This window comes from Zingiber officinale, chromosome 9A (genome assembly GCF_018446385.1).
Source record: "Zingiber officinale cultivar Zhangliang chromosome 9A, Zo_v1.1, whole genome shotgun sequence".
In the NCBI taxonomy this organism is placed as follows: Eukaryota; Viridiplantae; Streptophyta; class Magnoliopsida; order Zingiberales; family Zingiberaceae; genus Zingiber; species Zingiber officinale.
In genome coordinates, this window is record NC_056002.1 from 58335835 (window position 1) to 58407923 (window position 72089).

Genomic DNA, 72089 nt, shown 5'->3' on the forward strand with positions numbered 1-72089 from the left:
CAGAGGGTCAAGGCAGAACACCAGAGACCAAGAGGAGTTTTGCAACCTATTCAGGTTTCAAAATGGAAGTGGGAGGATATTTCCATGGATTTCATAGTGGGACTACCCAGAACCATGAATGGTTTTGATGTCATCTAGGTAATAGTCGACAGATTGACTAAATCAGCCCACTTCTTAGCTATCAGGATATCCTACTCCATGGAGCAGCTAGCTCAGTTGTATCTCAAGGAGATTATCAGACTACATGGAGTTCCACGGACCATCATTTCATACAGAGACAGTAGATTCACGTCACACTTCTGGGAGTGTGTGCAGTCAGCATTGGGCACCAGGTTAAAGTTTAGCACAACTTTCCATCCTCAGACAGATGGTCAGATGGAGCGAGTAAATCAGGTACTAGAAGATATGCTCCGAGGGTGTACCCTAGACTTCAAGGGAAGTTGGTGCAAATATCTTTGTTTAGCAGAATTTGGATACAACAATAGCTATCAGGCCACTATCGGCATGGCACCCTACGAGGCTCTCTACGGGCGGAGGTGTAGATCTCCAATCTGCTGGTAGGAAAGTGGTGAACAGAAAGAACTAGAACTTCAGATAGACCTAGTAGTAGATACCACAGCAGTTATACAGCAGATCCGCCAGAGGATAGAGACAGCTCAGAGCCGCCAGAAAAGCTATGCTGATACACGGCGTCGACCCTTAGAGTTTTCAGTGGGGAATACAGTATTCCTCCGAGTGACTCCCATGAGGGGAGTAATGCGTTTTGGGAAGAAGGACAAATTAAGTCCCAGATATGTGGGACCATACCTTATCATCAGAAGAGTTGACAATGTAGCATATGAACTAGAGCTACCCTAGGAGATGTCAGCTATCCATAACGTATTTCATGTCTCTATGATGAAGAAGCATATCTCAGATGTCACCCAGGTGATTGAGCCCCAATCGGTACAAGTCCGTGAAGACCTCTGCTATGACAGTCGGCCTATTCAGATAGTAGACAGAGCAGTTAAGAAATTACGGAACAAGGAAGTACCATTAGTAAAAGTCATTTGGCAAAATCACACAACAGAAGAGGCAACTTAGGAGACAGAAGCTAGTATGAGACAGAAGTACCCAGAATTATTTTAAGTTTGAGGATGAACTTTTTAGAAGGTATGGGGGATTGTAACACCTGAAAATTATCAAATTAATTTTTAGAAATATTCTATTATTTTTCTGGAATTTTAGAATATTTTTATGGAATTTTTAAAGTAGCAGAAGTAGCAAAAATTAAATAAGAACGTAAATAGCCTAAGCGGGAATTGAACCCGAGACCTATGAAACCCTACGATTTATAGATGAATTTAGTAACCAAGGGGCCCCAGCAGGGGTGTGCTGAAAGAAGAGGAGAAATTATATTTATGATTTAGTTGGGAGTATTAATCACTTAATATAAATAGGGAATTTAAGTGAGGGTTTATTATTTTTGGATCGGCAACTCTTCCTCACCCTCACTCTCAATCGCCGCCCTCTCCCTCTTCCTCATCCTCTCGGTACACCAAGCCCCAAGAGACCTAGGGTTCTAGGGTCGTAGGAGCACCTTCCGGCGATGACTCTAGTACGAGGACGCTCATCTCCGCGAGCAGAATGCGTAGACATAAGAAGATCGTCGAGGGGATCTTCTTCTTCGAAAACCTAGCGATCAGAACTGTAAGAAACCTAGCGCAGGAAGTAAGTAACCCCTCACCTGCAGTATAAGTAGCTAATCACATGTTTCTACATTCTTAGAGCAGCCATATGTAGAATTAGAGCACACCAAGTGGTCGATAAAATGACTAGTACAATTATATGCTACAGTGACCATTTAAATAGCTCAGTTAAATGCTATAGAAGCATTTTAAATAGCATGTTTAGTCTTGCTTCAGTTTATATGGGACTACGGTCCAATGGGTGGGCTCCCATAGTCACCTCTAGGTTCAGATAACCTAGCTCTAGGTTCAGATAACATAGTAAGAACAAGATAAGATAAATCAGCTTATGAACAGTATCTTACTTTATCAGTGGCACTGTACTGGACTCTCAGTTGTACTTGGGTTGGGCTCCCATAGTTGTCCCTAGGTTTAGATAACCTAGTAAACCCTACTAGATTCGGGACTAGCTACCTCGGGTCTAGTTAGGGATGCGCGCATAGCAAGTACAATTGTCGGCCCCATCAGCAACATGATTATTATTTTTATCTATTATGAAAATAATTTTCAAACTTCACAAACCAGATATGTGAATACAGCTCAGCTTCAGTTTAGTTTTCTTATTGATATAAAAAATAGCTTTCTGTTCAGTCCTTGATTGCCATGACCTGTATGTTAACATGCCATGTTTTAGCATTTCCAGCATGATCATCAGCATGTATTTCAAATAGCATCCTTTGAAAGCATGATTTCTTTGAATGCATGTTTTTGTGAGGTAGATGGTTCTTATTAAGCTCCCAAGCTTATAGTTTCATTTCCCTTATATTGCAGATAAAGGTAAAGGGAAGATGGATTAGCGGAGGCTGGAGGGCAATGCGACAAGATGTGTGTGAGAAGGAACTTGGAATAAAGACCCTTGGAGGCTAGCAAGTTTAAAGGATTAGAACTCCTTATAGTTTTTTTTTCTTGCACCTTTTGAATGTCTAAATGTTATGAATCGTGAAGGTATGCACTAGGTTATGCCTAGACTTCTAGTTACCTTGCTGTTAGTCGGTAAATTATGAATCATGACATGCTTAGTAAGAATCCAATGATTATTAGTTGATGCATTCGTGTTGTACACAAAATTTCTGAAGTGCAGCAAAAATCAGAGCTCCAATCGATCAGCCGATCGATTGGAGAGTCCCCAATCGATCAGTCGATCGATTGGGAAGTGATCTGCCGCGTACAGAGTGCTGATGAATCGATCAGCTGATCGATTGGCCAGGGATCGATCAGCCGATCGATTGAGAAGTGATCTGCCATGAACAGTGAGCTGTTGAATCGATCATTGGATCGATTGGACAGACTGGATCGATCGGCCGATCGATTCAGAAGGTTCTTCCATGCACAGTAGCACGTTGAATCGATCAGTGGATCGATTGATATATTCCAATCGATTGAGTCCTGACCTCAATCGATTGGAGAAGCCTAATTTTGGCTGGGAACATCATATTTCAGTCTCTTGACTATATAGAGAGTTTAGATCTCATTCTTTAGTATATGTACAACAATGACAAGGTATTTTGAACACAAGTTATAGCGTTTACTAGTAATTAGCAGAGTGAGATTTTAATTAGTACAGCTTTCCGCACCTTATAGTTCAGTTTTGCACAATGTAACCCCCGGCCTTATAGCCTAGTCAGTAGAAGGCGGGTCGTTACACACTTGGAGGTGGATAAACTTGATGGATTAGGTTTCGAAAAGAGATCGCCACATCAGCAATAGTCTAGGCGCCTGAAGTAGTTCCAGGGGCCTGGAATGGGCCTATATAAAGGCCTTCGACCAGTAGCTTCAAACAATCATCTACTACATCTTTTATATTCATGCGTTGCTCCGAAAAGGCTCCGACAACACCGAAAGGCTGCTTCAAAGTTTGAAGAATGAAGACTTCTTCAAATTTTCCTTATGTTTGTTGATAATATTTTCATTTTAGTTCTTGTACTCAGAAATCTTTCTAACTCATTTTCAAACTGATAATGATTTCCCAACGAAAGAACTCAACGAGTGTAGGCCTTGGAGTAGGAGTTTTCGAAGGCTCTGAACCAAGTAAAAAATTACTTATGATAGCGTTTGAATTTTTGTGTTTCTTTTCCACTTCATATTCTTGATTTTCTAAAATGTGAGGATCACTATTCACCCCCCCCCCCCCTCTATCATTTTTCTAATCCAACACTTCCAATCGATTAGGCTCACCCTTAATTGACTATCACATCATCCGACCATCCAACGCCTATAGAATGACTCTTTTTTTGAAACCTAATCAATTGGTGAGCAATCCCAATCAATTCAGAGAGTCTTAATCAATTACCCAATAGATTATGTAACTCTTTATTCACTCGTAAAATGGTCTTAATTGATTAGCCCAATTGATTAAGACTTCTTAATTGATTGCCTCAATCGATTCCCTCTTCTCGCGGAAAAGCACTGCCAATTGATTAGAAGTGGTTAAATTGATTGGTCTAATCAATTTAACCTTTTTTTTTTATAAATTCCTCTTCATGAATCTCTTGACCTTAATTGATTGGTCCAATCGATTAGTCTCGACCCAATCAATTGACCAATCGATTCAGCCCCTTTATGTATTCTTACAAGAACCTCCTAATCGATTACCTAATTGATTAGTTTTGGGACAATCAATTGTCCTAATCAATTTCTCAACCCTAACTTGCTTAATCCAAGTCTAGGGTTCCCTTACCTAATCTTCGATCAACTGTGACCTGTTGGGACTTCTCCACCAAGTGTTCGGTCAATCCTTTGACCCACTTGGATTTTTCTCTTCGTGCCAAGTGTTCGGTCCTCCATGACCCACTTGGACTTCCAAACACTAGGTAACCTTTGACCCACCTAGACTTTTCTTCTCATGTCAAGTGTCTAGTCCTCCATGACCCACTTGAACTTCCAAATACTAGGTGTCTAGTCAACCTTTTACCACCTAGATTTTCCAATATTTGGCTCCACTCACTAGGATTTTTCTCTACCTAGCTTCCACTCACTATGATTTTTTGACCTGGCTTCACTTACCAGGGTTTTCTCACTATCTAGATTCACTCACCAGAACTTTTCAGTTATTTGGCTTCACTCACCAAGACTTTCCAATTGACTGACTTCACTCACCAGGACTTTTCAATTATCTGGCTTCACTCACCAAGACTTTTTAATTATCTGGTTTTACTCACCAGGACTTTCCATTTGTCTGGCTTCACTCACCAAGACTTTCCATCTAACTAGTTTCACTCACCAAGACTTTCTTCATTGCCTAACTTCACTCATCGGGACTTCTCACACCAAGTGTCCGGTTCTCCATGACCCACTTGGTTTTTCTTCTTCTACCAACCATCCAGTTGGTTTTGTCATTGTCTAACCTCTAGTTAGGACTTTTTCAGTCAAGTAGCTAATCAACCTTGACCTACTTAACTATTCTCTCATATCAAACTAGTCAACCTTTAACCAGTGGAGAATTGCACCAATAATCTTTCAAATGGACATTTGCACATGTAATCTCCATGTATTGCTAAACATAAGAATTCAAGCTTGAATCAAACTGGTCAACTTTGACTCAAGAAGAATTGCACCAATAATTTCTCTCTTTTTAATGTTTGAAAATACATTTAAGTTAGGCTAACCTATATTAGCCCAACTTCAACTTCATCCCATGCTCGAAGCATGAATGTGATTTTCTAACTTAAACCCTATATTTTTCCCCTTTGACAAACATCAAAAACTCTTCCCCTTAAGAGTCAATTTTATCAAAGTAACTCAATGAAAGTCTCATTCCCTTCATTTTATCCTATGCTCACCCTAGAACATTCATTCATGTTAATGAAAATTTCTAATCTTCCATTAAAAAACATCTAAATCATGCTTTTAAGGAGAAACTCCCTCTCAAAACATACTCCAAACTTCTATCATTGCACCAACAATGATTTAGAATTCTTAAACCTTTAGTAAACCCAAAATTGAAGTTTTGAGGTTCAAATTTTAACTTTAAAACTAAACCTCCTCCTAAACTCTAAGTTATTCTTTTTTAACCACTCCATTCATATTTTCATCAAGAAAACTTCCCTTAAATACTTATAAATGTATTTGAGTTAGGGATGGTTAATTCGACTAAACGTGGCTTAATGGATTGAAATTAGACCATTTTAGCTAAAATCAGCATTCTTAATTGATTAGTTTTAGCTACCAATTGATTACAACCTCTCTGAATTGATTAAAGTTGGGTTTTAATCGATTACCATAGTTCTAATCAATTAACCTAATCGATTAGTACCTCTTAATCAATTAGTTGATCAATTCCGTGAGCCTCTGTGCTTGTAGAAATTCACTCCAATCGATTGCCCTAATCGATTAGGGTGTGGTAATTGATTGATCCAATCAATCACCATAACTGAATTTCTAATTCTAATTTCAGACTAAATTTCAGAAATACATAAATAATTATAAAATTTCAAAAATTATGAAACTTTGTGTAGACATTACTTATGTTATAAACTATCAGGGGAAAATAATATTCTATGGAAATAACCTCCCATTTTAAAGATTAATGTATAATTGAAAACCATTGAAATCTTTAGTGTTTTTCTCAAGTTTGTGTCTAATTATTCAATGATGATTGCTATTAACAAATAGTATTCACCAAAGTTTTCGAAAATATTTTTGAAATTATTTTTCAAAATCAATTTCCAACCATGATCTTTGGGCTACATGCACATGACTTGTACACTTGCTTTTCCCATGATTGGATAACATATAATATATGTATTTTAATGAAACTAAAACTCAAATAAATGCACTAAATCAACATCTTAAGTTTTATTCAACCTCCTAGCATCTCATTTGTATCTATATGCATCAAAATATATACATCCTTGTGAGATGTATATATTGGTTTTCCCTAATCTAAAGGATCATGCATTCCTAACTAGGCCTTTTAAATTTTAATCATCCATCTAAGATGTCATTTGATAATTAATGTCATTGCTCTTAATCACAATGAAATAAAATAATGCATGAAATTGATCATGACATACATCACATGCATACTTTCCAAAAAATACACTCTAATACATCATAAATGAAATGATGCATGTATGAGATGTATCAAAAATATCATAGCATTTTCATAATGAAATATGAATATCAACAATGATGTCATGATAGCATGGCATGTGATAGGGCAAGTAAAACATGGCAATTTAGCATAAATAAGAATACCTTGATTTTTATCTAAGTTTTGTCCTTAATCCATTTTCCCTAAATTAAGCCTAATTTGACCTAAAATCCCCCTTTTTTTGTTAAATGTGCTAAAATCCCAACTTAGAACATTTTCCTTTTTAATTCTATCCTAGTTGTGTTAATTTAATTAAGCTTGATTCTCCAAATATTTTAATTGACACATATTTACTCTTCAAGAGTAAAAATTAAAATTTCATTTTCAAAGTGTCACAACACCTTGAAAATGTCCTAAGATGTCAACTTTTTCATGGTTAGATTAACTACCCTTTCAATTAGGGTTGGTACCCTCTAAACCCTAATAGAGAACATAATTTTAGAAACCCAAAATCTATTGGTGCTCCTTGGATGTTCTAGGTACTCACTAGGGATAACTTCCCTACAAACTTTTCTAATGACTTTTCTAGGCTTCTTTGAAATCTTAATCACACTAGCGTCCTCAAAGTAAATTCTAGGGGGAGCTTCCCTTGTAACTTTGACTTGACTTCTATACCTAGGGTTAGTTCCATAGTTAAATGAAATTTTATGATAAGAAGGCACATCCTTCTTGACATTAGATTTGTATCCCAAACCCTTATAACTATTGGATGAATCTTGTCTATTTTGACCTATATTTTTATTCTTAGACCATTTTTCTTCATTTGTCATTTTTGTAAGAGTCCTTTCTAATTTATTAAGTCTTGATCTTAAGACTTGATTTTCTCTCCTTGAGCCCTAAAATTTAGATTTTTTTTCTTAAATCCTTGGGCATTTTTATTTTTAGGAAAATATCTATTTTTCTTAGATTTCTTGCCTAAATCATTTTCTACCTTCCTATCCGTAGGCAAGGTAGTTCTAGTATGATACAGTACATATTTTTTCTTAATTCTATCATGATTCCTATTTTTATGATAAATAGCATTAAAATGATAAATATTATTTTTTAACATACTTTTTATCATTTCTTAAAGGAATTGCATCAATTAAAAATGATACATGTTGGTGCAGAAAGTACCAGACAATTGAACCTAAGTTTTGATTATGATAAAGAGTTCAAAGTTAAGTTGTCTTGTGATCTAACAAGTTAAACTAAGTATACAGGAAAGTCCTAAGTGATCTTAGGCAAAGGAAAGTCATAGCTGTGGTTAGGTAACGAAGTCGTAGTCTGGGGGACTTGGCAAAGTCTTAGCGGATCGAAGATTTTGGGTGAAATCCTAGAGTCTAGGACTCTAGATGAAAATCCTGGGGGTTACGGGCACTATGTGAAAAAATGGACGGATCATGGAGTGGACGTCCAGTATGAAGTCCTGAAGTCTCGGATGCTGAGCAAAAGTCCAGTCGGTCTAGAGGACCAGTTTAGAAAAAGGTAAACTCTCTTGAGAGGAGTAGGTGAGGACACGTTCCTTGTTGAGGGAACAATAGGTGTCGGTTCGACTTAGGATTTTTTAAAAATTCAAAAGTCAAAACTGGACAGTCTGGATATTGTCAAATTATTTATTATTCATACTTTATTGTGCTAGCTTTGTTTTGCAGGGTATGTTTGGTATTTTGGACTAACGTATCTTACAGAGAGTGAAAAGCGCATAAATGGCTCGGATGAACAGTGTTCAAGGTGCCTCTGGAGCTATTGGAGGTGCCTCGGGAGGCTTGGCTGGAAGCTCGAGTGGAGAGGCATGAAGGCACCTTCCAAGAGCCTAAAGGCGCCTTGGAGCTAGGATGGAAGGCACCTTCCATGCGCTTGAAGGTGCTTTTAAAGGGATAAAATTCACAAACTGCGGAGGTTATCGAGTCCGCAGATTTGGGGATAGAAATCCGAGCTAGAGGCACCTTCAATGGGGTTGAAGACACCTTCAACAACCCATAAAAGAAGACCATGAGCGGATGCTTCAAGACAACTCATCTTTGTGATCTTTCTCTTGCATGCTGCTCTAAAGACAATCTGACGAAGGCATAACGCTATTCCGTTGACTGAAAGCTCTACTTTCATAATTCCATGTTGTAGATATAATTTTAAATTACTATAATTAAGTTCTGCACTTGTAATTCTATAATTTGTAAAGTTTTTCCAAAATTATAGTGACTGCCCAATGAAAGCAACCAACGATCGCGAGTCTTGAATCTAATATACTCCTTGGATTTACGCACTAAGGCTTGTATCTTTTTTGACTTCTCCTTTACCTTGGATGCCACTTGAGTCTTCTTCTTGGGCAATTTAGAACACTTACTCTTATTGTTGGACCGTTGCGGTCGGATGAAGCGCACTAGATTATCTCCTTCAGGCGGAAAACCCTCTTACAACGTTTAAGCACAGAAATAGAAGCTCAACTCTAAGCTTAAAGTACACAAGCATTGGAATTACAATTCTTGAGTTCGTTGAAAAGCTTTTGGACCAAGGCTATATTTATAGCCTTGGTCGAGGTGCCCTGAGGGTTCCGGGTGCCCTGGGGGGATAAAATTTTATCCCCCAACGTTCAAATCGAGTCAAAACTCGATCTGGTCAAAAGTCAACTTCGGGCGCCCCGAGCGGAAAAGTCAACCCCATTGACTTTTTTCAGCCCGGGTTTTCTGCTCCGGTTCCATTTTCCTTAGACCGAGTCTTTCGCTCGCTTGGGTGATCTTTGTCATCCGGAATAGGGCTCACCCAAACCCAACTTCCGGTCTTCTCGAGCAAGCTTCCGCTCCAGCTTCTCGTCCCTCGGAATTACCGCGTGGTTCCTTCTCGTCCGCCAGCATACTCATTCGCAGTCTTCGTCCCTCAGTTGCACCCCGTGCCGACCTTCTCACTAGCTGCGTCTCTTACTCCTCGAGCAGTCTTTCGCTCCGGCTTCTCGTCCCTCGGAACCACCGCACGCTTCATTCTCGTCCGCTGGTTACTCTTCCGCGGCGCCTCGTCCCTCGGACGCACCACGTGTCGTCCTTCTTGCTAGCTGCATCTTCCGCTAGACTACCTATGCTCCTAAGCTCCTGCACACTTAAACACAAGGTTAGAAAAACACAGGAACTAACTTAACTTGTTAATCACACCAATACAATCTTAGGGTTCCAACAATCTCCCCCTTTTTGATGTGAGCAACCCAAGTTAAGCTAGGGTTAAAAATAGACATAAAAATAAACAACTTATATTGCAATAACGTGCAACAAGATAGAAAAATTAAATTTCAAAAATTTTCAATTTTCAATGTCTACCTCCTCCTAGACTTATGGTTTTTCTTCTCCCCCTTTGATCACATACAAAATTGGGGTTCCAAAAAAAATCTAAGGGAAAAAAAAGGTTAGAAAATTTTGAGACCTTTAAAAATTTGCAATAATTTTCACATAAATAGTCTCTTTGTAAAAATTTCTAAGTAAAATTTTAAGTACGAAAATTTTCTAAGTTAAACTTTTTAAAAGAACTTTGACTTAGGCAACTTTGCAAAAATATTTTTTGAAGATTTTTCTAAGCAAAAATTTTTAAGCAGAAATTTCTAATTTCAGAAAAACTTTTGACTTAGGCAAAGATAATTTATTATTTTTTTAAAATTTGTTCTCAAGTTACTGCCATTTCTTTAACATCATCATGATATATAAATTTTCATTTTTGTCTATCATAATTTCTTAAATCATAATTTTTCAAATTTAAGGCAGACAATTTTAAACATGCAGAAAATTGTTTTGACAAAATAATTGGTAAAAAATCTTTTAACAATTCATTCGACAAAGTATTTTGTAACTCACAAGAATCTTTTGGAAATGCTTCTAATTTGCTAAATTCTTTCAACAAAATATTTTCTAATCTGAAAATTTATTTTGGTGATTCAATTTTGAATTTGCATAAATCTTCAGGCAACTTATCAATTGATTTAACCAATTGTTCAGAAGGTAGAGACCATATCTGATTTTCCTTGTCAGTTGTTGATTCTCCCCCTGTTGTGTTGCTTTCTTCCGAATTCTCTCCCCCTTCATCGATGCTCATATGGGATGAACTTTCTATGTCCTCGGGATAGAGTTTGGTTGTCTTGGCACTTTCCTCATTCTCGGACAGTTCTGATGGTGACTTGGTGTCCATCGAAAAGTTGGATTCGACTTCAATTGTTTCTTCGTAGATCTTTAAGAACTTTTCCCAAAGTTCTTTTGTGCTTTTGTATTCTCCAACTCTGTCGATATCTTCATCTGGTATTATGCTTAGAAGGTGAAATTCTGCCTGAGCGTTTGCCATATACTCGTCACGTAGCTTCTCAGTCCAGAGGCGTTTGTCGATTTCTTCTCCGTTCGTGTTTTTTGGTGCTTCATAACTAAATTTCATTATTAAAGAAATACCAAAATCTATGTTTAGATATACCTCCATTTGTTGCTTCCAAAAAGCAAACTCCCCCTTGAATGCTGGTGGGTAGACGTTAGCTCCGACCATCGTTTTGTTGCTTTGTTTGGCGGTTAGTCCTCCTGAAGCACCTCGGCTCTGATACCACTTGTTGGACCGTTGTGGCCGGCTTGAAAGGGGGGTTGGATAGCCTAAAAATACAAAAAAAAAAAACCAACCCTTCAAGCCGACCGCAACGGTCCAACACTTATAATGTCCTTTTTCCTTACATTCAAAGCAAATAATGTGATTTGTATTATTACAACTTAAAATTGTTATACCTTCACATGTAGGGGTGATATTTTCTTCATTCGATCTAGATGTAGAGGCTTCTTCTTGATCTGACATTGATGATATATGCTCCCCTTTAATTTTTGAGGTGGATTCCTCTTGACTTTCTTCATCCTTGGATGTTGAGAATCTCTCAACCTCCAAATCTTCATGCACATGAAACAAATAGTTCTCCTCTTTGCCTTTGTCATTGCACTCCATTGAGGATGAATTTTTATGGAGTTTCACTAATTTGCTCTATATCTCCTTGACATCTTGATATTCTTGGAGCTTACTCAAAATGTTACTAGGCAATAAGGTAATCAATAATTTGGTTACTTTATCATTGGCCTCACATCTCTTGATTTGTTTCTCTCTCCAATTGCTCTTCTTAAGGATTTTTCCTTTGTCATCCGTTGGAGCTTGAAACCCCTCCATTAGAGCAAACCATTGCTCTATCTCCATCATCAAGAAATTTTCGATCCTTGATTTCCAAGGACCTAAGCTTGTCGATATGAATGATGGAGGTACTCTAGTATCATATCCAAATCCATCTCAGAAATCCATCTTGAAGTTGAGCTCCCTTGATGATAATATTTGACTTGTCGACTTTAGGGCTTCAACTTCTTTTTCTTCCTCTAGTTTGTTGCCCTTTCCAGCAATGAGTCCAATGAAAAGCGACCTCGCTTTAATACCACTTATTAGGACTAAGAGAGGGGGGGAGGGGGTGAATAGCTTTTTTAGCTTCGACAAAGATGACTTACAACGGAATACTTGAAGTGAAGAACTCTCCAATGCTAACACAAGGATTTATTTGGTATCCACCTCCTTGAGGTGACTAATATAAAAATCCGATTCTCTCACACACATATACTATGAAAGAGCTCCTTCTCAGAAACAATCTAGAGGTGAAGAAACCTTGTACAAGCTCACACATAAAGAAATACAAGAAGAAGAGGATGAGAAGCTAATACAAATGAATTCTTACAAGATTACAATAATGAAACTCTAGTTTTCTTTCTTCTTTCTTCAAATCACCTTTTGATCAACTTGGAAATGCACAAGCACTTCACTCTAGGTCTCTAAGAACTTATCGTGTGTGGTTGAGAAACTATGAGTGAGAGGTTCTTTGAAAAAGTCCACGAAAACCCTTTTTTAGGGGTTTTCGATGTCTCTAAATCGACTAGGCTCACTCCTAATAGACTGCCACATCATCCGACCGTCCAACACCTGCAAAACAACTCTTTTTTAAAAAAAAAAACATAATCGATTGATGAGCAGTCACAATCGATTCAGAGAGTCTTAATCGATTACCCAATCGATTCCGCAACTCTATTCACTCGCAAAAAGACCTTAATTGATTAGCCCAATCAATTAAGCCTTCTTAATTGATTGCCTCAATAAATTCCCTCTTCTCACGACAAAGCACTTCCTAATCGATTAGAAGTGGTTGAATTGATTAGGACAATCGATTCAACCTTATTTATTTATTTTTTTTTACAAATTCCTCTTCATGAATCTCCTAGCCCTAATTGATTGGTCCAATCAATTAGTCTTAGCCCAATCGATTAACCAATTGATTTGGGTCCTTTCTGTGTTCTCGCAAGAACCTCCTAATTAATTACCTAATCGATTAGCTTAGAGATAATCGATTGCCCCAATCAATTGCCCAATCCTAACTTGCTTAATCCAAGTTTAGGGTTCTCTTGTCCAATCTCTGGTTAACCATGACCTGTTAGAACTTCTCTACTAAGTGTCTGATCAGTCACTTGGACTTTTCTCCTCATGCAAAGTGTTTGATCCTCCATGACCTACTTGGACTTCCAAACATCAACTGTCCGATCAATTTTTGACCCATCTAGACTTTTCTTTTCATGCCATGTATCTGGTCCTCCATAACCCACTTGGACTTCTAAACACTAGGTGTCTGGTCAACCTTTGACCCACCTGGATTTTTCAATATCTGACTTCACTCACCAAGACTTTTCTCCACCTAGCTTCACTCACTTGGATTTTCCTACCTGGCTTTAGTCACAGGATTTTCTCGCTACCTAGTTTCACTCACTAGGACTTCCCAATTGCCTAATTTCACTCACCAAAACTTTTCAACACCAAAACTTTCTAATTATCCGGCTTCACTTACCAAGACTTTCCATCTACCTTACTTCACTCACTAGAACTTTCCATTTACCTAACTTCACTCATCAGGACTTTCTTCACTGTCCGACTTTACTCACCAGGACTTCTCACACCAAGTTGTCCTGTTCTCCATGACCTACTTGATTTTTCTTCTTCTGCCAACCATCTTGTTGGTCTTGCCCTTGCCTAACCTCTGTTAGTACTTTTTTAGTCAAATATTCAATTAACCTTGACCTACTTGACTACTCTTTCATATCAAACTGGTCAACCTTAGACTAATAGAGAATTGCACCAATAATCTCCCAAATGGACAATTATACTTGCAATATGTATATATTGTCAAACATCAAAACTTAAGCTTAAGTCAAATTTGTCAACTTTTATTGAGGGATAATTGCACCAACAATAATCCCTCTACCTTTATGTGCCTTATGTTGGGTTTTTTGGGCCGCGAAAACCGCTTTTCGCGTCGCGGAAACCCCGAATCGCCCAAGCCACGGATCTCGTGCAAGGTAAAACCGAACGAAAATACGAGTACGAGTTTGAAAACTTTAATCTACATTAGATCTACATAAGGATAAACCATTTATACCTTTGTAGCGAAGCCCTTCGCAATCCCGCTTGTCCTTGGTTCGCCGGATCTCAAAAGTGTCAAAGTAGACACTTCTCTATTTGTATCCACACAAGCAAGAGATGGAGAAGAAACCTTAGAGTGTGCTAGCACTCAAGCAAGGTCTCGGCAAGAAGGAGAAGAGGGAGAGAAGAATTGTGAGCAAGAGGAAGAAGATGAAATCAATTAGCCTTGAATGAAAAATAAAACATTCATTTTTTACACTCAAAGTGGCCGGCCACATTAAACCTTGTAACCCCCATGGAATATCAAGAGTCACAACTCTTGGTAACTCCCATGAGGTGGCATTTGGTCAAGTCAAACTTGACCAAATGAAGAGGCCTTGATGATGTGGCATTGGTCAAGTCAAAGTCAAGTCAAAAACATGACTCTTCATCTTCCTACTTAAGTCAAGTCAAACTTGACCACTTCTATCCCTTGGTTGATCTAATCTAACCATTGGTTCAAGCTAATTTTAATTTAATGAATCTCTATTCATTGAATTAAATTAATTAAATGAGTCTAAGTCCAAATTAGACTCACTTAACACATGAACCAACTTGAGTCCAACTCAATTATCCTACTTTGGATTACTCTTAATCCAATTTGGTTCATCATATGAACCTAATCATTTAGGTTCATCAAATGAACCTAGTCTCCATCTATTTGCCCTTAGTGTGTGACCCTATAGGTTCTTGTAACGTTGGCAATGCCCCTAAACCCATTTAGGAGCATAAGTAATGAGCGGTATCTAGCAACACATCATTACTACCCAAGTTACAAGAATGTCGAGATCCGACATCACCTTGTGACTACTAATTGTGACTCCTCACAATATGTGACATTGTCCTTCTATCCTAGACATCTAGATTGATAAATGTGAGGCATAGACCGTGTCATCCTCCAATCAATCTAAATCTTGAACTCCAAGTAGACTCACTCGATCAAATGAGCTCAACATCTAATGTTGACTCATTTGGGCATGACCATGCACTTAGTGGTCTCACTCTATCAAGAATACCGATGTCGCTCCCGTCATATGGGAGGGATAGATTCCATCTACATCACTCACATCCCTCTACATAATTCATTATATACCCAGTAATCGCCTTTATAGTCCACCCAGTTACGGGTGACGTTTGACGAAACTAAAGTACATAACTCCTTATGTAGGGATCCATGGTGACTTCAGGTCTAAGGACTAATAGTCATACTAATAGCCACATGAGAAAGTATATGACACTCATATAACGATCCATGATACTTTCTCATGGCGGGTCATTCAATATACATTCTCTAATGCATACCCATGTGTCAGCTTGATATCTCTATATCCATGACTTGTGAGATCAAGTCATCGAGCTGACCTACATGCTAGTCTTATTGCATTAACATTGTCCCTGAATGTTAATACTCGACTAGGAATGATTTAGAGTAGTGTTCCCTATATCATCTCACTATCGATTCAACTAATCGATTGATATAGGTATGAACGTTCTACTCAAGGACGTTACTATACTTATTTTATCTGACACTAATACAAATAAGCATAATAACCAAAAACCAATGCCTTTATTAAGAATATGATATACATGAGTCCATACAATCATCAAATGATTGGCTCTAGGGCTCTAACTAACAATCTCCCACTAGCACTAGTGCCAATCAGTATAGGCTCTAAGGCCTAAAGACCTAGTGTGACCATCATGCTTCCTCTGTGCCAAAGCCTTGGTCAAGGGATCTGCGATGTTAGCCTCTGTAGGTACTCTGCAAATCTTCACATCTCCTCTATCGATAATCTCTCGAATGAGATGGAAGCGCCGTAGTATATGCTTGGTCCGCTGGTGTGAGCGAGGTTCCTTCGCCTGTGCTATAGCTCCATTGTTGTCACAATAGAGCTCAATGGGGTCAGCAATGCTGGGAACCACCCCAAGTTCATTGAAGAACTTGCGGATCCAAACTGCCTCCTTTGCTGCCTCTGATGCAGCAATGTACTTGGCTTCTATTGTAGAATCAGCTACTGTATCCTACTTCGAACTCTTCCAGCTGACAGCGCCACCATTAATGTAAAATACGAACCCCGACTGCGATCTATAGTCATCCTGGTCGGTCTGGAAGCTAGCATCACTATAACCCTTTACAGTTAGCTCATCATTGCCTCCATATATCAAGAAATATTCTTTAGTCCTTCTTAAGTACTTAAGAATATTCTTGACCGCTATCCAGTGACTTTCACCTGGATCTGACTGGTATCTGCTCAAAGCATACGAGACATCAGGTCGAGTACATAGCATGGCGTACATGATCGATCCTATGGCTGAGGCATAAGGGATCTGATCCATGCGGTCTCTCTCCTCTCTAGAAGAGGGACTTTGAGTCTTCGAAAGACTCACGCCATGTGACATCGGCAGAAATCCCTTCTTGGAGTTCTGCATGGCAAACCGAAGGAGTACCTTGTCAATATATGTACTCTGACTTAGGCCAAGCAATCTCTTAGATCTATCTCTATAGATCTGTATCCCTAGAATGTGGGATGCCTCACCTAAGTCCTTCATTGAGAAGCAACTCCCTAGCCAGGTCTTGACAGACTGAAGCATAGGGATGTCCTTCCCAATGAGTAGTATGTCATCCACATACAATATGAGGAAGACAACTATATCCCCTACAACCTTCTTGTAGACACAAGGTTCATCTTCGTTCTTGATGAAACCAAACTGTTTGATCGCATCATCAAATCGAAGATTCCAGCTCCGAGAAGCTTGCTTTAGTCCATAAATGGACCTATGCAGCTTGCATACTCTACTAGTATGCTGTGGATCTACAAAACCCTCAGGTTGTGTCATGTACACATCCTCGAGTAGGTTTCCATTCAGAAACGCAGTTTTGACATCCATCTGCCATATCTCATAGTCATGGTAGGCTGCAATAGCAAGCATGATCCGAATAGACTTAAACATCGCTACTGGAGAAAAGGTTTCATCATAGTCAATACCATGAATCTGCTTAAAACCTTTAGCTACCAAGCGACCCTTATAAATAAGTCCATCCATGTCAGTCTTTCTCTTAAAGACCCACTTACACCCAATGGGTTTTACCCCTTCAGGTGGATCAACCAAAGTCCATACTTGGTTGGTGTACATGGACTCCATTTCGGATCTCATGGCCTCTAGCCATTTATCGGAATCTGGTCTCATCACAGCTTCCTGATAGGTGGTAGGCTCATCCTCTATGAGCATAACGTCATCATGGTCAGACAAGAGAAATGAATATCTCTCAGGCTGACGACGTACCCTATCAGACCTGCGAAGAGGTAAACCGGTTGTTGTTCCTCAACTCCTTGTGGAACATCATCCACAACACTTTGTGGTTCCAGTTCAATTTCCATCGAGGCATCAGTGCTATTGTTCGCATCTTGAACTTCTTCAAGATCGAACGCGCTCCCACTAGTCTTTCTAGAAACAAAGTCCCTTTCTAGAAAGACCCCAGTCTTTGCCACAACTATCTTGTGCTGACTGGGAATGTAGAAGTAATATCCCTTAGTTTCCTTGGGATATCCAATGAAATAGCACTTGTCGGATTTGGGTCCTAATTTTCTGAGACTTGACGTCGTACGTAAGCCTCACAACCCCAAATCCTCATGAAAGACACCTGGGCATCTCTCCCAGTCCATATCCTATATGGTGTCTTTATCACGGCCTTTGATGGAACTCGGTTGAGTATGAAAGCTGCCGTGTCTAGAGCATATCCCCATAGATATGTCGGAAGATCTGTGTGACTCATCATAGATCGTACCATATCTAATAAGGTACGATTCCTCCTTTCGGATACACCATTCCACTGTGGTGTTCCAGGAGGAGTGAGTTGAGATAAAATCCCACACTCAGCTAAGTAGTCACGAAACTCATGGCTTAAGTATTCACCACCTCGATCTGATCGAAGTACCTTAATACTCTTGCCAAGTTGGTTCTGTACTTCATTCTTGAATTCTTTGAACTTTTCAAAGGATTCAGACTTATGTGTCATCAAGTACACATAACCGTATCTACTAAAATCATCAGTAAATGTGATGAAGTACCTATAACCGCCTCTAGCAGCAACATTGAAAGGGCCACATACATCACTATGTATGAGTCCTAACAAATCAGTTGCTCTCTCGCTATGCCCACTAAAGGGGGTTTTGGTCATCTTGCCTCGTAGGCATGACTCGCATATCTCATATGATTCTAAATCAAATGAGTCCAGCAAACCATCCTTATGGAGCTGGGATAAGCGCTTGTCATTTATATGACCTAAGCGACAGTGCCAGAGGTAGGTTTGGTTCATGTCATTTGACTTGAACCTCTTGGTACTAATGTTATAGATAGGGCTCTCAAGGTCTAGAATATAGAGTCCGTTTATTAGAGGTGCACTACAATAGAACATATTTTTTAAATATACAGAATAACATTTGTCTTTTATTATAAAAGAGTATCCTTTCTTGTCTAAACAAGAAACTGAAACTATGTTCTTAGTAAGAGCAGGCACATAACAACAATCATCTAAATCTAGTACAAGCCCAGAGGGCAGAGATAGCTGATAAGTTCCTAGCAGCAACCCGTACTCCATTGCCTACTCGTAGGTCCACCTCGCCCTTTGCCAATGCTCGCTATTTCTCTGCACATCGGTACAAATGTGAGAAGCACATCCGATCTAATACCCTTGATGTAGAAATAGATAGATTGACTTCTATAACATATATACATGAAGTGTCACTTCACTTCTTCTTCAGATCCTCCAAGTATACCTTGCGGTTCCTCTTCGGTCTGACCGCAGTGGAAGCCGGTAGCATCCTTGGCGACCCTCCTTTGGCTTCAATGCCTTGCCTTTGCTCTTGGTTTGGGACTTTCCCTTACCTTTGGGCTTGCCCTTGCCCTTGTGCTTCTGGACCATCAGAATGGGCTTAACCTTCTTAAGGTTAATCTCAGCAGTTCGTAACATACTAAGTAGCTCGGGCAGTGGCTTGTCAATCTCGTTCATGTTATAGTTGAGAACGAATTGACTATAGCTATCTGGCAAGGACTGCAAGATCAAGTCAGTGGCCAGCTCTTGGCCAAGTGGGAACCCCAGTCTTTGTAGGTTTTCTATGTACCCAATCATCTTGAGTACATAAGGACCTACAGGAGCCCCGTCTGACATCTTGCACTGAAACAGTGCCTTCGAGATCTCAAATCTCTCATGCCTCGCTTGTCCCTGATATAGTTGGCGAAGATGCTCAACCATATCAAAAGCGCCCATCAACTCATGTTGCTTCTGAAGCTCTGAGTTCATGGTCGCGAGCATTAGACAGGACACATCTAATGCGTCGTCTTGATGCTTCTTGTAAGCATCTTTGTCTGCTCGCGGGGCATTGGCAGGAGGAGCCTCCGGAATGGGCTGCTCCAGAACATACAGTTTACGTTCCTGGGTGAGAACTATTCTCAAGTTCCTGTACCAGTCCAGGAAATTCGCTCCGTTGAGCTTGTCCTTCTCAAGGACAGATCGCAGGGAGAAGGAATTCGTGTTCGACGTCATGGTTATCTACAACAGAAAAATTTGCAGAAATAAATATCATATTCTTTTTAAAATCATTTAATTAGGTCTTTTAATTAAATGATGCTCCCACTGAATTCTATAATTCTTGTGGGACAAGATCCACATCATACTAACCCTTGAGTTAGCTTTGGCTAATACGCCCAAGGCTTAGTATGATCGGTAGGTAACGATTACCAATTACATCTCTATGCAACTCTTGTTTATAGAATCAATATCCGTATTTATATTAGAACTCGAGTTAGCTTTGGCTAATACGCCCGAGAGTTAATATAGATGTGATATTGACCTATCTTTCTAACTATTGGAAGAATGTCTATAGTTGACTCGATCCAACCGAGTAACTATGAATACTCAATCTAATTGAGTTTGTATTCACCCATGCGTTGATAGACAGGACCAAGATTGTCCCTCCGTACCCTACCAAGATAATATGTATTGCTCTGCTTTGGCAGATTCAACAATGCATGTGATCGAGGTAGTGATAGGTATCACGGCACGGTTAGGCATTAGAGTTGAGTCGATTGAGATCTAATCTAATCGAGAAGGGATGCATCTTGTGCACGACTTAGATCTAATCTAATCGCAAGGGTGCATCATGTGCACGACTTAGATCTAATCTAATCGTTAGGCACTAATTAATTAACTACTTATTAAATATGCATCACATACACAAGCAATTAATTAATCTATTTGTGATTTAGTCATGGCCCTACTACGATCTTCTCAAGCCAATGAGAAGATCGATTGGTCAACCTAGGGTCAACAGCTTCTTCAAGCTACTCCCTTTGACCACCTTGTGTTGCTCGTGCCCGCCTCGGAACTCCGTCTCGTGTGGACCCTCCACCGCTCCAATTTGTACATTACAATTTGAAACTCGAGTTACATTCGAGTTTAAATCTAATTTACAACAAGAAAATAAGAGAAGGCACGACGCGCAGGTCGCGAATATAATACAACACTCGCAAACACATAACGGCACGCAGGCCGTATTAAGAATTACAACACAACCAATCATATTGGGCTTTGGGCCATGACTATCACAAATTAATATATAATTCAAAATTATATATTTTTCATAATTTTCTATAATTTTAAAATTAATTTTTTTTACAATTTTACGAATAAAATTTCCCGGCGGTCCCGTTTAGCGGTTTCGGGCGCAATCGCGGAACGGATCCCCTTGCGGGGCTCAGGGGCATCGCCCCTACCCGCGATCTAACCATCGCGAGGGTTCCTTTGTGATCCAACAGCGCCTAAACCCGCTATCCCAAAACGATTTGGGTCGAGACATTGCCGTTTCGGAAAAATCTTCCCGGCGGGTTCGTTTTTAGCGATTTCGGGTGCGATCGCGGAGCAAATCCCCTTGCGGGGTTAGGGGTAGTACCCCTACCCACGATCTAACCATCGTGAGTTGCTCCTTTGCGATCTAATGGCACCTAAGCCGGCTGTCCCAAATGGATTTGGGGCAAAATGAAGCCGGTTTTGAAAGATCTTTCCGGTAGCCGAAGCCTACAAGTGCCGAGACACTTGTGCTTCGCTTCTACGGAAAAATTACCCATAAAATCATAAAAAAACTAATTTTTACAGAAAATCACAGAAGGTTTTATTTTTCATAAAAATAAAAACAAACTCGTACAAGCCTTGCACGTGGCTCTGATACCACTGTTGGGTTTTTCGGGCCGCGAAAATCGCTTTTCGCGTCGCGGAAACCCCGAATCGCCCAAGCCACGGATCTCGTGCAAGGTAAAACCGAACAAAAATACGAGTACGAGTTTGAAAACTTTAATCTACAGTAGATCTACATAAGGATAAACCATTTATACCTTTGTAGCGAAGCCCTTCGCAATCCCGCTTGTCCTTGGTTCGCCGGATCTCAAAAGTGTCAAAGTAGACACTTCTCTATTTGTATCCACACAAGCAAGAGATGGAGAAGAAACCTTAGAGTGTGCTAGCACTCAAGCAAGGTCTCGGCAAGAAGGAGAAGAGGGAGAGAAGAATTGTGAGCAAGAGGAAGAAGATGAAATCAATTAGCCTTGAATGAAAAATAAAACATTCATTTTTACACTCAAAGTGGTCGGCCACATTAAACCTTGTAACCCCCATGGAATATCAAGAGTCACAACTCTTGGTAACTCCCATGAGGTGGCATTTGGTCAAGTCAAACTTGACCAAATGAAGAGGCCTTGATGATGTGGCATTGGTCAAGTCAAAGTCAAGTCAAAAACATGACTCTTCATCTTCCTACTTAAGTCAAGTCAAACTTGACCACTTCTATCCCTTGGTTGATCTAATCTAACCATTAGTTCAAGCCAATTTTAATTTAATGAATCTCTATTCATTGAATTAAATTAATTAAATGAGTCTAAGTCCAAATTAGACTCACTTAACACATGAACCAACTTGAGTCCAACTCAATTATCCTACTTTGGATTACTCTTAATCCAATTTGGTTCATCATATGAACCTAATCATTTAGGTTCATCAAATGAACCTAGTCTCCATCTATTTGCCCTTAGTGTGTGACCCTATAGGTTCTTGTAATGTTGGCAATGCCCCTAAACCCATTTAGGAGCATAAGTAATGAGCGGTATCTAGCAACACATCATTACTACCCAAGTTACAAGAATGTCGAGATCCGACATCACCTTGTGACTACTAATTGTGACTCCTCACAATATGTGACATTGTCCTTCTATCCTAGACATCTAGATTGATAAATGTGAGGCATAGACTGTGTCATCCTCCAATCAATCTAAATCTTGAACTCCAAGTAGACTCACTCGATCAAATGAGCTCAACATCCACTACAAAAATTACCATTATTACCGACGGAATATTCCGTCGGTATTCCGTCGGTATATGAGATTACCGACGGAATGCCGACGGAATTTCTGATGTCGGAAGTATTTTGGTCGGCAATAACTTTACCGACGGAAAAATACATCCGTCGGTAATTACCGACTGAATATATATTTCCGTCAGTATATTACCGACTGAGATTCTTACCCGTCGGTAAAAAAACAAATGGCGGTGAACGGAGACTACCGACGGAAATCCTAATTCCGTCGGTATAATTTCGACGGAATTAGTTTTTCCGTCGGCAAACACCGACGGAAGAGCCTTTTCCGTCGGAGAACACCGACTGAATTAGGGTTTCCGTCAGTGTTTGCCGACGGAATTAGGGTTTTCGTCGGAATTATACCGACGGAATTAGGATTTCCGTCGGTGTTTTCCGACGGAAAATATGTTTCCGTCGGTATTTACCGACGGAATCAGTTATTCCGTCGGTATTATATCGAAGAAAACCTGTGCTTTTTCGATAAGTTACCGACGGAAGTTATAATTCCGTCGGTAAAAATCTGGAAAAATTTTGAAATCCAGCTCCTGTTTTGCTAGTTTCCCATATACAAATTTAATACAAATACAAACCATCACAATCGATGGTATCACAAACACAATCCACACAATATATTAACAATATCACAATATAAATCAATCCACAATCTCCAAAATACAACATATAACAAATATATAAACATAACTGAACGACAAATAGAAAATCTCCAAACTATAATAAAATCTAAGTATCAAGTTCTCACAATCAAAAGTATCTAAAATTATACAAGTGAACGACAAATACAAAATATCCAAAATACATACCATGATACATCACTTATACATATATCCGAATATAATCCTGTAAAAGTCAAATACAATAGATTATGATTAGAATAACTCGATGCAAATGTAATATAACTCAAACATTGTTATATATGACTAATTTTACTTGTAAAAAAAAAATACCTGGATTATATTTTGGATAACCAATAATAGTGGTGATGGTGAATGTATCAGTATGAACTCCTGAAAAATGTAAAACACTTTAAGATAAGTATCTAATAATATACAATAAATATATTTGACTTAATGAATATCTAAAAAAATATAAAAAAAATCAAGTTATAGATAAACATACCTCAACAAAATCTAATCATCAGCGGGGTCTGGGTCTGATGGGTCTGGGGTCTCCTCTGACTGGGGCTGCTGTGATGGGTCCCATCGTGCAATGATTGCTTACATCTGGGCCAATGTCTGCTCCTGTGCAGCCCACTTCTTCTCCCACTTCTGATCCATGGTAGTCATTTGAGTCTTCAAGTCTTGGTTTTCTTTTCTTAATGACTCCACCTTAGAAGAAGAAGAAGAGGAACTCGCACGACCCCTAGGAGTCCTCAAGCGATCAAATACCACCTTCGCCTGGGAACCAAGGCCGTAGAGGGAGGAGTTCTTTGTCCTTCCACCCACAACATCATAATAAATTTCATTTATATCCTGGGTGGATAGATCCTGTGACTCCCCTCCCTCTACTGGTGGCTGAGATGCCTGAGCAACCCTGCTTGTCATTTCCTCCTGTGTAGAAAAAATATACAATTTATATATTATACACAATTAGTAAAGCTAATTAATCATTATTAAAGATTAAATATAAATTAATTCAAACCCCAATGTTCTTTGATCGATCATCAATATATGTGCCATCCTTTCTCTTGTGAGTTTTGAGAAAGATCTCCAAGCAAGTGGGTTGTCTTTCTAAAGAACGCTCCTGCATGCACAAATAAATTTGACTAAAATTATACAAGTTCATTAATAAATAAAAATTTAATTTATATAACTTTAAATTAAAATCACCGGATCCATAGCGTGCTCAACAATGGAACGAGATCCTGATGTATGTCGAGCAGATCCAGTACTCGGACCACCTGACTCTGTATTCCTATTCGCTCGAGCTTTTAGAGCATTTGTTTGCCATCTTTCTGCAGACCAAGTGGTCGTCCATGCACTCCAAATCTCCTCGGATACATAAGCAGGCCGTGTGCCATCCTTTCTCACATAGTATAATAGGTCTTTGTACAACTTGGCACAATAAATATTCCAAGTTTTTGCAAATTCTACCTCGTATCCCTCCTCCCATGTATATTTTTTCTGCAATTTAAAAATAAAATTTTAGAATATTAAAGGATAAATATAATGTACATATTCAATTTACTTACCACAAATTCTTGATAATAGAAATCCTTAGTTCCAGCATCTACATGTCTCCATGTAGTCCCAGATATGCAGACTCTTTCCTTAAATTTCCGTGTGATATAGGTGGATACTCGATGGCCGTCGGGAGTAAACCTACATATAAGCAATATTAAGACATAAGATATATGTTATAAATAAAGAACTTGAATTACTAATAATAAAAAAAAATACTTACGACTCTCCAACAACCCTAAGTACGGTGGATCCACGGAGTGGTGCTGGAAGATCTGTCATGATACCTTATATCGACAAAAACCATATTAGCACACATCATAATAAATCTTTAATAACATGATAAATAAGCAACAAAACATGATTAAAGTATAACTTACTAGATGAATAATAATGCTAAAATTTAATCAATGCTAGACTCTGGAAGCATTTCTACTCAACATTAACAGTTTGTAGGTCATCGTCGCTAGACTCTGTTAGTTCAACAAAATCCTCACTGCTGGATTTCTCTCCATCATCTATCTCCTCGTCAGTGGCATTACCATCTACAAGTAATTGTGATGTAGATTGGATTTGTGAATCAACCGAATGTCTCTCTACTTCGTCATTCTGAAATGCATCATGGTTTTGAGCAGTAATAGTGTTCGGCATTTCTATGGTTGAACGAGACTTCAATCGACAAACAGACAACCATTCACTAGCTCTTCTTCTCTTCGTAGGATATTCAAGATAAACCACCTGACCCGCTTGTATTGCAAAAATGAAAGGTTCAAACTTATTGAACCTTCTGTTTGCATTAACCTCTACTAAATTATAATTTGGATGTATTCTGGTACCTGTTCTTGGGGTTGGATCATACCATGAACATTTGAACAACACACACCTTTTTATCGGTAATGCAGGATACTCAACCTCTATAATTTCCTCAAGTCTACCATAGTAATCAAACTCAGTGTTATTGGTGTCGATAGATCCTTTAACGCAGACACCAGAATTAAAAGTTAATCTCTGCGAATCTCGTTGTCTCACATGGAATTTGAGACCATTAACATAGTAACCCGAATAGACCATTATTTGGCGTAGGGGTCCAGATGCAAGATTCAATATTCTATCATCTTGTACATTAGATATTCTTCGGTCTTTCACCTATCAAAATAGTAATACGAAAAATTAGGACCAAATTTTTATAAATAAATAAATATGAAAATTTCTCTAACTCACATATATTTGAAACCATAATACAAATTCGGTCTCTAACTTTTCAGCAACCTCACTTGCAGTTATTGATGGATTTTGAAGATGTAATTGTTGCTCATACAAGCTTTGAAAAAAGATAATTATAAGAAAATTAAGATATCAAGCAATTAACTACAACGAAATAAAAGCTTGATTAGAGAAGTTAACTTACTTTATGTAGGGTTTGACCTCATCACAGTTTAAGAGTATGTATGTTCTTGCAGCATGGTATTCTTGTTGAGTTAACCATCTAGAAACAGATGCACCCATTGGTTTACCAGAAAATTTGAAAATAGAAAGCATCGATGGATCTATATTCTGAGTATCATCGGAATTTCTAGGACATTTGCGGTGTCTGGTTTTAACATTATCAGCAAAATAATAAGAGCAGAACGAAGATGCTTCCTCCACCAGATAAGCATTACATATTGACCCTTCAACTCTTGCTTTATTACGAACATTATTTTTTAATTTTCTCAAAAACCTTTCAAATGGGTACATCCATCTGTACTGCACAGGACCAGCTATTCGTGCCTCATATGGTAAATGTACCGGTAGATGTTCCATTGAATAAAAAAAACTTGGTGGAAATATACGCTCCAACTTACAAAGTATGAGAGGAATGTCAGTCTCTAGCTGAATCATATCAACCGTCATAATACACCTCGCTGTCAAATCTCTAAAAAAAAGACTCAACTCTGTAAGTGCTTGCCAAACATTATTGGGAAGTAAATCATGAAAAGCTATTGGAATAAGTCTTTGCATGAACACATGACAGTCATGACTCTTCATTCCAAACATCTTTAATTTGTTCATGTCAACGCATCGAGCCATATTCGAAGCATATCCATCTGGAAATTTAATTTCTTTTAACCAACTACATAAAGCTTGTTTATCATCTTTGTCCAATGTATAACAAGCTTTTGGAAACTTATTGGTTGTTTCATTCTGATGCAATTCTGGTCTATTGACTAGTTCTTTTAATTCTTCACGTGATTTTACAGTGTCCTTAGTTCTTCCAGGTACATTCATCACAGTGTTGAAGATATTATCAAAGAAATTTTTCTCGACATGCATCACATCTATATTGTGTCGAATGAGTAGATACTTCCAATAAGGCAACTCCCAGAATATGCTCCTTTTCTTCCAACCACACTTGCTCATCCTCACAAGATACTTATTTATCTCATCAGAATTAGGCTGAGATACTGGGAGGAATCCATAACTATCTATTTGTTCAATGATTTCTTCACCTGAAGCATGGACTGCTGGGGGAGGTTTTCTGACTACAACATTCTTTAGAAAATTTTTCTTATTTCGCCTAAAAGGGTGATCCAGTGGTAGAAATTTACGATGATTATCAAACCAAGATATCTTCCCACTGCAAGGTAATGAAAATGCATCGGACTCTGTCATGCAATGTGGGCATGCTAATTTACCAGTCGTGCTCCATCCCGACAACATTGAGTATGCTGGAAAATCACTGATCGTCCATAATAAGGTCGCATGCAATGTAAAATTAGTTTTACTTGCAATATCATAAGTAACCGAGCCTACATTCCATAATTCATTAAGCTCGGCAATTAGAGGTTGCAAGAAAACATCTATCTTATCTTTTGGATTGGCTGGACCAGGAATAAGCACGGTAAGAAACATAAATTCATCTTTCATGCACATCCATGGTGGTAAATTGTACGGTGTTAATAAAACTGGCCAAGATGAATATTGTTGTCCCGACTGACCAAATGGTTGAAATCCATCTGCAGAAAGTCTCAATCTCACATTTCGTGGTTCCATTGCAAAGGAGGGAAACACATTATCAAGATGTTTCCATGCAGGAGAATCACAAGGATGACACATTATACCTTCTTCATGCTCATGCTCATGCTCATGATGCCACACCATGTGGTTAGCTGTAGCAGCAGATGCATACAAGCGTTGAAGTCTAGCAGTTAACGGAAAATAATACATTACTTTCCAAGCAATATTTTTCTTCTTCTTCCCTGGTATGCGATTACGATGCTTAAAACGAGGGTGAGTACAGATTTTACATTCATTCAAATCACTGTCTTCATTCCAAAATATCATGCAGTTGTTTATACAACAATCAATTTTCTCTATAGGCAAACCTAAACCTCTGATCAATTTCTTTGTTTCATAGAAGCTATCAGTCATTATGTTATCGAGGGGAGCAACTCGACATCAATTGACAAATGTCATCGTAACATCTTTCCGAGAAATGATGTTCGCTTTCATATTCAATAACCTTGTAGTAGGCGATAGTTGTGAATGACCGGAAGGAATGCCTTCCCACACTTCTCTTTCACTAGCCTTTAACATTTCATATAGTTGTTGATATTCAGGGGTTGGTATTTCATCTATATTCGAATAATCAACTGCATTCATTGCATCTTGAACCATTGATTGCATTGAAATATCAATATTATTTGATGCTTGAGCGTAACAGTGGTCCCAGTCGAACCACCAGATGACCCAATTGGTTCATATATATAAGGCTCTCCGTGGCAATACCAATTGTAGTAAGTTGGCACAAATCCATTTCTACATATGTTCATTTTTACGGTAGCCGCATCACGAAATGCTCTATTTTGACATTTTTATGATTACACGGACACCGTAACTCAGAACCATTCATACATTCCGGATGACTTTTAGCAAAAATCACAAACTGTTCAACTTCAACAATAAAATCATCTCTGATAAAACCATTGTCTAATCGATTGTACATCCAAGCTTTGTTCATATACATTGGTATAACCTAAAGAGAATATAAATTGAAACATTATTAAACTTGTTGTATCACTTGAAATAAGTTTAAATAAAGAATTATGTGCACAATTTCATCTCACAATCATCATATCATATTACCATAAATCACCTCTACACTAGAACAATTAAATGAAACTATTATAAACATGTTGTTCCTTATAGCATTATCAAATGAAATAATCATACATATATGAGAAGCATCGATCAAACTACATTTTATGCAAGTACAATAGCGAAATTGATCAAAATATGTCACAACACTTAAATTTTCTAGGGTTTACATTGTGCTCAGCTACGAACAGTAACAAAGCACCGCTACAATTGCGAGCAGGCCGCTGCCCGCTGGCCGGCGGCCGCGAGCAGGCCGCTGCCCGCTGGCCGGCGGCCGCGAGCAGGCCGCTGCCCGCGAGCAGCCCACTGGCCGCCGGCCTAGAGCACCCCATTGGCCGCCGGCCTAGAGCACCACAGGAACCCCCAAGCAGGCCGGCGGCCGCGAGCAGCCCGCCGGCCGCGAGCTGCCGGCGTGTGAAAACGCAAACGAGAGAGGAGAATAGAAGATCAAACCTGAGAGATCGCCGGAACGGTGTGCACGGGAGGAAAGGGCGCCGCCGAGATCGCTCGAAGAGCCGCCGGAAAATCGCCGCCGCCGCTGAGGGAAAGATCGCGCGAAGAGGAAAGGGAATTCTGTGCCCTAAATCGAGATTTACCGACGGAAATATACTTCCGTCGGTAATTACCGACGGAAATATACTTCCGTCGGTAATCACCGACGGAATGCTTATTTCCGTCGGTGATTTCGGCTAAGTTAGGGTTAGCGAACGCAGAGGAAACGGGTACGGGGAAATTTACCGACGGAATCATATATCCGTCGGTATAATATAACCCTAAACCCGTTAATTACCGACGGAATATCATTTCGTCGGTAATCTTTAAACCCGGACCCGCCTATTTACCGACTGAATAATAAGTCCGTCGGAAATAACCAAAATTCTAACGGCGATATTATGCTACTCGCCGACGGAATGGTGATTCCGTCGGTAACTACCGACGGAATAGTAATTCCGTCGGTAGTTACCGACGGAATAGTAATTTCGTCGGTAGTTACCGACGGAATTAAGAATTCCGTCGGTGATTACCGACGGACCTAAACCCCGTCGGTACATACCGACAGAATTATATTCAGTCGGTATATGCCGACGGAGTTAAGATTCCGTCGGTACTCCCGTCGTTAAACTCATGTATTTTTGTAGTGATCTAATGTTGACTCATTTGGGCATGGCCATGCGCTTAGTGGTCTCACTCTATCAAGAATAGTGATGTCGCTCCCGTCATATAGGAGGGATAGATCCCTTCTACATCACTCACATCCCTCTGCATAATTCGTTACATACCCAGTAATCGCCTTTATAGTCCACCCAGTTACGGGTGACGTTTGACGAAACTAAAGTACATAACTCCTTATGTAGGGATCCATGGTGACTTCAGGTCTAAGGACTAATAGTCATACTAATAGCCACATGAGAAAGTATATGACATTCATATAACGATCCATGATACTTTCTCATGGCGGGTCATTCAGTATACATTCTCTAATGCATACCCATGTGTCAGCTTGATATCTCTATATCCATGACTTGTGAGATCAAGTCATCGAGCTGACCTACATGCTAGTCTTATTGCATTAACATTGTCCCTGAATGTTAATACTCGATTAGGAATGATTTAGAGTAGTGTTCCCTATATCATCTCACTATCGATTCAACTAATCGATTGATATAGGTATGAACGTTCTACTCAAGGACGTTACTATACTTATTTTATCTGACACTAATACAAATAAGCATAATAACCAAAAACCAATGCCTTTATTAAGAATATGATATACATGAGTCCATACAATCATCAAATGATTGGCTCTAGGGCTCTAACTAACACCTTATGAATCATATTTTTAAGCCATTCATTGGAAAATTTATTGTTGTCTACTTTGATGATATTTTGGTGTACAACTCTAGCTTGGAAGAACACTTGGAGCACCTTCGACAGGTTTTTGAGTTACTCCAGGAGCAAAAATTATTTACTAACTTGAAGAAGTATCATTTCTTCCCTGATAGCCTAGTTTTCTTAGGAAATATTATTTCCTCAATGGCATCAAAATGGATGAGAATAAAATTGAAGCTATTATGAGTTGGTTGACTTCTAAATCACTACATGATATTCGAAGTTTCCATAGCTTGGTGTCTATTTATCATAGGTTTACTAAGAATTTCAATACTATTATTATTCATATAACTGAGTGTTTGAAGGGTGGCAACTTCAAGTAAACAGAGGAAGCACAACATAGTTTTGAACTTTTTAAAAGAAAGGTGACAGAAGCTCCAATACTATAACTACTAGATTTGATAAAGTCTTTGAGGTGGATTGTGAAGCATCAAATGTGGGAATTGACATTGTTCTGAGCCAAGAAGGTAAGCCCATTGCTTTCTTTAGTGAAATGTTGAATTTTTCTCGATAAAATTATTCTTCATATGAAAATGAATTCTTCTCTATTATTCGAGCATTGAATCATTGGCAACATTATCTCCTACATAAGGAGTTTGTTCTTTTCTTGGATCATGAGGCATTGAAGTACTTAAACACTCAAAAAAAAATTGAAACCTTGTCATGATAAATGGGTGGAGTTCCTACAAGCCTTCAATTTTGTTATCAAGCACCAGTCGAGCATTCTTAATTTGGTGACGGATGCTCTTAATCGATGATATGCTTCATTGTCTACTCTGCAACTAAGGGTACTTGGATTTGAGGTAGTTAAAGATCTCTACAAAAATGATCCCTATTTTGGTCAGATCTAGAAAGAATGTCTAAATGCTCCAATAAACTTTTGTTAATTTATGATGGGTTTCTCTTAAGGATAAATGTCTATGTGTTCTAGATTGTTCTCTACGGTATGCCATTTTGGTAGGGACAATACTCTTGCACTTGTCTAGGAGAATTTTTGTTGGCCATGCATGGACCGGGATGTAAAGAAATATATTGAAAGGTATTTAACTTATCACATTGCCAAGAGTCATGGTCAAAATATTGGACTATATACGCAATTACCAATACCATAAGGTCTGAGGGAGGATTTCAATATGGACTTTGTAGTTGGATTAACATGCACTTACAGGAACAAAGATTCAGTAATGGTGGTGGTTGATTAGTTCTCAAAAATGACATACTTTATTCCCTGCACCAAGACTTTGGTTGCTACACATGTAGCTGATATGTATTTCAAAGAAATTGTAAGACTTCATGGTATTCCAAAAACCATCACATCCAATCAGGATTCTAAATTTATGAGTCAATTTTGGCGCGCCTTAAGGCGGAATCTGGGAACTCAACTTCAATTTAGTTCCTCTCACCATCCCTAAACAAATGGACAAACAGAAGTAGTAAATTGAAGTTTGGGAAATCTTCTTAGAAGCTTAGTTGGTAAAAGTCCCCACCAATGGGATGCGATCTTAGCTCAAGTCGAGTTTGCTTATAATCGGTCTATGAGTCAAACTACAAGACAAAGTCCCTTCGAGGTTGTATATAGACTTAATACAATCACTCCACTAGATTTGGTTCTCATTCTTGTTACTCATCATTTAAGTAGAGATGGAGAAAAGTATATCCACAATCCATCAAAACTCTTTGGTGCATTCCATAGAGTGGTGAGTTGAGAGTCCTACCTTGTGTTAGCTCTTATTTCTTCTACATTTCCGGTGTCAGAGGATGCCTTGATCCAATTCTGACGGAAGGCCTGACAGTAGCACTACTACTGAAGCTCTCTATTTCGTAAGCCGCAGCGTCGTTGCTATTTTTTTTAAATCCGGGTCCAGTGTCAGCGGGCTCAGCCCCTATATATTTAAAGTGTTTTTGAATATATTGAAATTATTTTGAGCAAGTTTAAGTAATTTTGACGAAAATAATTTTTTAATATAAAAGTGTTCTGTATATCATACCTGTGATCAAATTAAACTGATTTATTTTAGGTAGATACTCCGGAGTTGCTTCAATAACTCTGGAATCAGAGTATTTTTAATATCAAATTATAATAAAACATTATTTTGATTTTAAAAAAATAATCCCGTTTTTATGAAAACAAGAATTAGAGATGTTTTTTCACAAGTTATACCTGTCAAATCTTTTCTTAAACAATGAGCATGACTCGTTCAGAGATGGCTAGAGATAAAAGTCTTCGTCCATGGCGATGATCGTTCATGCCTTATTCCCTGTGTCTCAAGTTAATTCGCCTATCAAATCTTTTCTTAAACAGGTAGTAGAACAGGACTTGTTCAGCGATGGTGAGCTCGTACATTAATGTTGACCCTTCGAATTCGAATAGGTCTAGATTTCTATATAAACGATACAATAATCCCTACTCTACTCTGTCCAGAGATCGAAAGGGCAAACGACGATCAATGTCGATGAAGCTTCACAAGTCTCTGGCCATTATTCTTGCAGCAGTTTTCTTTTTGCTCAGAACTGCAAATCAGGCTTCTGGCCAAGAAGTCGGTGAGTGAATGTCTCTATTCTTGCTGGGTAGTTTCGATACGCGAACTAATAAAAGATGTTTCAGAGGATGAAGGGGAATTCAGCTACGAGCGAGGCAGTGACATAGGGCCGGAGCACTGGGGGGAGATCCACCGGGAGTGGGCGACGTGCGGCGCGGGGCAAATGCAGTCCCCAATCGACCTAGCCAACAACCAAGTGCGAGTGGTCGCCGGCCTCAGCCAGCTGCGCCGGGCTTACGGCCCAGCCAAGGCTGCCATGAGAAACCGCGGTCATGACATTGAGGTAGGTGCAGATACACAATTAGCATGATTGCCGTAGACTAATAAACCTGTTTATATATATTATCAAAATAATATATAAAAAATATTATGATAAACAAGTTAATGTATCATGATAAATATTTATGATTAATATCCTCAACTGCTATCTTTATCATCATCATCAAATGGATTCATGCGTGGTTTGAATGATTAAGCGTATTCGAAACTGAAATTCAGATAAAATGGGAGGAAGGTGGAGGAGGGATGTGGGTGAATGCGACCTACTACGTTCTGAGGCAGGCACACTGGCATTCTCCATCAGAGCACACTATCAATGGCAGCAGGTATACTAATCCTAATTTTTATTTGGCAATTTTTTTAAAAAAAAGATCATTTTTAGTGATGTCATTGAGGTGTTAGTGTTTTTTAAAATATTAAAACAACGATAAGCATGATCTTAGAGCTACTTTGTACGTATCCCAGACTTGATTAATTTTTTTTCTTCCTCTCTCTCTCTCTCTCTCTTACATTCTTTCTCCTCTTTCTCAAATTGTCAGGCCTCGATTAAAGTCCGGGTTGGGCAAAACATGGCTCCGCCCTTGACAGTAGCTTTATGTTGGAGTTGTTTTATAGAAAGTGGCTCTATGCGTTATCAAGCCACTGGTTTATATATTTATATTATTACGGTTAAATTAGCCAAGAACTGTTGAAACACAGACAAAGAACAGAGAGAAAAGTAAAGAGAAATAATAATAAATATGGTTAATATTGCAATTTAAATATAATAAATTATTAATAATTGAAATTAATTTTTGATTAATATCTTGAGCTGCTATTTGTCGTATTTGAGAGAGGTATCTTTTTGATAAATTTGAAAGAGGAGTGTCATTTAAATGATATAGATTGATTTTCAGTCTTTTGTTTTCAATTTAGTAAGTCTTTAAGCATTTCATTGATTTACAATATGTACATCATTGAATTCAGATACGCACTCGAGTTGCATTTGGTGCACCAGAGCAGGGACAACAAGACTGCCGTGGTCGGAATCGTGTACACCATCGGTCGGCCGGACTCGTTCGTTATGAGGGTATGATCATCTAATCTCAATGCGTGTGCAAGTTCTCTTTCAATGGTCTTAACTCGAAGAAGACAATGGCAGATGGAAGAATTCATCAGGAGAGCAAGCGACATGGGAGGAGAAGAAGAAGAGGTGCAATTGGGGATCGTAGACGCAAGTGCGATATTAAGCATGGGAAGCAGCCGCAACAGCGAGGAGTATTACAGATATATGGGATCGTTAACCACACCTCCCTGCACAGAAGGTGTCACTTGGACCATTATCAAACAGGTAATAATTTTGATTAAATTAAATTTATTAAATTTAAATATATTATATCAACATTACCATGTTTTTTTTTATTAAAAAAAAGATATTAAGATAATCTATTATTTTTAATTTTCAGGCGAGGACGATTTCATTGGAACAGATACAGCTACTCAGAGAGGCAGTGGACAATGTGAGCACATCGAATATAATCATCATAATAAAATTTACTCTTTTTCTTTTTTTGTTTACTTAGACATCGTAAGATATCGTAGTTATGGTGTTTTCTATCGTTATACTTCAGGAGACGAACGCGAGACCGACACAGCAAACCAACAACAGAACGATTGCCTTGTTTAAGCCTGCAAAGTTCCACCTTTGAGAGGAGAAGCACGTGCTACATCGAAGAAGACATTTATTTATTCATTTATTTAGTATGTTCATCGAAGAATACTGTTTTTTTTTTACAATAAATAGTTGTTGCGATAAATAAATTTAAAAAATAATAATATGTTTTAATGGTGCTTTTGTTCTGCAAAATAGATGAGAGAGTACTTCTTGTCCATTAATGATATTGATAGTGTGGCAATGAAAAATAAAAGAATGGACCGAAGGGATATGTTGTTCAGTACTCTTTTATAACTGGAACATTAGGATGAGTTTTACCTCCAATCAACCATATATAGATAAAACTCATCCTAATGGTCAGTTCTAGTTATTTCAATTCACCAATCAACTATATTCACATTCAGGCGATTCGAACCTATACTATGATCATTCTAATTGTCATCTCCCACTAGATTACTTCTCTCTGGAATGCACTAAGCTCTCAGTTCACTTCAAATATTACTCATGTTTCACCTACGTAGTTCAGTTCGCCTTCTTCTAACTACTGTTAACGCTACACTTCAATGATCCTTGTTCTATAATCCCTCGGATATCTCATTCCATCTTTCTTTGATTTCTAGTGGATCTCGACTCATTGATACAACCAACTAATTGACTACGCCAAGTCAAGCTTCATGACTACTCCAATACCACCTCGGCAATTCTCGTTCTGCGAACCCTTCCCTTGAATGTCTCATCTAATGTTCTTGGGACTCCATCGGACCTCTAAGTCATTAAGCATGTTGCCTTGGTCACGTTAAATCATCATCATTCATACTCAACCTTGTCGAGTCACTAGCTATGTGAACTCCATGTGCGGCCTGCTCAGTTCTTACATAACGCACATATTGCTTATTGCATTAGAGGTTTGTTCACTGTCAACCCACATAAAGCATTTGCTTCATGTACATATAAGATTACAGTTATACTGGATAAGCATTTGCTTTTGTGTGAGAGGTATACTTGTATCACGGGTATACTTGTCGATATTATTGTTTGTTGGTTTCAGAATTAGGAGAATATATATATATATATATATATATATATATATATATATATATATATATATATATATATATATATATATATATATATATAAAAGATGATATGATTAGGAGCCAAGACCACAGGATGGTCAGAAGTCAAGCTTACGTGGAGGTCAGAAGTCCAGCCTCCGTGACTGGTCAGAAGTCAAGCTTACGTGGGGGTCAGAAATCAAGTTTACGTGGCCAGGGTCAAAGTCTCAGCTGACGGGGCGGTCAAAGGAGAGGATCACAAGTTGAACAAGAACCAGCCTCGATAGTGATTAAGAACTGGGCCCACAGGTCAGGTACAATTGAGGAATGAGCCCACAAACCACGCAAAGGCTAGGCAAACAAGGTCTCTGAAGTAGGTCAGGATACAGACTTGACGTACAGGTCGGGACGTACAAGCCATGGATAACAGTAGACAAATGCAGGTCGAGATACAGATCTGGCATATAGGTCGAGACGTACAAGTCATCGATAACAGTAGACAAATGAAGGTCGGGAAACAGACCGGTCGTGCAGGTCAGAATGTACGAACCATGGATAACATTAGACAAATGTAGGTCGGGAAACAGACCAGTCGTGCAAGTCGGGACGTACAAGCCATGGATAACAATAGACAAATGTAGGTCGGGAAACAGATCAGTCGTGTAGGTCGGAATGTATAAGCCATGGATAACAGTAGACAAATGCAGGTCGGGAAACAGACCGGTCGTGCAGGTCGGAACATACAATCCATGGATAACAATAGACAAATGCAGGTCGGGAAACAAATCAGTTGTGCAGGTCGAAACGTACATGCCATGGATAACAGCGGACATAAGTAGGTCGGGAAACAGACCGGTCTAGCAAGTCGGAACGTACATGCCATGGATAACAGCGGACATAAGCAAGTCGAGGAATAGACCGGTCGTGCAGGTTGGAACGTACAAGCCATGGATAGCAGTGGATCGAAGCAGGTCAGGATGCAGACCTAGCGTCCAGGCACTACAGGACAAACAAGTCAGGGAATCGTAATTGCTCGTCAGAGAATGTCAGAGAATAATCAGTGTGTCAGGGAATATGTTAACAGTCGAGGCTCATTCCCCCTTTGATTTTGTCACCAGCCTATCAGGAGAGGCCATGTGTCATTCACCGCTAGACAAAGCCTGACAGCCGACATTCCCTGACACCCGCCAGGTCCCAAAAACATCCGTTGCAGTATAAAAAGGGATGCTTTGTCCCTTATGAGGTACGCTCACTCATCATTTCTCACTAGTCTTTACTTTTCATCCTTTCTCTGTGTTTTCTGAGGGAAAAGTACCTGACTTGAGCGTCGGAGGGCCTGACCAGGGGACTTTTTCCCTGATTTCTGGTCTCTAACGACTCATGGGCTCGTCTGAGTGTGCGCAGAGCCGCAGTGTCATCGTCCTGGTCACTTCCTTCGTCAGCCGCCCGTGCAAACCTTTCCAAGGGGTACCAGGTAGACCCGACGCCGCGACGACTTTTCGTCAACTTCCAGTACACCAAGGCCCGCCTTCATCCGACTCAGCTTCCGGACGGGATCAAATTTGGCATCGTCTGTGGGAACAGAACAACCTGTTCCGGAACGTGAAGATGGAGGAGTCTAGCCGCATCAATGTCACCATGACCGCCGGAGAATACGAACTCTTCAAGGAAGCCAAGAGGCGAGCGACCTCCGAGAAACAAGCGACTGTTTCGCGACCACGCCAAGCTCCTATTGAAGCTTCCAAAGAACTCGTCCCTGTTTCGGATCGGGGCTCTAAGAGAAAACAACCTGAGGGGTTTCCTCAAGTTCCTTATCATGAGCCTGACATGGGGTATTATCAGTCAGGACCCCATGGCCTCAGTCTTAAGAAAGAACAGCCTCAGGCCTCCATGGCTGAGAGTTCCTTGCCTCGAGACTGGAAGAAAGGGAAGGCCCTTATCGTACCAGAGGTATTCCCGGAAGATTCGGACGAGAGAGTATCATTCTCGGCTAGGATTTTAAATGAGAGATTGCCTAAGGGCTACAGGACCCCGTCAATCGGAGAGTATGACGGGAGCAAAGACCCGGAAGAGCATTTATGTAAGTTTAAAAATGCAGCCCTGTTGCACCAATACAGTGATGCTATCAAGTGTCGAGTTTTCTTGAATACTCTAGCTGGTTCGACACTAAAATGGTTTGATGGATTACCACAAGAATCCATCACCTGTTTCTTGGACTTCAAGACGGTCTTCCTTCGCCGTTTTACCAGCAGTAAAAAATATCAGAAGACAGATCACTATCTTTTTTCTCTTAAGCAAGGGTCAACTGAGCCCTTAAGAAGTTATATCAACCGCTTCAATCAAGTGGCCCAGGATGTCCCCACTGCCACTTCGGAGATTCTAATGAGCGTCTTCTCTCATGGATTAGGAGAGGGAGAATTCTTCAAAGATCTCATCAAAAATCTCGCTCGGAATTTTGATGAGATGGTGGAAAAAGCTACCTGCTACATCAAAGTAGAAGAAGCACAGGCGGTCCGGAGGAAAGCCAAAAGACCACCTCCCTCTACCAATAAGCCAGAAAGAAGGGTGCCTCAACCACCTCCTCAACCTCTGTCGCGCGCTCGGGAAACTAGACCTACCTTCCATCCCGGGTCGGAGGTCGGGCCAGCCCCCCGAGTCGCAGCCGTGCATGCTCCCTGCCCTGGACCATGGAACACTTGGTATTGCACTTATCATTGGTCTCGTACACATGATACTAATCATTGTTTCCAGTTCGCTCGAGATTCCAAAAGGGCTGCCGAGTTAGGTTTACCGCCGCCCGAGCTAGCCCCTCAAGTAATCAAGATGATGGAAGAGCAGCAAGCCACGACTGGACAAACCGGGCAACCCCGCCTCGACCTAGCAGGACCCAGTACTCATCAACCCGATCGGGGGAAAGAGCCAGAAGGAGCTCGGGAAGCCGAGAATAGAGGCAATGCCGCTGTCCGAGAGATTGGCATGATCTCTGGAGGGTCAACTGATGAAGATTTAGGAAGAGCACGCAAGTCACATGTGTGTCGCTTGGAGGTTCACACTGTCGGATGCAGCCAGGAGCAGGCTTTTGGCTCTGTTGTCAGCTTCGGGCCAGCAGATCTGGAGGGTCTAGAGTTGCCTCATGATGATGCCCTTATCATCAAAGCCATCATCGCCAATAGCCGAGTGGCTCGGGTTTTCGTTGACACTGGGAGCTCGGTCAATATTCTATTCAGAACTGCCTTCGAGGAGATGTAGATTGATACCATGGAACTTCAGCCCGTGGCTACGTCTCTATATGGACTCACAGGCAATGAGGTGAAACCAATGAGTCAGATTAAACTGGCCATATCTCTGGGCACCGAGCCGTTGGTGCGCACAAGGAGGAGCACTTTTATAGTGGTGGACTCCCCCTCCTCTTATAATGTCATTTTGGGAAGGCCCGCTCTGCACGAATTTAGGGCTGCTGTTTCAACCTTCCATCAGAAAATCAAATTTCCCGTGGGCGAGCAGGTTGGGGAAGTTAAAGGAGAGCAGAGGGTCTCTCGTCGATGCTATATTGATATGGTCCGGGTGGAGGTTCGGGAAAATCAAAGGACGCAAGATGGGGGTGTCCATGCTGTTCAAGAAGAGCCTTTGCTTATGGCTGAAGAACCCATCCCTTGAGAAGAGGTGCAATTATATGCCGAACGCCCAGAAAGTGTAACTCGCTTGGCGAGTGATCTGCCTCCTCTTCTCAAGGAAGAGTTAGTGCAGTGCTTGATCCGTAACCGAGACGTCTTTGCCTGGTCTACAGAGGAGTTACTTGGGATCAAGCCGAAAGTAGTCGAACATAAGTTACATTTACTACCAGACTCCAGACCTGTCAAGCAAAAGAAAAGGAATTTCTCAGCCGACTAGAACAAAATAATCAGAGCTGAGGTGGATCAACTCAGGAAGGCAGGCCATGTTCGAGAAGTGCAATTCCCGTCTTGGCTCTCTAATGTGGTTTTAGTAAAGAAGCCCAACAATAAGTGGAGGGTGTGCATAGACTTCCGAGACCTCAACCGAGCTAGTCCCAAGGATTGCTATCCTTTGCCCCGGATTAATCAGATGGTGGACTCAACTACCGGTTGCGAGAGAATCTGCATGCTGGATGTCTACCAGGGGTACCATCAGATACCTTTAGTGGTGGAAGACCAAGAAAAGGTTAGCTTCATTACAGCTGATGGTACCTTCTGTTATACTGTTATGCCCTTCGGTCTTAGGAACGCAGGAGCCACATACCAAAGGATGATGGACAAGATCTTCTGGGAGCAGATCGAGCGCAACGTGGAGGTTTATGTGGACGATATACTTATTAAGTCTCCATTAGTCGTAAACCTGATCAAGGATGTAGAAGAAACTTGCAGGACTCTCCGGCAATATGGACTGAAGCTGAATCCCTTGAAATGCTTGTTTGGGGCTAAGGGAGGAAAATTCTTGGGCTACTTGGTGACAAAGCGGGGAATAGAAGCTAATCCGGAGAAGGTTCAGGCACTACGTGATATGCAAGCTCCCCATAATTTGAAGGAAACACAGAAGCTAGTCGGCAGAATAACGACCCTGTCAAGATTCATTTCCAAATCTGCAGATCAAGCTACTCCTTTCTTCAAGGTGCTTAGGAAGGCCTCCAAGTTCCAATGGGATGAAGAATGTACCTGAGCTTTTGAGGAGCTGAAGAGGTATTTGGAGGCTCTACCATCTCTATTCAAACCAGTTGTTGGAGAACCATTATGGGTCTACTTATCTGCCACCCCCGAGGCCATAGGGGTTGTGCTTGTTAAGGAACATGACAATGTACAACGGCCAGTGTATTTCTTTAGTCATCTATTAAAAGAGGTCGAGTCTCGATACACGGCCCTCGAGAAGTTAGTTTATGGATTGGTCCTTATGGCTCAGCGGTTAAGACCTTACTTCTTAGCACATCCTATCACAGTCCTGACCAACAGCACCATGGGAAGAGCCCTGACTAATGTAGAAGTTGCAGGTCGGCTTATCAAGTGGGCGACGGAGTTAGGGGAATACGACATACAATACCAGCCGCACACAGTCATTAAGGCACAGGCCTTAGCAGATTTCTTAATAGAAATCCATCATACCAACTCTGAAGAAACCTGGAAAGTCTATGTGGACGGATCAACAACTCATCAAGGAAGCAGGGTTGGGGTCTTATTGATATCTCCCTAAGGGGATATACTCCAATTGGCGGTCCGATTGAATTTTCGAGCCACCAACAATGAGGCAAAATATTAGGCTTTGTTGGTAGGACTGCAAGCAGCCCGCCACGTAGGGGCAGCCCGGATAATCATTTATTCAGATTCCCAGCTAGTCACTCAGCAAGTAGCCGGCAACTTTATGATAAATTGTGATAAATTACAAGTATACTGGGAAGCTTATGAGAAGATGAAAGAGGAATTTACAGAAATCTCAGTAACCAAGATCCCCCGGGCGGAGAATGAGAAGACAGATGAGCTAGCAAAGATGGTCAGTTCCTTAACCACTTGGGTATTGGCCCGGTCAATGGCACAAACCTTCCTTATAGCTTAGATAGATTTGCAAAACAATAGGGAAGCAACTATTGATTGGCGGGCACCTATGATCAACTATCTTAGGCAAGGTATTTTACCGGTTGACCCAGAAGAATCACGACTGGTCAGGAAGCAGGTCCATGCTTATGTCATGATCGGGGATCAGCTCTACAAGAGGTTCTTCTCTAGACCCTTACTCAAATGCTTGGATATGGAGAGGTCGGGCAGGCCTCTCGAGAAATACATTTGGGATGCTGTGGCAGTCATGTAGGCGGTCGGACATTATCTCGCAAGGTACTCCTGGCCGGGTATTTCTGGCCTACTTTACAGAGGGATGCTCACAAGCTGGTAAATGCTTGTCTGTCCTGCCAGAAACACAAAATTTAACACATCGACCAATGGCTCTGTTGAGAACATATATAGTCTCATGTCCTTTTAATCAGTGGAGCATGGATATTGTGGGACAATTTCCGATGGCTCCGAGTCAAAGACATTTCTTATTGGTGACGGTGGATTATTTTTCTAAGTGGGTGGAAGCAAAGGCCTTGGCAAGGATCACAGAAGATGTCGTCATCCAATTTCTATGGAAGAACATTTTTTGCAGGTTTGGTATTCCACACAAACTAGTGTAAGACAACGGAAGGCAATTTCAAGGGCAAAAAATCCAGGCTTGGTGCAAGGGGTTTGGCATAACGCAGGCCTTCACTTCAGTGGCATACTCACAAAGCAATGGTCAGACTGAGGTAGTCAACCGAGAAATAGTACGAGGTCTGAAGGTTAAGCTGGATCATGTGGGAGGTAACTGGGTGGAGGAGTTGTCAAGCATCCTATGGGCTTATCGTATGACACCTCGAGAAAGTACCAGTCTAACACCATTCCATCTGGTTTATGGAAACGAAGCGGTAGTACCCATAGAAATCGGAGTGCCATCGGTCAGGAGGACATTATATGATGAACGAAACGCAGAACGACGGTTGGCTGAACTGGATCTCATTAGTGAAACCCGGGACAGGATGGCAGATCGGCTGGAGGCCTATCAACAAAGAATGAGGCAAAACTATAACAGAAGAGTGATTCCTCGATTCTTTGGAGAGGGAGATCTGGTTTGGAAACAAATTAAGCCTGTGGGAGATGTGGCCAAGTTAGCACCGCAATGGGATGGGCCTTACAAAATTATCAAGAAATTGTCGTCTGGAGCTTATTATTTGCAGGATAATCAGGGCAAAAGGTTAGATCGACCTTAGAGTGCTAACTACTTGCGGCCTTACCGAGTTTAAAGAGTCATATAAAGAAAAAGAAGTTAGGCTGACAAATGTTTGGTAGGTCGGGATAACAGGCCGGGGTTAAAAGTAGACCGGATAGGGCGGTACGAGGATATGTGAAAGCAAAAATTGTATATCCTACTATTTCTTTTGACAGACAAAGAGATTTTAGCAAAATAAGCCTTGAAGTGCAAATGGATGTGCATTAAGAAAAGAAATAAAGTTTCATAGGAAGCCTTTAAAGTTACATTAAGTACAGGCAGTGAATAAGAATCATTTGAAAGGAGCAAAAATGTTATCCGGGATCTCTTTAAGGATCCGATCAACATCTAAAAACTCAGCAGGAGGGGCTGATTTTAAGTAGCCCTATTCGTAAAGTTGTCGTAAGCCCCGACCGCACCATATACAACAGATGTGGAGAAACGTTGTCCTGCTTGTGTACAAAACTCTGGAGAACGCAGGTACAGGTCGCGACTCTGTTTACAGCGATCATTCTCCCCTTCCTTATAAACTGTCAGGGTTGTAGATACTCCTTCAGCAGTAGCTCGGGCCTGGGCCAGTTCAGTCCGGGCTGCCAGAAGTTCTGCCCTATGAGACGCTAATTGAGTCGCCTGGGATTTTAATTTCTTGTCTTGCTCCTGTGCTAAAGTTTCGACAGCTCTCAGCTTCTGGGTCAATTAATCAATAGCTCGCTGATGCTCTAAAGCTTGTTGGTCCATGCGTTGCTGGTGCACAACATCAACCTAGCTTTTTTCTTCTTGAAGATCCTTAAGCTTGTGGTTAGTGTGAGCCAGGGATACTTCCAGATGGTTCTTCCTTTTGGTTAGATTCTTTATTTCGTCTCTCAAGGCATGACTAGCCTGCGCCGGGTTAGTTAATTGAAGCTCTAGTTCAATTACCATGTCCCACAGCACCTTATTTTGATGATGAACAGCATGGAAGGACTGGTTTATTATCAGGGACTCTATACAGGCCTGGGACGTAAAGGAAACGTCGGATAAGAAGGGGGAGGATAATAGCTGTGGTAATTAATCATAGAAGTTTACCTTGATATACAGCTCAGAGAATCTATCCATCTGGGCAAGGGGGTGGCAAGAGTTCCATCTGATACATGTTTTCTTCCCATAAGGTGGCCAAACGACCTTTCATTGTTAAGGAGCTGGTGGGAACATCTTGTCGTGATTGTAGCTCAACTTCAGAAGGAGAAGTGGTACGATAATAGAGAGGAACAGATGGTGGTGGTTGGGAAGGCCCAGCAGCGAAGCTAGAAGGCCCAGCAGCTGACCTAGAGGGAGCTGAGGGGGCACCTGAGAAGGTTCTGGCAGTGAAGTAGCTGGTGAAGGGTGATGCGAGGGACCAGCCTCAATACTCTGATGTTGTTGCGAAGTGGAAGGTTGAGCTAACGGAGGCTCAACCTGAACCTCGGGCGGAGCAGGGGAAACATCTGCTTAGCTCGGGACAGGAGTCGGGATTGTAACAGGAGGCAGAGGAGGAACAGCGGAAAAACCCGAATCTTGGCTAAGATCGGGGTCTCTACGGTGAAGTCTTTGAGCCAAGGGCTGATCGTCCGAGTCATAATCTTCTGAAGGTAGCCGAACCCTGCGTCGAGAAGAAGAAGGGGCATCCCGACCCGAGCGATCATTTACAGAACGGGCCTGACGAGCTGCCTGAGAATCTTCTCTGAAGGCAGGGCTGACATAGGGGGCGTTGGCTGATCTGCGACCACGTCCACGACCAGGGCTATAGGTTGGTCGGAGAGGATCAATTGACTGAAGGGGCATCGGGGTTAAGGGCAGAGCAGTAGGCGGGGCCCAGGGACGAACAGGGGCGGCAGACCGAGATGGGCGTGCAGTCCTGGGATGAGTGGGATGAGCAAAGGAAGCAGGTCGAACAGTAGATGAGGCTTGGCGAGGAAGACGAGGTCGAGGATTTGTAGGGGAAGCCACACCGACAGAGGTCGAAGACGAGTAGGGGAGCGATCTTCTTTCTAAAATAATTCGACCGCGCCTCATTATCTCCATGTCACTTATAGAAAGAGGTTGAACTTCTGAAGCACGGGTTAAGACCTCAGCTGTACAAGATAGAGTAGGAGGTCAGCTATGGTAAGAAAAATAAAGTGCATAAAGTTATAAGAGAACTGAAAGAGAAGCTTACCCAGTGAATGAGGTGTTTCAGGAGTAAGATAGTTCAGACGGAAATAAGATAGCAACTCCTCAGACAATAGGCGTGTTAGGTTCAATTGTCATCCCGCTAAGCGAGAAGAAGCCTCTATATAAGATGTATCCAGATGGAAATCCCCCAATGGCGGGCTCGGGGGAAGTGACGATTGCCATTGTAGGGGCCAATCTACTTCATGAGGAAATCGAATGAAGAATAATTGCTCCTCCAGTTCGGATCAGAAGGTTGCAGAGGTGAGAAAAAAGCAGTTCGAAGACGAGGTTGGAATCGGAATGTGCCTTCTTCCTGGTGCCGAAGGGTGAAAAAGTAGTGGAACAAAGGGACAGACCAGGAAAGCTCGCATACGTCGCAGAGCACTACAAATCCACAGAGGATCCATATAGAATTCGGCGTCAGTTGTCCCAAGGGAATCTTGAAGTGGTGGCACACGTCAGAAAAGAAGGGGTGAAGAGGAAGACGAAGGCCAGCCACAAATTGTTCTTTAAAGAAGGTGCAATATCCATCAGGAGGAGCAAAAAATTGGTGTATCCCGGTGGGGATGATCACATGTGCGTTATCCCTGACTCCATAGGTATATTGCAGGTCATCCCGATCCAGTTCATCGAAAGTGGATGAGCCAAGATAGTACACCGTCGCCAGAGAAGACAAGAAAGAGGAGGATGCCATGAGAAAAGAAACAAAAGGAGAAGAAATCAAGCGGGAAGCTATCGATGCAAAAGCAGAGATTCAGGAGTAATAATGGATTCACACGGAAGGAAGAAGAAGACGTGCAAAGTCTGGAGGCAAAAGTTAGAGGAGATTATTTATAGCCGCTGGGCAGAAGGGCAATTTCGTCAGGCATCATCCACCGATGCACAATAATTGACGGGAACAAAGAGGGCCGATGGATCTTCTTTGAAAATAACGTCCAAGGGTATATATGGAAAAGTACCGGTGCAAAGTACGAGGAGATGGATTTCGGGAAAAGACGCAACAGTTATGTCTTATGAAAAAGTGTCCTCGCTTTCCCAGTCTGGGCTTAACCCTCGATTTCCCGATCGGGAATTATCTCTTGACCTGGATTACGAGGGAAGGAGCAGACCGGGGTAATTTGCTAAGCTAAGCTAAGAGATCAGCAGAACAAGTGGATTACGGTGGAAAGGGCAGACCGGGGTGATTTGCTAAGCTAAGTTAAGCGACCAGCAGAAAAAGGCAAGGAAAACAGGTCGGGGTGAAAAAGGGAATCCCGAACAGGATCGAATAAAACTTGAGCTAAAAGGCCAAAACACACATTCATATTGCCACGGTTAGTATCGGTCGGGAAATATATGAGGCAACTGATAAGAAGCTAATAAGTTAAGGAAAAATCGAAAACCAGCCGTCATGTCATATCATAAGAGGGTTAACATATTATAAGAAGGTTAAATAGTCCAAAGTAAAGACAAATCTGAAATTACAAGCAGATAGTTTGAGTGAAAGTTTGGCAGCTTCATTTTTACATTAAAGTTCAGCATATAGTGGCACATCAAGGCTCAGTATCAGCAGGAGGCTCAGGGAGGAGAAATAAGTCATTGTCATCTTTGAAGGAAGGAAGGGACCCGGCCGGAAGCTCCTTCATCATGCGAGCAGTGTCTAAGAAATCTTCTGAAGGGGCAGAGCGAAGCAGATCCTGCTCGAACATTTGACGAGCCCCGCCGGCCGCGCCACAGGATAGTATGAGATTCATCAGACCTCCAATCTTCCTCAAGAAGAAGGGATAGGTGACGTAGGATCGCCTGTATGCTCTTAGATGCTCTGCTTCACCTGCCTGATAATTTGCTAGCTCCGCCCGGGCCTTCTCCGCATCAGCTCGGGCCAAAGTCAAATCTTGTTGACTTTGGGAAGCATTCTCTTGAGCTTTCAAAAGGTCAGCCTGCATTGATTTGAGGGTCGCTTGGCTGGCCTCCCACTGGCTTTGAATGGTCTTCTCCCGGTCGGCACTGGAAGCTGATCCTAAACGTCTGTTAAACTTTTCTGAAGAGTCTCTTGGGTTTCTTGCAGACTCTTCATATCGGAGGATAATGTGGTCAGCCGGGCGTCCTTCTAATCCAACTCAACTACCAGCGAGCGACGCCTCTCCGCCTCAGAAGCCAGTTTGGACTCGCTGGTCTGCAAAGACACCTCCAAGGTCCTTATCTTATCAAAGGCTGCGTGGGAGATGTTCCGAGCGAACTCTGCGGATTCCCCAATCAAGCGTAGATATCCCGCCAGGTCTCCAGGGGTCGGGTTGAGTGGATCGCGAGGTGTGAGCGGCAACTCCAACTCCTGAAGACGAGCCTTCAACACTTCATTCTCCCTGTGCAAGTGGGCGGCATGTTGAAACGCACTTAGGCTGACAGAACAGGCCTGTATATAGCATACAAGGAAGTATTATAAAAAATTCCCGAGGAAGAGCCCTGATAAGAGGAAACTCACATAAACTAACTGGCGAGAAGCTTGGTCCATCCCTTCCAGCGGTGGATTGTTCCAAAATTTTCGATTGCCTGCCCTCCAGGACGTTGCTAATTCACCCTGTAACTGAACCAGGCTGACAACAGAAGGAGCATCTGCCGCAACATCTTCAGCGTCATCTGGCTCGGTGGAGGAGGGTACGCGCCAGGAGGCGGTGAAGGCATATTTTTTGGAGATCTTCCCCCTAGCTCGAGATGTGGAGGCCGGAGCAGCTGCCGGAAGCGAGGTGGATAAAGTGGCATAACTCCTGGGCTAGTCAATTGCAGGAAAAGGGGTCTGTCCGGGAGAGAAGGACTGGGCGGGAAGAGTGGCCTGTTCGGGAGATAAATCCCGACCGGGTGTCGAGGCTGATATTCGAGGCGACAGAATGGGAACCTCTGGTCCCAAAGTCATCTCCCGGTCGGGAGTAATAGTTTTGGCTTCTGAAGATTGAGAGGCGGCGGAGGAGCGACAACCAGAAGGAAGAGGAGGAGGAGACGCCTGAACCGCTGGAGTAACCCTCTTCCTTTTGCGTTGAAGCCATAGACGTTTGGCGGGCGGGGGAGACGCGGCTCGCTCTTCCTCGGCCTGCTCCAAGGTGGCAAAATCTTCCGTAGGAGTGGCATCCAGGGGAAAAGCCGGAGAAATTTCCTCTCGAGCTGGCGCAGGAGGGGCAGATTGTGAGGCGGAAGGGACTGATTGGGAGGCAGAAGGGGCAGACTGTGAAGAAGTTGCCAAGCCTTGTTTGAGCTCCAAGCTTACAACTCTCAAAATGTCTAGAGATTGGTGCTTTAAATTTGAGGAATAAGCCCGGAGCATGGCAGCCTCTGCAAAGGGAAAGAAAGATACCTCAGTTAGCGAAGAATAGAAAGGAGGAAAACGGGGTCATACCTAATGGAGCCCCTATATCTACCTAAACTGGGTTGAGCCCAAAAGAATACAAAAAGCCTTCTAACAGTAGTATAGACAAGTGAACACTCATGCCTTGAAGTTTTTCTGAAGCGGCGTCGCAGGAAGACTGATGCTGATGTACAGGGAGGTTGGAAGGGATATCAGAATGCCATTGGGTCGGCTCGACCAAGGGTTCAGGTGATCTAATAAAGAAGAAACGAGATTTCCATCCCTTGTTGAAAGAGGGTATGTCAGAAAAGACCTTATAACCAGGCCTAGCCTGTACCATGAATACTCCCGGTTCCGAGCGTTTGAAAGAATAAAAATGATGGAAAAGTTGAACGGTCAAGGGAATTTGGTATATGCGACATAGAATGTTAGTGCCACATACAGCTCTGAAGAAGTTGGGAGCAAATTGAGAGGGGCAGATACCAAAGTAGCGGCTCAGGGAGGAGATAAAGGGAGGTATGGGAAAGCGAAGGCCTCCCATAAGTTGATCCCTAAAAACAGTCATAAAACCTTCAGGAGGGGATGATGGATGTTCGCTAGGTGTGGGAATTCGAAGTTCGTAAGCCTCACTAAGTCTCAAGTCAGACCGAATCACGGACAGGTCGTGGTCATCTATGTTAGAAATGAAACACGAATACCATAAGGAGGCCTTACCGTCAACCATTATCAAGGTAAGGAAGGTTGAAGAAGAGGTCAGTCGAGAAGAGGAGAGCACTAGGCATGAGAAGTCGAGAAGGGGAAGGGCTAAGACACCAGAGGCAGCAGAGCAGCGAGAAGACGAGGGTAGTCGAAGAGCTCAAGGCAACGACGGCGGACTGCCTTTAGGGCTTTTAAAGGAGGTTTTCCTAGCGAACATCGAAAACATGAGTCGAGTATATTTTTGGGTAAAGCGCCCAAAGCCGTTCGATTACAGAGTGACATGCTCTTATAGGAAATCATGCACAAAAAGGAGTGGAGTCGGCGCCGTCATACGATGTAAGCAATAAAGACGTGGGACAGGTGTCGCTCCCCTAGGAAGTGTATTAATGATAGACGTGATAAGGAAATCATGAGATGAAGCGGGTGTACGGAAACGTTTACCACATGATTTCCTCGGGAAGCGGAGAAGAAAATTGGCGGGAAGTAAATTCAAATGTTGCAAGACCACAAGACTGTTAGGATCTTAGATGGCTAAAGGGGGGGGTGAATAGCCTCTTAAAAACTTAAGCAAAAATTTCTACAAAGAAACTTGTTAGCACAGCGGAATTAGAAAACTAAAACAAAAGGAAACAAGCACACTAACACACGGATTTACGAGGTTCGGGGATAACTTGCCCCTACTCCTCGGCGTGTCCGTAAGGTGGACGACCCCTTGATCTTCGGTAGATCGCACCCCGGATAAATTTAGGCTAAAGATCCTCCTTCTCGGTGGAGTAACCTCTCCACAAAGTCTCAAGAAATATATATGTTAAAGCACAAGACTTACAGAGTGTGGCTAAAGGATTGAACAGTTTAACTTACAGCCACGAAGCAGAAAAACCAAGACAGAAGGAATCAACCAAGAGCTCAACAAAACGCACAGCCTCTTGCTTGAACGACAGAGAGAGTTTTTCCAGAACCTTTGTAAACCTGTCTTCTTCCTTCTTCTTATTCTGCTTGCTTACCGTAGAGAATCGCTGTCACCTGTATCGGATCACTGCGTCGCCAGTCACTCATCTGGTTCTCTGGACTCACACCAATACCATCCATGGTCTTCACTGGTGTCTCTGAGCTCGAACCAATGAGCAATAGTCAAGCTGAAGCCACTGATCGCCGCCAGTGAACGTTGATGCTTCAAATGCATCGCTTGCAGTGAAATACAGCATAAAGGGCACTTGTTCTTATTCTTCTGATGGAACTTCATTTGAAATTAACCAATGGCATGATACCTGCAACCTGTAACTTAAAGATCTCACAGCAGATAATTCGATCAGGTGAATCAGAAGTGAATCAGAAGTGAATCAGCAAAATCAGAGAAGCAGCAGACAGAAAACGACATGTTGTGGATCGATCAACAGACCGATCCACAGATCTCTGGACTGATCAGGACTCATCCTGATCGGTCTGGAGGGAGTCTGATCGGTCTGTGGACCGATCAGACGATGGGTGGATCGGTCCACAGACCGATCCCCCTTCTCGCTCTTCTTTCTGATCTCTTTCTGATCGGTCTGTAGACCGATCAGAAAAACTCACAGAACGATTCTGTGTGATTACTGATCGGTCCACAGACCGATCAGAATACCCACAGAACCTTCTGTGTGGTTACTGATCGGTCCACAGACCGATCAGAATACCCACAGAAACTCTCTAAACTTTCTGTGTGGTTTCTGATCGGTCCATAAACCGATCAGAGACTTCAAGTATCACTGGATCGGTCAGCCGACCGATCTAGTCACACAGAGTATCACTGGATCGGTCTGGAGACCGATCCAAGTTCCCTGAGTTAGTTTTAGAGCTTCCCAGCCCTAAACCCTAACGTCTCCCTGGTCCATAGAACGAGCTACCGAGCCCTCTCTGACCTAGTCCGGAGAACGAGCTACCGAGCCCTCTCCGACTTCGTCCGGTCCAGAGAACGAGCTACCGAGCCCTCTCTGACCTAGTCCGGAGAACGAGCTACCGAGCCCTCTCCGACTTTGTCTGGTCCAGAGAACGAGCTACCGAGCCCTCTCCGACTTTGTCTGGTCCAGAGAACGAGCTACCGAGCCCTTCCTGACCTAGTCCGGAGAACGAGCTACCGAGCCCTCTCCGACTTCATCTGGTCCAGAGAACGAGCTACCGAGCCCTCTCTGACCTAGTCCGGAGAACGAGCTACCGAGCCCTCTCTGACTTCGAGTGCCAAGTATCCGTACTTGGACTTTTCTTCTTCATATGATCAACCTTGATCAATAATCAGTCTGAGTTTAATTAATATCTGATACAAACTTAAATCAGTGTCAACATCAAAACAATAGCCAGGTCAGACTGTATCAACAAAGACATCTTTTTCTTGAGGACTGAGTAAGATTTAAATATTTTTTTTCCTCACAATACATCTAATACGGTATATTTCTTGATTGCAGACAAGGTCGAAGTAGTCTCTTCAAGTAATCTCTGGTCGGGAAATCACCCCCAGGTCGGCAACATCTATCCTGGTCGGGAAATCACCCCCAGGTCGGCAACATCTACTTCCGAACGGGTTTTCATAAGAATTCCCGGTCGGCTGTCCCAGACTCTCGCCCCTGTGCGAGTTATAAGTGAGCAAGGTGTTGGATCGAGACCACGCTAGAGGGGGGGTGAATAGCGTTCATGGCTATTTCTTTCGATTCGTAAAATAAATGAGTAAAAGCGCAGCGGAATAAAGAAATAACAAACACAGAGAGACAAGGAGATTTACTTCGTTCGGAGCCTAAGGCGACTCCTACTCGAAGGCCCGCGATCCTTGATCGCTTTCCGTAGGCAACAACTATAAGTACGATAAAAATATTACAGGCTAATTACAATTCAAGGCAGTAAATAGATTATACCGACAACAAAAACTAAATCTGAAGCTCCGGGTTGTCAGGGTGTCGTTGCAGCACTTTCTGGATCGAGTCGTTAGCAGTTTGTCGCAGAGAGATTGCTTAAAAGATTGTTGTCAAGATTGTTCTTTTGAAGCTGCTCCTCGACCCTTCTTTTATATGAAGTTCCGGGCGCCTGGATCCCTTCCGGGCGCCTGGAGTGTGACGTGGCCAACCAACCAGGATGCTCCACGTGGCGAAGTCGCGGCAGGGATAAAGTTTGGTCCCGGGCGCCCGGATCCATCCCGGGCGCCCGGACAGCCTTTTTCCAGCAGGTTCCTCACCTGCAAACAAAGGTTAGTCCGAGCAAAATCCCCTGCAAGACAGTGTTAGAATAAGATAAGACATTGTAAAGAAGAATTGACAGTCTTCGGACCTGAATTCGGATTTCCAACCGGAAATCCTAGGTCGACCCGACGCCATCTCCCTCTACGGGAGCGATCCTCACCTACTCCACTCGGGAGATTTACATTACACGATCCTCCGGATTAGCGGACTTTGCTTAGCACTCGGCGCTCCGGACTTCCCACGGACATCCGCTCAGCTAGTCCAGGTCTTTCACCCGGTTCGCGACACGGGACTTTCCACCTAGGGTTACCACCCCCTAGGATTTTTGCCTGAAGCCATCGACCTGCCAAGACTTTCCGCATAGGGTTACCACCCCCTATGACTTAGGGTTACCACCCCCTAGGGTTTTCCACCTGCCTAACCGCAGCTAGGACTTTCCTGAAATACTCATTCAAACATGTTAGATCACACACTAACTTAACTTTGAATCCTTTGCCATTATCAAAACTAAGGTTCGATCGTCGGATGCTTCTACACCAACAATCTCCCCCTTTTTGATAATGGCAACCGAAATTCAATGTTAAGTAAAAATTATGCAGTTATATATAAGCACAAGAAGCGTGATATAAAAAATAAGCATAAACATAGCTCCCCCTCAATACAGGCTCCCTTTTGAATTTCTATTTTATTTCTTTCTTTAAATTTCTCTATTCTCCCCCTTTGCCATATATCAAAAATGAGCTAGTTTTGAAAAACCTAATTTTTCAAGACAGAATTTTAGCAGAAAATCTTTTAACTTAGGCAAGGAGTGAGGTAATATAGCAATATTTTTCAAAATTTTCAACCTCAGAAATTTAACAAAGTTATCAACTTCAGAAATTTAACAAAGTTTTCAACTTCAGAAATTTTAAAAAAAATTTAACTTCAAAAATATTCAACTTCAAAAAACTTTGCTTCATAAATTTTCAAACAAAATTTTCAGCTTTAAAGAATTTCAAGTAGAATTTTCAAAAAAAAATTTCTTGAAAGAAAATATTCAGGTTTTTAAAGAAAATTTCCAAAGGAAACAAAAATTTTTTCAAAGCTTTAAATAATTTTCAAAAACTTGACGAATTTTCGAAGAGGTTTCAGCTTAAATAACTATTTAAGAAAACAATTCAGACTAGAAAATTTGGAGACAGGTTTTGAAAGGACTGCTTTGACATGTGTTTCAAAATTCTTAAGGCAAAGGAGAAGTGATAACCTTTCTTGTTGATAGAATGTCATTTTGTTTTAGTAAGGTATCAGAGCCCTATAGTCCCAGCATGAGTAAAGATTTATTTTGATCAGGTATCAGATCCCTTAAGTACAGACATGCTAAAACTTATTATTTCCTTCACCAATTGTCTAACCGTTTAGCTACTTGCTGTTTGCCTAGAGGGCAACAGTGTTCACTTGGTTAGTCAAGTCCAGTCAATTGATCCAGTTAGGTTGTACTAAGGCTGGAAGACTTGATTTGATTACTGTTAATCATGTATTTAACGCCCAGACTCATATTGATGCACAGAAATAAGCATTCTTGAGTCCAGGCTATACCCTATGCATCTCACACCGTTCTATGTTTTACAAACACAATCAAGGTAAACCTAGGTGTTTGTGAGATGCTCTGGCTGAGTCCTGGGGGAACATGATTTCTAGGGTGAAATCCTAGACTAAATCCAACTTTCGAAAGTTTAGCAAAGTGGGGATTTTGGAAAATCAGTTTTGCCTAGAAGTTATAAAAAAATAAGTAAGAATATAAAGTTATAGTATCTATTCTACCCAACACATACCTATTTGTCTTCTAAGTGAGCTGAACTCAAGTTCAGGTAAGGGTTTTGTGAAAATGTCAGCTAGGTTTGATTTTGACTCAACATAGTTGAGTATAATATCACCCTTAGCTACATGATCCCTTACAAAGTGATGCTTCACCTCTATATGTTTAGTCCTTGAGTGATGAATTGGGTTTTTTGTTAGATTTATTGAACTTATATTATCAATTGAAAATTTTGTTTTATTATATTCTAGTTGATAGTCTTTAAGAGTGTGCATCATCCATAGCAATTGAGATGCGCATTCACCTAAGGCTATATATTCAGCTTCAGTGGTAGATAAAGCAACACAATGTTGCTTTCTACTTGACCAACTTACAAGACATTGCCCTAGAAATTGACAACTGCCACTTGTGCTTTTTCTATCTAACTTGCATCCAGCGTAATCTGAGTCAGAATAGCCAAGAAGGTCAAGGGTGCAAGTTCTAGGGTACCAGAGTCCTATATTTAGAGTACCTTTAATGTACCTAAGTATTCTTTTAACATAGGTTAAGTGTGACTCTTTTGCACAGGATTGGTATCTTGCGCACATACCTACAGCAAACAATATATCATGTCGGCTTGCAGTTAGGTACAGTAAACTACCTATTACACTTCTATAATATTTTGGGTCTACTGATTTTCCTACTGGGTCAGAGTCAATGTTGATGTTGGTTGCCATTGGAGTATTTATTATTTTTGAATTTTCCATGCAAAATTTTTTAATTAATTCCTTAGCATATTTAGTTTGATAAATGTAAATTCCATCTTTAGTTTGTTTTATTTGTAAGCCTAAGAAAAAATTAAGTTCACCAACCATACTCATTTCAAATTCATTTTCCATTAATCTAACAAATTCTTTTAGAAATTTAGAGTTAGTGGATCCAAAAATTATATCATCAACATAGATTTGGGCTATGAAGATGTCTTTTTCTACCATTTTTACAAATAGAGTTGGATCTATTTGACCTTGGTTGAAGCCTTTGGATATTAAGTGATTGGATAACCGTTCATACCATGCCCTAGGGGCTTGTTTAAGTCCATACAAGGCCTTTTTTTAAACTTAAATACATGATTAGGATTGTTTAAGTCTTCAAATCCTGGGGGTTGGCTTACATAGACCTCTTCTTTGATGAAACCATTTAAAAAGGCTGACTTAACATCCATTTGGTATAATTTAAACCCTTTATTTGCTGCATAAGCTAATAGCATTCGAATGGATTCGAGTCTAGCTACCGGTGCATAGGTTTCATCATAGTCTAATCCTTCAACTTGACTAAACCCTTTGGCTACTAGTCTGGCTTTGTTTCTTATGATATCACCCTGATCATCCAACTTATTTCTAAAAGCCCATTTGGTGTCTATTATTGATTTATCTATGGGTTTAGGTACAAGGTCCCAGACTTGGTTTCTCTCAAATTGGGCTAATTCCTCCTGCATAGCTATGATCCAGTCCGAGTCAGGTAGTGCTTCTTCTATTGTTTTAGGTTCGATTTTAGAAATTAGGGCAATTTGACTATGGATTCTATAGGAAGATCTAGTTCTGACTCCTAGGTTTGGATCACCCAAAATTTGGTCAGGTGGGTGAGAAGTACTGGCCCTAGTTGGTCTTATAATTGGGTCAGGGGCTGGTTCCTCTGGTTTATTAAGATTTGGTTGAATTTCATCATCTTCTATATTTCTTGGATCAACATTCTCATTTATATTTGGTAAATTATTTTCTTCATCAAATATTATATTAGTTGTTTCTTCAACTTTTAGAGTGTTTTGATTGTAGACTCTATAGGCTCTACTATTTGAGGAGTATCCTAAAAATATTCCTGGGTTAGATTTGGGTGTGAATTTTCCTAAATAATCTTTAGTGTTTAAAATGTGAACTTTACACCCAAATATTTTTAAATAATTTAAGTTAGGAATTTTATGATAATATAGTTCATAAGGGGTTTTCTTGTGAAATTTGTTGATTAAAATTCTGTTTTGAATATGATTTGCAGTATTTATTGCTTCAGCCCAAAATTGGTGATTTAAATTATATTCATTTAACATAGTTCTAGCGGCTTCTTGTAGTGTTCTATTTTTACGTTCCACTAGACCATTTTGCTGAGGGGTTCTAGGACATGAAAATTCATGTAGGTATCCATTTATTTTACAAAATTGAGTAAATCTATGATTTTCAAATTCTCCCCCGTGATCACTTCTTATTCTTTTAATTTTAGTATCTTTTCATTTTCTTTTGTATACTAAATATTTCATAGGTTTCATCTTTTGTTTTAGGAATCTTACCCATGTAAACCTAGAGTAGTCATCAATTATTACTAAGCAATACTGGTTCTTGCTTAGTGACTTAACTCCATGTGAATCAAATAAGTCAAGGTGAAGGAGCTCAAGTAACGAGTTGGTTCTTTCTAGATTTGTTGATTTGTGTGTTGACTTAGTTTGTTTTCCTTGTTGACAAGCATTACAGATTGAGTTTTCAATGAATTTTAGTTTGGGCAAACCTTTAACTAGACCATTATGACTCATTTTTGAAATGAGTCTAGTGTGAGTGTGACCCAGTCTTCTGTGCCACAAGTCAGTTTCCTCTTCCTGTGTTATAAAACACTTTATTGAGGATGTGGGTAGATTAATTGAGTACATATTGTTTTTCCTAAGTCCCTTAAGTGTGATTTCAGGATTTTCAATATTTTTGACTAAACACCTAGCTTTGTCAAAAGTGACTAAGTATCCGCTATCACACAATTGGCTTATACTTAGTAAGTTGAAATTGAAATTTTCAACTAACAAAACTTTTCTAATAATAAAATCGGAGTTGAGTTCGATATTACCTCTTCCGATTACCTTAAGTTGACCATTGTTGCTGAATGCAACTGATCCTAAATTTTTTAGTTTGAGCTTTGAAAACTTCAATTTATCTCCAGTCATATGTCTAGAACATCCACTATCCAACATCCATTGATCCAACTCCTACACATAAAGTGAATGAATTGGTTTCTTGTTAATGGATAGAAAGATACTTTGACTGAAGTAGACTCCTTAGAATTTTATCTTACCCAGGCTAAGTTAACAATAATTAGTCATGTTACTATAATTGTTTTGAAAAGTGTTTTAAAGTTTAATTTAAAAGCTTTTTGAAAAATGAGTTTTAAAATAATTTTGAAATTGGGTTTAAAATAATTTTGAAATTGAGTTTAAAATAATTTTGAAATTGGGTTTAAAATAATTTTGAAATTGAGTTTAAAGTAATTTGAAATTGAGTTTAAAGTAATTTTGAAATTGAGTTTAAAGTAATTTTGAGTTTAAAATAATTTTGAAATTGAGTTTAAAATAATTTTGAAATTGAGTTTAAAATAATTTTGAAATTGAGTTTAAAGTAATTTTGAGATTGAGTTTAAAATAATTTTGAAATTGAGTTTTAAAATAATTAAGTTTAAAATAGTTTTGAAATTGAGTTTTAAAATAATTGAGTTTAAAATAATTTTGAAATTGAGTTTAAAATGATTTTGAAATTGAATTTTAAAATAATTGAGTTTAAAATAATTTTGAAATTGAGTTTAAAGTAATTTTGAGATTGAGTTTAAAATAATTTTGAAATTGAGTTTTAAAATAATTGAGTTTAAAATAATTTTGAAATTGAGTTTTAAAATAATTGAGTTTAAAATAATTTTGAAATTGAGTTTAAAATAATTTTGAAATTGAGTTTTAAAATAATTGAGAAATAGAGTTTAAAATAATTTTGAAATTGAGTTTTAAAATAATTGAGAAATAGAGTTTAAAATAATTTTGAAATTGGGTTTAAAATAATTTTGAAATTGAGTTTTGAAATTGAGTTTAAAATAATTTTGAAATTGGATTTAAAATAATTTTGAAATTGAGTTTAAAATAATTTTGAATTTGAGTTTAAAATAATTGAGTTTAAAATAATTTTGAAATTGAGTTTTAAAATAATTGAGAAATTGAGTTTAAAATAATTTTGAAATTGAGTTTAAAATAATTTTGAAATTGAGTTTTGAAATTGAGTTTAAAATAATTTTGAAATTGAGTTTAAAATAATTTTGAAATTGGATTTAAAATAATTTTGCAATTGAGTTTAAAATAATTTTGAAATTGAGTTTAAAATAATTTTGAATTTGAGTTTAAAATAATTTTGAAATTGAGTTTAAAATAATTTTGAAATTGAGTTTAAAATAATTTTGAAAAATGAGTTTTAATTGCTTAGTCATCTCACCCGATCTAAATTTTCGATCAGGTAATCCTATAATTGTTGTGAGATGAATTTTGAGGTTCAGTTTAAGGAGTTGGTTTAACTTTGTGTTAGATTCAGGTTTAGCTTTGGGTTTAACAAGTAAGCATTCTTTGGATAAACTTCTGGGCTATGGTGAGTCACAAGGAACTCATTAAAGTAACCATGCCTTCGAGGTTTTCCAAATAGTCCTACCCATTGAGCTTAATACTAAACCTTGGTCTAACTAGTTAGGATCCATTTAAGGGTAGCTTCGGTCAGTTCCACTTGGCCAAATGCACCAGGTCGAAGTCATATCTTCCTAGACATGCGATGCCCAAGCTTCCCTAACGTACTATCATCCAAAAACTTCATCAGTACTGTGGGTCAAGTTAAACCTAGCCCATTTTATCTAACCTTAATTACCCTGCCGGGTAGTCTGCTCTTGGTTACCCTTATCGGGTGGATTAAGTTCGGAGGTGCCAGATAATCTGGAGCCTTCCTTTGGATTTTAATTTGATTTAATTAACTTCGAATTTAACTTGATTTTAATTTGATTTAATTTAATATGCATTTTAATTATTTAATTTCGATATTTGAATTTCTGAATTTATTATTTAACTTCGAATTTTGAATTTTATAGGTTAATTTTGAGTATTTTTTTAAAAAATTTTAAATTTAAAATTTTAATATCGTTTTTCTTTTTGCTCCCCCTGGATTATGGCCTCGATATGGTCTATCGAGGTAGTGTATTTGATCCTTCGGGACCCAGTATTGACCAAGTCCAATTTGATTGATCAATTTGGACTTGGGGACCCATGCTTGGACTGAGTTACTACTTTGTTTGTATATTAAGGATAAGTAAGATTTATATTTACTTTTATATCCCAGCCCAGTTCTATTGTAAATGGCCCTTTGTGTCCCAAGAATTAAGTCCAAGTTCTTGGAGCCCAAAGAGAACCGTTCTAAGGTAATTTTTAAATCTTTAACCTGATTTTTTAGACTTGAATTTTCTTCCTCAAGTTTTTGAACTTGAGTTGGAAATTCAGTCTGACTCTGGTCAGGTAAGGGTTTAGTGTCAGCCACTTCTTTAAGGACAGTTATTTCCTTTAGAAGTGACTTAACTTTCAGGTTTGACTTAGCTAATTTGCGCAATAAATAACTAACTAAAATGTTCAACCGAGAGATACTTACAGCGGGGTCTGGTCCTTCGGAAACGGATACGGATCCGTGGCTTTGCTCGGACTCCGCCTCAGACTCGCTCTCGCTTCCGGATTCGACGATTTGGTCCCGAGCCATTAATGCGAGTAGACTCATCTGTTCGAGCTCGTCGTCATCGTCCTCCGATGGAGATTCGTCCCATGTTGCCTTAAGGACCTTTTTCTTTCTTTGCTTTTTGACCTCTTTCAGGTTAGGGCAGTTGGATTTGATGTGCCCTTTTTGGTTGCACCCGTAGCATGTAACTTCAAACTTCATCTTTGAGTTCTGTGAACCTTCCTTCGTTTTCACTGCCTTCTTTAGATCTCTTTTGTTGAAGCCCTTCGTCTTGTAGAGCTTCTTTATGAGGTTTATCAGCTCGGTTGTAATTTCAATGTCTTCATCGTCTGAGTCTGGTTCATCTTCCGACTCCGGTTCCGTTCTTCGTCGTGATCTCAGTTCCCATGTTCAACTTGTACCTGCAACCAACGCAATACCTTTCTCGGTTGGCTGTGCATTAGTCTGCTCGTGAAGTTCAAATTCACAAAATAGTTCGTCTAATTTTAATGAAGACAAGTCCTTGGAAACTTTGTAGGCATCTACCATTGATGCCCACAACGTATTCCTTGGAAATGAGTTTAAAGCATACCTTATGACGTCCCGATTCTCTATCTTCTGCCCGATTCCGTGAAGAGAATTGAGGATGTCTTGGATTCTCGCATGTAGGGAATTCGCCGTCTCGCCTTCCTGCATCTTTAGATTATATAATTTATTAAGTAAAAGATCTCTTTTACTTACCTTGGCGTTGTTAGTGCCTTCGTGGAGTTCGACTAGCTTTTCCCAAAGCTCCTTTGCGGAAGAGAATGGGCCGACCCTGTTAAGTTCTTCTTTGGAAAGACCGCACTGGAGGGTGCAGGTAGCTTTGGCGTCGGCTTCCACTTTTTTGATTAGGGGGGCGTCCCACTTCTCGCAAGGAGTTGGTTTGCCGTCGTCATCGGAAGGTAGCTGAAGTCCCGTCTTAATGATCATCCATGTTTCGAACTGGATCTTCAGATACGTCTCCATTCTTCCCTTCCAGTAACCGAAATCATCTCCGGAGAATAGTGGGGGACGAACAGTACTGAACCCCTCTTGTTGAGCCATTTGTAATATGCAACAAGAACAACAAAAATATATGTTCCAAGACTAAGTCTTGGATTAGTAGTGCGGGAATAAAGAATAGTAATAATAACAAGCTCGAGTGGTGTTGTACCAACTTAGAGCAAAAGCGGATTCGATAAAAGAATTAGAATAAAGCTATAAGGCTAGATTCTAATTGACCCCGAAAAATATAAAATACCACGAAAAATTTGTTTTGAAAGGTGGTTGCACCAATTCAAAACGACCCCGCTCTGATACCAATTGTTGGATCGAGACCACGCTAGAGGGGGGTGAATAGCGTTCGTGGCTATTTCTTTCGATTCGTAAAACAAATGAGTAAAAGCGCAGCGGAATAAAGAAATAACAAACACAGAGAGACAAGGAGATTTACTTCGTTCGGAGCCTAAGGCGACTCCTACTCGAAGGCCCGCGATCCTTGATCGCTTTCCGTGGGCAACAACTATAAGAACGATAAAAATATTACAGGCTAATTACAATTCAAGGCAGTAAACAGATTATACCGACAACAAAAACTAAATCTGAAGCTCCGAGTTGTCAGGGTGTCGTTGCAGCACTTTCTGGATCGAGTCGTTAGCAGTTTGTCGCAGAGAGATTGCTTAAAAGATTGTTGTCAAGATTGTTCTTTTGAAGCTGCTCCTCGACCCTTCTTTTATATGAAGTTCCGGGCGCCTGGATCCCTTCCGGGCGCCTGGAGTGTGACGTGGCCAACCAACCAGGATGCTCCACGTGGCGAAGTCGCGGCAGGGATAAAGTTTGGTCCCGGGCGCCCGGACCTGTTCCGGGCGCCCGGATCCATCCCGGGCGCCCGGACAGCCTTTTTCCAGCAGGCTCCTCACCTGCAAACAAAGGTTAATCCGAGCAAAATACCCTGTAAGACAGTGTTAGATAAGACATTGTAAAGAAGAATTGACAGTCTTCGGACTGTCCGAGTCTGACTTCGGATTTCCAACCGGAAATCCTAGGTCGACCCGACGCCTACTGTTCCCTCTACGGGGAACGCGTCCTCACCTACTCCACTCAGGAGATTTACCTGTTGCCAGTCGATCCTTCAGATTGACTGGACTTTTGCTTAGCACTCGACGCTTCCGGACTTCCTGCTGGACATCCACTTCCCGGCTAGTCCAGTCTTTCACCTGGTTCGCGACACCAGGAATTTCCACCTAGGGTTACCACCCCCTAGGATTTTTTCCTGAAGCCATCGACCTGCCAAGACTTTCCGCATAGGGTTACCACCCCCTATGACCTAGGGTTACCACCCCCTAGGGTTTTTCACCTGCCTAACCGCAGCTAGGACTTTCCTGAAATACTCATTCAAACATGTTAGATCACACACTAACTTAACTTTGAATCCTTTGCCATTATCAAAACTAAGGTTCGATCGTCAGATGCTTCTGCACCAACACAAGGTTCTCACTCCCAACGACCTTACCGGTCGGCTGTCCCAGACTCTCGCCCCTATGTGAGTTAAAAGTGAGCAAGGCTCTCACGCCCAACGATCTTACCAGTCGGATGTCCCAGACTCTCGCCCCAGTACGAGTTATAAGTGAGCAAGGCTCTCACGCCCAACGACCTTACAGGTCGGCTGTCCCAGACTCTCGCCCCTATGCGAGTTATAAGTGAGCAAGGCTCTCACGCCCAACGACCTTACCAGTCGACTATCCCAGACTCTCGCCCCAGTGCGAGTTATAAGTGAGCAAGGCTCTCACGCCCAACGACCTTACCGGTCGGCTGTCCCAGATTCTCACCCCAGTGCGAGTTATAAGTGATCAAGGCTCTCACGCCCAACGACCTTACCGGTCAACTGTCCCAGACTCTCACCCCAATGCGAGTTATAAGTGAGCAAGGCTCTCACGCCCAACGACCTTACCGGTCGGCTGTCCCAAACTCTCGCCCCAGTGCGAGTTATAAGTGAGCAAGGCTCTCACGCCCAACGACCTTCCCGGTCGTTTGTCCCAGACTCTCGCCCCAGTGCAAGTTATAAGTGAGCAAGGCTCTCATGCCCAACGACCTTACCAGTCGGTTGTCCCAGACTCTCGCCCTAGTACGAGTTATAAGTGAGCAAGGCTCTCACGCCCAACGACCTTCCCGGTCGGTTGTCCCAGACCATCACCCCAGTGTGAGTTATAAGTGAGCAAGGCTCTCACACCCAACGACCTTACCGGTCGGCTGTCCTAGACTCTCGCCCCAGTACGAGTTATAAGTGAGCAAGGCTCTCACGCCCAACAACCTTCCCGGTCGGTTGTCCCAGACCCTCGCCCTAGTGTGAGTTATAAGTGAGCAAGGCTCTCACGCCCAACGACCTTCCAGGTCGGGTCCCAGACTCTCGCCCCAGTGCGAGTTATAAGTGAGCTATGCTCTCACGCCCAACGACCTTCCAGGTCGGGTTCGAGACTCTTGCCCCATGCGAGTTATAAGTGAGCTATGCTCTCATGCCCAACGACCTTTCCGGTCGGTGTAATGATTTTCTCAAGCAGTACTCTGTATATTCACCGAAGCAAAATGCAGCAAGCCAAGTTCTCGGGCTTGACTGTTCAATAAGACATATTTCAAGGGTTCTTGCTAAAATATGAAATGTCGCAGGCACATTCTCAAGCGTTTCATTTGCTCCGGCCGAGGGCTCATATGTTATGAGGTAAGAGGAAGAGGAGGTAAGCACGTTATCTTTATTATTTATGCTATTTTTGCTAGAAGTATTAGAGAAATGCAGGTGTTCTATAAAAACATAATGATACCCGAGCCATAGGGTATGGGACTACACCATGAATGAAACTCAAGAAATAGGTTTTTATTTCGTTAATCAGGGGTACATTTTTTAAGGGTTTACATTGCTGCCAGATCCAGAAGCTTGATCCTTTCTAGCCAGATGAGCCTGAGCTCTAGTGAGATCTTCCTTAATAAGATTGATGGCACGCTTTAGCTGCCCAATGGTCTCGTCTTTGATCTATCCTTCCTCTTTCAGAAGATTCACCTTGTCCTCGTGTTTCATCTTCAAATAAATAATATAGTGAACTTGGCTCTGGAAGTCCGATTGAGCTTTCATGTTGTGGGCAACTTCGGCCAGGGTTCTGGATTTGGCGACCAGCCAGAGGCTTTCCATTTCATGAATAAGGGATGTTTGGAGATCTCTGCTCATAGTCATTTTCAGCAAGGCTTCTTCTTTTTGAGCCAGCAACTCTGTCAGATGAGCAATTTGCTGAAGCAAGGCTTCCTCTTTCTGAGCCAATAACTCCCTCAAATGGGTAATTTGCTGAAGCAATGAAGCAAGTGCGATAGGTTCAGTTGTAGGTTCCATGGAGACGAGATACTTTATTAACAAGAGGATAACTAGAGGCATCAGATGCTCGGGCCTTTTATAAGAAAGAAGAAGGTGAAGGGATTTCCTTGGAATTTGAGTTGATGCTTGGAGAACCGTGTGACATATATGGGATAAGAGTACGCTCGGAAGTTGAGGAGTCAGCATACGCATGGAAGAAGCCCGTTTATATCCTAAGGCAGCGGGAAGTCCTATAGAAGGTAGATGGAAAATAGGTCGGCAGAAGATGCGAGACCCAGATCAGGTAACAAAGGGACTGGGGTCTAGTCAGTCGGACTAGAGCCTCCTTCGACTAGACTTGAGGGGGAGGCTTGTGATACGGTGTATGATTGTGGGGTCAGTAAGATGATGTGGTTAGGAGTCAAGACCACAGGATGGTTAGAAGTCAAGCTTACGTGGAGGTCAAAAGTCCAGCCTTTGTGGCTGGTCAAAAGTCAAGCTTATGTGGCTAGTCAGAAGTCAAGCTTACGTGGGGGTCAGAAATCAAGCTTACGTGGTCAGGGTCAAAGTATCAGCTGACGGGGCGGTTAAAGGAGAGGATCACAAGTTGATCAAAAACCAGCCTCGATAGCAATTAAGAACTGGGCCCACAGGTTAGGTACAGTTGAGGAATGAGCCCACAAACCACACAAAGGCTAGGCAAAGAAGGTCTTTGAAGTAGGTCAGGATACAGACCTGGCGTACAGGTCAGGACGTACAAGCCATGGATAATAGTAGACAAATGCAGGTCGGGATACAGACCTGACATACAGGTCGGGACGTACAAGCCATGGATAACATTAGACAAATGCAGGTCGGGAAACAGACCAGTCGTGTAGGTCAGAACGTACAAGCCATGGATAACAGTGAACAAATGCAGGTCAGGAAACAGACCAGTCGTGCAGGTCGGGACGTACAAGTCATGGATAATAGTAGACAAATGCAGGTCGGGAAACAGATCTGTCGTGCAGGTCGAAAAATACAAGCCATGGATAATAGTAGACAAATGCAGGTCGGGAAACAGACCGGTCGTGCAGGTCGGAACATACAAGCCATGGATAACAGTAGACAAATGTAGGTTAGGAAACATATCAGTTGTGCAGGTTAGAATGTACATGCCATGGATAATAGCGGACATAAGCAGGTTGGGAAACAGATCGATCTAGCAGGTCGGAACGTACATACCATGGATAACAGCGGACATAAGCAAGTCGAGGAATAGACCGGTCGTGCAGGTTGGAACGTACAAGCCATGGATAGCAGTGGATCGAAGCAGGTCAGGATGTAGACCTAGCGTCCAGGCACTACAAGACAAATCCTATAATTTTCTATTTGCAATTCTGATTTTGTTTGATATCTGCAATCAAAACCCAGATTTAGTTACTAACTTAGCTCTGCAATCTATTTCCTATTTTTCATTCCTTATTTCAGTTTAACCGAGCTAATGCTTAGTTACTAACAAGTGTTTAGTTAGTGTTTTGTATTTAATCTTTTTAGTTACTAACTTGGATTTCCTTTATTAGTGTTGATTTGATTTTTGATTTTAGTGATTGTGAACTCGTTTAGATGTTGAATGAATCACGTGATGATCTTCATTATTTTCCTTTGTATAACTTTGTTGATTGTGGGAATGACTCAAAGATTTGGATTGAACATTTGAGTTTAATTGTCAAGTTGGATTCTAGTTGTTCATTGAAGATTCTGTTGATTGTTTACCTTGCTTCATTGATGCATTGAGTTTGAATTTAATTGCAGTTAAATTGATATTGAATTCTCCTTGATGGTGTAAGAGCATAATTTGAATCGAATTCTAGAATCAACACACATTTACTTACTAGTTGCCCTTGGAAAAATACGACTTGAGACTTCTTACTACGATACTTGTTTTAATTTAATGAGTTTTAATCTTTATTAATTTGGAGCACCTTGTGACATGCAAAAAGGTCAACACCATTGACCAGGAAAGAATGAGAAATTTTATGGATGATATGGATATCACTAGACAACAAGTAGATGCCCTTTATCAATATCATCAACACATTGGTCATCTTCCTAGTATGCCTAGATTTCCCCCTAGCACACATCGGGGACTCCCTTATCCCCCACCCCCGCCACCGTATTAATTTCATCGGGACGATGAAAAGTCTAAGTCTGCGAGTGTGTTGTGTCTGTCTGCACAACCTGAGTCGAGTCGAGTTTTCTTTTCTTTTTGCATTTTATTTTGTTTTGCATATTTTATTAGTCTATTTTGTTTATTCGCATTTTACTAGTTTCATATTTTTATTTGCATCTCATTTGTACTTTGCTTTGTTTATTTGCATTTTATGAGATTCATATTTCTAGTTTTGAGACATATTTGAGAACATCAAACCTTCTACTTTTTCTGCTACTTGTCCGATAGTAAAATGGCTAGCATTTTCTTAGTTTATGTGTTGTCAAGATAGTGTTAGTATGTTTAGTGTATCTCCTTTCTCTATCTCTGGTAGCATGGAATAAGCTAAGTATTGTACGGAGTTTGGTATAAGTTTTGGCCTAACCTTAAGGATCTTATTTACACTACACTTAAGTACTTAAGCTTGAATAATAGAAATGCTTTTGGAATAGTTATGATTCATCCAAATTGTTTAGTACTTTTGTTCCCATGGTGATTTCTTATTTACATTTTTGTTACTGGATGACCTCGGATCATGGAAGCTCATTTGAAAAAATCTAAATCCCAACATATGCATCCCGCATGTGTGATTAGTGCTACACTATAGCACCAATATATATATATATATATATATATATATATATATATATATATATATATATATATATAATGAAAAAAATGAATAAAGGATAAAAAAAATAGTTGTCGTGAGTGGAAACTAACAATTCACCCGTTTGAAACTGAGTTAGGTTACTGGGGAAATGAATGTTATGTTTCTCTTGATTCTGAGAAGTATCCTTTGAGACCTTGTGTAATTTAAGAAAAATGAACCAAGTGTGTGGCAGGTAAGTGTCTATCACCGGGAACATTAGGAACTCAATTGTATGATGACTTAACTAGGACAAAGAATTGAAACTTGAAGAGTTTGAGCTACTTATTACACCGAGCACAAAGAACTTATGTTTAGGCCATACTTAGGTAACTCCACAATCATGCTTATCAATGAAACTAGTTGATAGAGTTAGGCGAATGCACTAGGAATTATGAAACACTGTCAGGCGCTCATGAACATAGTTTGTAGCATTTTGCTTGAGGACAAGCAAAGGTTCAAGTCTGGGGGTGTGATGTGTGTAAATATTATGAAAGTTTATGCGTGTTTTTACGCACATTCACTTGTTTTATACGTACATATTCTTTGTATGATCACCTCTTTTATCATGTACTCATCAAATATACTCTTTTGCACGGATATCTACTCTTTGTTTGGTTTTATGTTGACAGGGACAACTTTCGAAGTGAAAACAACGATTGTCGACGCACCGGAGCGAGCCAGAGAACACGGTCGTGCAAACCTTGCACGGCCATGTGGCCAAACAGGAGAGGAGAAGTGCATGACTGTGCAACCCTTGCACGGTCGTGCGGCCAACCCAGAGGTAGATCAGAGCATGGTCGTGCATACTTGCACGGTCATGCCCCCCATGACCGCAACCAGGCAATCCCCAGAGCTGAGCACTAGGTTCACACGGTCGTGCATCGCACCCAGAGCCAAGAAAGGGCACGGTGATGCCATCCTTGCACGGTCGTGCCGCCGCGTTGCGCCCTAGCCTATAAAAGGGGTTTAAACCCTTTTTCCTGAGGGAGGAGAGCCGAGAAGCGAGCCGTCAACAGGAGAATCACTCTGGTGTCATTCCACACCGTCCAGGATATCGGTCCAGTGATCTTTCATCACCACATCAACTCCAGAAGCAAAGGACTGGATCCGAAGATCACTTGTCGTCGTTGGATAAGCATACTTCTTCTTTCTCTCTTCGTGTTTGAGAATTTGTATGTTTAAATACATCACGTCTTCGGGTTTTCTCTGGCGTCTATGGAGTAGAGTCCTTGTTCTAGGATGAGGGAGTAATTGTGGATTGGTTTTGATGTAAGACTCATATTATGCTTATATTCATTGGATGATTTCGCTTTCTTTCTTTCGACTACTCGATCTCTATGTCGTGTTGATTGATTGTGTAGGAATTGTCAACCTCGTAGAGGGAATACCTTAGATTGTACACCTGAGGGGCCCTAGTGACAGGGGTAACCCATTCACAGACATCTAGGGTACTTCCTTGAAAGGAGAGGCGACTTCTCCACAAGGAAGTAAGAGACCAAACTAAGCTCCTTAATTTTATCTTTGATAACATCAATTAGAGTTGTGTCCTTGTGATCTACCGAGGCATCCTAGTGACAGGGGTTAACCGTAACAAGATTTCATAGGGATCGTCTTTGTTTGGTGCTTAAGGATAGTTGCCATAGCTTCCAGCGAATGCATGCTGATGGACAATGAGTATAGGATAGTATGTGATACATCAATACCACCACAATGAAACTGAACTCCTAGAACTCTTCATTAACTAGGTTGATTTCTTCTCGTTGCTAGTTCTCATTTCCGCTTTCTAATATCTTTTCTTAGATTACTTACAACCATCGATAGTGTAGCTAATCTTAAGTGTGCCATCACTAGTGCTTATAACCAGTCCTCGTGGGATCGATAATTTTTATTACTGACGACGAATTTGTGTACTTGCGGAATCGTAACAGAAGGCCATCAAAGTGAGGTGACTCTGGTGCTTCTGGTCTTCAGCCTCCGATTCTTCTGATGAAGAGTCATCCCAGGTTGCTTTGAGAGCTTTCTTCTTGGATGTCTTCATCTTGTCGCTCTTCAACCTCGGGCACTCGTTCTTGTAGTGTCCCTTCATGTTACATCCGAAGCAGGTCACGTTCCTTGGTTCGTTTGGGGAGTTGATCTTTGTAGGTCCTTCTTGCTGAAGTTTTTCTTTCTCCTGGTGAACATCTTCCTTACCAGGTTCATCAGGTACTCTTCATCTTCAGAATCCTGGTCAGACTCATCTTCAACCTCAGGCTTGGTCTTTGTTCTTTCCTTGGAAGAACCTGTAAATAAGGCAATACCTTTCTCAGTCCCGGCGTTATTTTGCTCGTGTAATTCTAATTCACAAAATAATTCGTCTAACTTTAATTTAAATAAATTTTTTGAAATTTTGTAGACATCCACGATAGATGCCCACAAATTATTATGCGGAAAAGCGTTTAACGCATACCTAATTAGATCGTGATTCTCCATTTGATGTCCTATCGTGTGGAGTCCATTGAGGATGTCTTTGATCCTCGCGTGAAGCTAACTCGCTGTTTCTCCTTCCTGTATTTTAATATTAAATAGTCTGTTTAAGAGAAGGTTGTGTTTCGTTACCTTAGCATCACTTGTTCCTTCGTGAAGTTCGATCATCTTGTCCCATAACTCTTTAGCATTTTGATGTGGTCCTACCCGGTTCAACTGTTCCTTCGTAAGTCTGCATTGCAGTGTGTTGAGTGCTTTGAAGTCTGTTGATGATTTTTTCTTCATGTCCGGAGTCCACTGTTCTGGGTCCAATGGAATTTCGAAGTTGTCGGCCGGTGCCTTGTAGCCTCTGGTAACACTAAACCATTGGTTAAAATTCATCTTCAGGTAGACCTCCATCCGCTTCTTCCAATACGGGAAATCATCCCTGTTGAATAGGGAAGGGCGTACTGTGTTGAACCCTTCAACTTGAGACATTTTCTAACCTACACACAATTAAACAAATAGACGAGGGGTCCCAAGATTTGGTCTTGGATTAGTAGTGCGGAATAAACTGAAAGAAAACTAAAACTGAATTAGTGTTGCACCAATTCAGATTAATTGTGAAAAAAAGATTCCAAAAAGGTAACAATACCAGTTTGGAATATGACGCAAAACTGAAAATAAAAAAAAATGAACCAAAAAAAATAGAAGAGAATTTCACCCCATTCTGATTGGTGGTTGCACCAAATCAGAGCGGTACCTGCTCTGATACCACTTGTTGGATCGATGAGTTTCGCTAGAGGGAGGGTGAATAGCGATTAAAAATTTTCGTATAGAGTAAGCAGCGGAAAACCGAAAACACAACGCTAACATAAGTTGTTTTACTTGGTTCGGAGCCTTTGTCGACTCCTACTCCAAGGCTCACACTCGTTGAGTGCTTCCGTTGGGTAATTCACTAGCAATTCGAAATGATTGTTACAATTAAAGTACAATAATGCTAATAGAAAATTAATACCGACAATAAGAAAAGGAAAAATAGCAGCACTTTGTCGAAGAGACGTCGCAAAAGCACGGGAGAGCATATCGTTCGTTGTTGTGATTTGACTCCAGCCTTTACCCTCCTTATATAGGAGGTTCGGGGTGCCTGGATCCCTTAGGGTGCCATGAATATGACGTAGCCGAGCCAACCAGGGATCTCCACATAGTGAAGTAACGTTGTGGATAAAAATTACCTCCGGGCGCCCGGACCCTTGTTTTCCAACATTCTCCTTCCTGCAAGAAAACGTTAGTCCAAGGCAATGTAAATTATATTTCCTGCAACACAGAGTGTTAGCACAGTTTATAATAAAATAGGATAGTAATTAGATGTTATCTCCTCGAGACCGGAATCTAGTCATGATCTCGACTTAGATATCCGAAATGGATCTAAGTCGGATCGACGCCTAATGTCCCCTTCCCCTGAACGCATCCTCACAGTCACTCTCCTCTAGTGATTTACCTTCACTTACCTTCCAGACGTCCGGTCAGCCCTTCGACTGGTCTGGGCTTCATGCCAGCTATTCGGTCAGCCCGTCGACCTAGCTGGACTTCGTGTCAAACGTCCGGTCAGCCCGTCGACCCATTTGGATTTCGTGCCAGCTATCCGGTCGGCCTATCGACCTAGTTGGGCTTCGCCTGCACACTCGATCAAAGTGTTAGATAACAATGAAACTAACTTAACCTATTTTGTCATTCATCAAAACTTGAGTTAGACCATTAGTGCTAACCGCACCAACAAACACAACTTACACGACTGGTACAAAACACAAACACACCAGATAACTAACTAGACTGCGTACCAATATGACTTACCTCAACAAGTATATAACCAAATAAAAGAACACCATAAGATAAAAATTCCACAAACAAGTTATTCAATACATGACCAAGTTTGAAAACCAATAATGATAGCAAAAGCAATAGCGGAAGAAGACGCTCGATGTGACATGGGACTGATGGATAAGATCTCCAAGCAATTGCATAAATCCTCTACCAGCTCCTTGGCAAAAGAAAACCATTAAAAGGGGTGGTGAGTGCGGGTGACTCAGCAGGTAATAGACATAGACAGGACATGAACATGATATATATAGAGATTCAAAGGTATACAGTCTCATAGAGATAATCAAAAAGCATAATAGTAGTATCATAATAAGTGCCTATACCTGAATGATGCGTCAAGCACCTAATAACTGCAAGTGCATGAGTGAATCTACAATAGAACTACTCGTATCTACTAAAGCATCATATATGGTCTATGCAGCTACTAATAAGCAAGCCAATGTCATGTACATACAATAGACATATCTTAACCATATGTAACATATCACAGATATTACAGACATATGGATATACTCACTCATAAGCATATGTAATCACATATCTTATGCATATGCATGGTATGGTCACTCCCGCCCACCTCTCAGCTACCATGACCCTTATATGGTTGAGAGATCAGGATAATACCAATTGTACACACTACCAATATGCATTACTCC

General features: G+C 40.9%; 1 protein-coding gene across 1 annotated transcript; it reads left to right on the top strand.

Annotated features, from left to right (window-relative positions):
• Positions 1 to 24414: 24414 nt before the first annotated feature.
• LOC122021796 (alpha carbonic anhydrase 7-like) lies at positions 24415 to 35429 on the top strand (the record flags this gene model as incomplete). The annotated part of the gene is made up of 7 exons (XM_042579952.1): positions 24415 to 24424; positions 33516 to 33733; positions 33949 to 34055; positions 34696 to 34798; positions 34871 to 35059; positions 35175 to 35228; positions 35340 to 35429. Coding segments are annotated over 7 exons (759 nt in total), but the record flags the coding sequence as incomplete, so codon positions are not given.
• Positions 35430 to 72089: the final 36660 nt, after the last annotated feature.